General features: G+C 42.0%; 1 protein-coding gene across 1 annotated transcript; it reads left to right on the top strand.

The window, feature by feature from the left end:
* The first annotated feature begins 16,250 nt into the window (after positions 1-16,250).
* On the top strand, positions 16,251-59,426 carry plin1 (perilipin 1). The gene is made up of 8 exons (XM_039000373.1): positions 16,251-16,292; positions 16,511-16,709; positions 17,771-17,853; positions 17,947-18,211; positions 28,061-28,248; positions 31,564-31,725; positions 32,261-32,455; positions 59,103-59,426. Exons 1-8 carry the CDS (start codon positions 16,251-16,253, stop codon positions 59,424-59,426), a joined length of 1,458 nt encoding a protein of 485 aa, XP_038856301.1.
* Positions 59,427-72,089: the final 12,663 nt, after the last annotated feature.

The following is a 72,089-nucleotide window of genomic DNA, read 5'->3' as shown; positions in this document are numbered from 1 at the left end:
TACGCTGCTGCTACTCTCTGTTTATCATATATGCATAGTCACTTTAACTATACATTCATGTACATACTACCTCAATTGGCCCGACCAACCAGTGCTCCCACACATTGGCTAACCGGGCTATCTGCATTGTGTCCCACCACACGCCAACCCCTCTTTTTACGCTACTGCTACTCTCTGTTCATCATATATGCATAGTCACTTTAACCATACCTACATGTACATACTACCTCAATAAGCCTGACTAACCGGTGTCTGTATATAGCAGGGGTGTCAAACTCATTTCGCATCGTGGGCCACATACGGCCTAGGGAGATGTCAAGTGGGCCGGACCATTAAAATTATACCATACTCTGCTATAAATAACCAAAATATCATGTCTTTCCTTTGTTTTGGTGTAAAGAAGCACAAGAACATTAGGAAAATATTGAAATTTAATGAACTATCCTTTTACAAAACATTTCATGAAACACCTCATATTTCCTTAGACAAATGTGCAATTTACAATTTACTGGCAAAAGCTTGTCGCTTCTCGGGACATACAAGTTCAGCCGCCTTCATCATGCATCGTTTAACAAAGTCACCGTCGGAATACGGCTTCGATGCTAATGCTATTTCGCTAGCAATTAGGTAGCTGGCTTTTACCGCTGCTTCACTGACTTCTCGGCTCTGGATGAAAGTTGACTGCTGTTTCCTCAGACCCGCCAGCAATTCGTTAATCTTATCTCTTCTCAGTTGTCCTTGCAAGCCGTCATATTTTTCGCTGTGATGAGTCTCGTAGTGGCGTCGAATATTATATTCCTTCAATACCGAAACTTGTTGCAAACACACCAAGCACGAAGGTTTTCCGTGCATCTCTGTAAATAAATAGGACGTGGTCCTAACAACGTCGTAACAAGCAGCAGATGGCGCATTGATACCGTCTGCTGTTTTCAGTCTGTCTCAGTGATGCGGCTTGTCTTCTACTCTGATGGAAAGAGTGCGCCCCTTAGCGGATAATCCATGAATTGCAGCGAATTAAAAATATTAATTCCATGTCTTTTATGCATTTTTTCCACTTTCAAATTATCCTGCGGGCCTGATCGAACCTCCTTGGGGGCCGGTTCCGGCCCGCGGGCCGTATGTTTGACACCCCTGGTATATAGCCTTGCTACTGTTATTTTCAAATGTATTTTTACTGTTGTTTTATTTCTTTACATACACACACACACACACACACCTTTTTTTTCGCACTATTGGTTAGAGCCTGTAAGTAAGCATTTCACTGTAAGGTCTACACCTATTGTATTTCGGCGCACGTGACAAATAAACGTTGATTTGATTTGATTTGAAAAGTATCTATATCCACAGTAAAACGAGTCATATATTGACATAACCTGAAAGGCCCCTCAGCAAGGAAGAAGCCATTGCTCCAAAACCACCATAAAAAAAGCCAGACTACGGTTTGCAACTGTACATGGGGACAAAGTTGGAGAAATGTCCTCTGGTCTGATGAAACAAAAATATAACTGTTTGGCCATAATGACCATCATTGTGTTTGGAGTGTCATGACGTCGCCTGCTTGGGTATTGCAAACCCCATCCCCCTCTCCCTGCCTTTCCCTGCCCCTTCAACCCATGCTGTGGTCACAGAGAGACGTCGTAAATTCCTGAGAATCTCCTCATGGCCCAACAGTATTAGACAGAGGGTAAACTTTCAGGACAAAGGAATTTTCTCCCACCTCACAGAACTTGAGGTACGAACATATTTCATGTTCCTGCAAAAGTATAAAAGATCGGTGGAGAGTCCAGCTATTAACATGCCCATTGGCCACCACGTGGGAAACTCATGAGAGACTGTGGGACTACATTACCATACCGCTGTTTATATAATAACCTCAGATATGAGGTTTACATCTGTTTGTTGTATAAAATGAATGAGTGAGTATGATACTGTTTGTATAATTGTGTAATATGATTTTGGACTGTTTAATTAAGAAAAATACAAATCCCTTTTTGATTTGAACTAAACCCGAGGACCCGCCCCTGAGCCAGTTGGGTCAGACATCCAAGGACAGCCCCTTCCTGCTATCTGAATAAAAGCCAACTCTAAGAAATTACCATTAGACCATGTTTATCCTCCATGGGGAGAACGAAGGTTACCATTGCTGAATCTTTAACCATACCACGTGGTTAAACTCTTAGACTAATAAGAACAAGTTTTGATATTGACTACTAGTCTGCAGCTAGGAATTCGGTATCATTGAACGCGAAGAAAGACAACCGCCGAAACATCCATTCTATAACGAATGTCACTGAACTATCCACAATAACCGAGACAGAAGGAACTCCAACAGAAACTAACTTCACTCCAACATAAACTAACTTCTCTCCAACGATCAAGACGACACACACCGAGCGTAACTACATATATATTGATTGCAATTGTTCCCGAATGAGTGAGCGTTCATGTGTAAGGATTAGCATGTCAATTGTTATAATTGTGAACTCTGTAGTGAATTCTTAGTCGAATGCAACTTTCCCTTTGTCTAACAAGCCGCTATGCCGGTTCAGCCCACTAGGGCATATTTCTCCCATCATTTCATGTAACTATTTTAAGTTTGTTTGTTTGTTTATGCATTTCTGTGAATTAATTAGTTAGTAATAAATAAATGATTTAAGACAATTGATGTATGGATGACTCATAGTGAAGACTGGGTTCGTGCAGATAATCAACAATTTACGACGTTTGGAATGAGACTAACGTGAGGTAAAAATAAATAAATCATTAATCAGAAGACTATTGATCAGATATGAAAATATCTGAAAGGTTATATTGGGAAATTATAACTTTGTAATCGAATAACTTTCCCTGGTGCCCTCGAATTCATAGTTAATTAGTTACGTTATTACTCAAGTGATCGCGTAATCCCTAATTACAGGAATCTTTGATAAAAACTATAAGTCTTCAATTTAACGATAGCAAAGACACGACAGGAGGAAAAAGGGGTATGCTTGCAAGCCGAAGAACACCATCCCAACCGTGAAGCACGGGGGTGGCAGCATCATGTTGTGGGTGTGCTTTGCTGCAGGAAGGACTGGTGCACTTCACAAAATAGATGGCATCATGAGAAAGGAAAAGTATGTGGATATATTGAAGCAACATCTCAGGACATCAGTCAGGAAGTTAAAGCTTGGTCGCAAATGGGTCGTCCAAATGGACAACGACCCTATGCGTTCTTCCAAAGTTGTGGGAAAATGGCTTAAGGACAACAAAGTCAAGGTATTAGAGTGGCCATCACAAATCCCTGACCTCAATCCTATAGAAAATTTGTGGGCAGAACTGAAAAAGCGTGTTCGAGCAAGGAGAAACCCAAAATATGTCCATTATAAGAACTCAATACAATACAATATATTTTGATAGATAATGATGCACTGATATTAATGATATTCTGTAGACAAAATATTAACCACATATTAATCTATCTTTCAGCTACAGGAAACTCTACAACAAAAAGTCTAGAATGTGGAGTGTCTACGCTTTGAAATGTACATCCCGAAACTCCAGAGACCAGTGATGATGAGATGACTCGGGGTTCAATCAGGGCTACCAAGGAGCAGGATCCTGAGACCAGATTAATCAAGATGACTAGGTTTACTCCCTGAAGTGTCAGCACCATCAATGGCTGAGCTTATGCAGGCTCAAGTCCACAGAGGAGCTAACACAGAGGCCCCCCTGCAGTTAGCACTCCTTTGAACATGGGAGGACCTGAGCTCTCCATGTTATTTTCAGACTTGACTGGCTGCGGGGAAGTGTGAAAATACTCAGAAGATTTGTTAACAGGGGGGACAACAACCAAATGTGTGAATCATATGTAAATAAGATATGTTTGTGTGGGCAACAATAAACTTGTGGGAGAAACACATTTTTGCATTCCTTATCTAGCATATAAAAATAATTAGTGAACTTTCAAAAGGTTTTATAATTATTTACTGAACTACTCTCTTCATGGACTTCTGTGCTCCTGAAGGTTTAATTCCAAATAACCTAACATACTGGAGATGTCAGGAATAGGGATGACTACTCTGGTGTAAATACAGTATGAATAAGTCAAAATCAAATCCAATTTTATTAGACCTTACAGTGAATTGCTTACTTACAAGCTCTTAACCAACAAGGCAGTTTTAAGAAAAATAAGTGTTAAGAAAGTATTTACTAAAATAAACTGAAGTTAAAAAAAATGTAAAAGAAATGTCTGTACACTGATAAGGTCAAATAAATGTTTATTATGGACATTTTACAAGATAGTCTCTGTGTCCTTCTGAAAATGACAAAAAAAAAGCTAAAGCAGTTGTGCAAAAATGACAAGACAAATAAGACAAAATAACATTACTATGAACTCCTGATCTGGTAATAAACTGAACCTCTATTGCCCAAAACGAGTAAAACAATCACAAACAACTATTTACGATGATATCAAGGAATATTATTCCTAATTGGGATACCAATGAAGAATATTGCAGTGCAGTGGAAAGTGTTCAATTGTTATGCAAACATACTTGGTGATAAATATCAGGCACATGTGCTTTCAAAAAAATGTTTTCAAAGTTTGTTTGAAAAACATAACTAACTAGCTAGTCTAACTACAGTGCATTCGGAAAGTATTCAGACCCATTCACTTTTTCCACATTTTGTTACGTTTAATCCATCTAAAATGGATTAAATACTTTCTTCCCTCATCAACCTACACACAATACACCATAATGACGGAGCAAAAACAGGTATTTAGACATTTTTGAAAATGTATTAAAAATAAAAAACTTAAATATCACATTTACATAAGTATTCAGACCCTTTACTCAGTACTTTGTTGAAGCACCTTTGGCAGTGTTCTTCTTGGGTATGAAGCTACAAGCTTGGTACACCTGAGTTCTCCCATTTTTCTCTGCAGATCCTCTCTGTCAGGTTGGATGGGGAGCGTCGCTTCACAGCTATTTTCAGGTCTCTCCAGAGATGTTCGATCGGGTTCAAGACGGGCTCTGGCTGGGCCACTCAAGAACATTCAAAGACTTGTCCCAAAGCCACTCCTGCGTTGTCTTGGCTGTGTATTTAGGGTCGTTGTTCTGTTGGAAGGTTAACCTTCACCCCAGTCTGAAGTCCTGAACGCTCAAAAGTAGGTTTTCATCAAGGATCTCTCTGTACTTTTCTCCGTTCATCTTTCCCTGATCCTGACAAGTCTCCCAGTCGCTGCCACTGAAAACATCCCCACAGCATAATGCTGCCACCACCATGCTTCACCATAGAGATGGTATTGGCCAGGTGATGAGCGGTGCCTGGTTTCCTCCAGATGTGACTCTTGGCATTCAGGCCAAAGAGTTCAATCTTGGTTTCATCAGACCAGATCATCTTGTTTCTCATTGTCTGAGAGTCCTGTAGGTGCCTTTTGGCCAACTCCAAGCGGGCTGTCATATGCCTTTTACTGAGGAGTGGCTTCTGTCTGGCCACTCTACCATAAAGGCCTGATTTGTGGAGTGCTGCAGAGATGGTTGTCCTTCTGGAAGGTTCTCCCATCTACCACGGAGGAACTCTGGAGCTCTGTCAGAGTGACCATCGGATTCTTGGTCACCTCCCTGACCAAGGCCCTTCTCCCCCGATTTCTCAGTTTGGCCGGGCGGCCAGCTCTAGGAAGAGTCTTGGTGGTTCCAAACTTCTTTCATTTAAGAATGATGGAGGCCGCTGTGTTCTTGGGGACCTTCAATGCTGCAGACATTTTTTGGTACCCTTCCCCAGATCTGTGCATCGACACAATCCTGTCTCGGAGCTCTACGGGCATTTCCTTCAACCTCATGGCTTGGTTTTTGCTCTGACATGCACTGTCAACTGTGGGACCTTATATATACAGCTGGGTGCCTTTCCAAATCATGTCCAATCAATTGAATTTGCCACAAGTGGACTCCAATCAAGTTATATAAATATCTCAAGGATGATCAATGGAAACAGGATGCACCTGAGCTCAATTTTGAGTCTCATAGCAAAGGGTCTGAATACTTATCTAACTCGGGTATTTCTGTTTTTATTTTTTATACGTTTGCCCAAAAATTGTAAACCTGTTTTCACTTTGCCATTGTAGGGTATTGTCTGTACATTGATTAGGAAAACAATGTATTTAATCCATTCTAGAATAAGGCTGTAACGTAACAAACTGTGGAATAAGTGAAGGAGTCTGAATACTTTCCAAATGCACTGAATATAGTTAGCTAGCTAAGGAGGACTATTAGCTAGCTCTCAAGAATGCAAGGAGTCAGAAGAGCAAAGGACTAACATTACCAAGCAAGCCAAAGCCAAGCTATTGTTGTGGAAATTCACCACTAATGACTCAAACTCAATATAAATGAATAAATCTTTATTAGTACGGCCGGAGGGGTTCACAAACTCAATCCAAGCTTGATGAAAACTCTGAAAACTGTGTTCCCTCTTAGTCCTCATATGCTGCCATACAAACAAGTCATATAAGCATGATTTACATGATTCATTATTCATTATCAATGTTGGTTCCTGCATGTGACTGACGAGGCTTCTTCTCTCAAAGCAGAGACATTGATACTGAGATACTCCTTTTAGCTCCCAGAACAATGTTCTGAACATACTGCAATTGGTCGGAGGTCTGAGGTCACAGCCACCTGCACAAACCAAGATAGAGTGATAGGAGATGCTGTGTACAATTCAATGCTATAACTATTCAGACAACAACATTTTCCCTCACAATATTTTCTGTGAATGCAACTCTTTGAAAATCAACTTTTTTCCACAAGTGTGATAGCTAGCTAATGGAACTACCAACTTAGCTTGCCAGCTATCGTCAGATTGAAATCCAATCTTTTACCAGGCAGAAAAATTCACGGTAAGGCCGTTAGCTAACATCAGACAGCTATAATGTTATAACAATGTAGCCCACCTTACATTGTTAACGTTCTGGCTAACAACATAAACACTTTATTTCAATATAAAAACAAGATTTATAGCCAATATATCACATTACCTGTTCTAAAGACATTGTAAGATGGAATCGATTGATTTTCTATTCAATTTTGAACGTAGCTGTTCAGAGCGGATGTTGATATATCATGTCATTCCCAGCCGACGACCTATGAGAGTTGGGATTTCTGGGGAATTGAGTTCTAATCGAGAAAAAATACAGATTCTAGCAGGAGGGGTCTCCAAAAACACCTGTAAACACAAACTTAAATAGTGCCACTTTAACTTCTGAGAGATCAAAATGTGTCAGAGGGTGAGGTTGGACCCAGGTGCAGAGAAGAGACCAGACAAGGAATCAGCGATTAAGGATAAACATAATAATTTACTGAGACACGGTAATGGAAGTATCACAGTAACACTGGGAAAACAGCAAACACTGTCTCAAAAACTCACTCAGGAGACAAACGCACATGGCACATAACTAAAGCTCCAACAAAGGACAACAGAAAACACACCTCTTTTAACAGGGAAATCCTAATGAGTAAATATGACCCACCTGGGTGTTGCTAATGTCTCTAGGACGGTTTCTGCCTCCTTCTGGTGACAGGTGGAACCATGACAATACGCCCCATTCTAGGAGTGGCTCCAGCCGCAGAGCCAGGGCGACCACCACGTAGTTGGTTGAAGTCCCGAACGAGTCCCGGATCCTGGATGTCCCGGGCAGGCACCCACACCCGCTTCTCGGAGCTGTAGCCCTCCCAGTCCACCAGATACTGCAGGGTGCCTCGAACCCGACGAGCCTCCAACAGACGCCGGACAGTGTAGGCCGGGCAACCAACAACAAGTCGAGAGGCAGGAGGGGCAGGTGTGGGGGAAGAGAAGGGACTGGTCCTCACCAGATTGAGATGGTAGACATGGAAGGATGGATAGACCCTCATAGACCTGGGAAGCTGGAGACGATAGGTGACCGGGTTGATGCGACTCAGGATCTTGAATGGTCCTATGTAGCATGGAGCTAGCTTCCACAAGTCCACCTTTAAGGGAAGATCACGGGTGGACAGCAACACTCGTTGACCCTGCCGGAAGAGCTGAAGAGGCCTTCGGTGCCGGTTTGTCTGGTGTTGGAGTAGGGCAGATGAGCGGAGCAAGGAGGATTGCGCTCTGATCCAGGTGCGGCGATATCGTAGAATGAACACCTCAGCTGATGGCACCCCCGAACAGGCCGAACCCGAACTGACACTTGAACGGCGACAGTACAGTGGACGAGTTTGGCAGTGTGTTGTGAGCATACTCCACCCAGACGAGGAACTTGCTCCAGTTGCTGGCCTGTGTGGAGACGAACAGCAGAGGAACTTCTCCAGCTCCTGGTTGGCCCGCTCCATTTGCCCATTCGGCTGTGGGTGGAACCCAGAGGAGAGACTCACCAATGCCCCCAACAGGGAGCAGAAGGCTTTCCAATACCGTGCGTTGAACTGGGGCCCACGATCGAAGACAATGTCATGGGGAAGTCTGTGTAGTTGAAAGACATGGGTAATCATGAGATCAGCAGTCTCCTTCACTGAGGGAAACTTGGGTAAGGCAATGAAATGGACTGCCTTGGAGAACCAATCAACGACCATCAGGATAGTGGTAAGCCTTTGGGATGGAGGTAACCCTGTGATAAAGTCTACGGACAGGTGGGACCAGGGCCAGCTGGGGATGGGAAGAGGTTGGAGCAACCCAGCCGGTCGCTGTCATGAGGACTTGCTTTGGGCACAGGTGGAACAGCCCGTAACAAATTATTTCACATCCTCAATCATGTTGGGCCATCAGAATTTCAACCTCAGCATCCCCAGTGTCTAATTAACCCCTGGATGCCCAGTTAATTTAGAGCAGTGTCCCCATTGTAGCACTTGAGAACGGGCTGATTGTGGAATATAAAGTCTATTAGTAGTACCGCCGCCGCGGTCAGGTTCTCGGGTCTGGGCTTGTCATAGCGTGGTCTCTATACTCCATAACACGGGAGCCACAATGCGGGAGCTGGGGATGATGGGCTCGGAGTCCCTGTCCTCGTTAGAGATATCATGTTGGCGGGATAGGACATCTGCTTTCTGATTCTTGGATCCCGGGCGATAGGCTAGAGTGAAGTTGAACCTGTTAAAAAAACAGAGCCCACCTAGCCTGGCAAGCGTTCCACCTCCTGGCTTCTTGAATGGAGACCAAGTTCTTATGGTCCGTCCAGATCATGAAAGGATGAGGTGCCCCCTCTAACCAGTGTCTCCACCCCTCAAGAGCCCACTTGACTGCCAAGAGCCTGCCTACATCGTAGTTGTGTTCCACTGGCGAGAAGCACTTGGAAAGAAAGGCGAACAAAGAGGAAACCTGTACCAGCTGGGGATGTTGAGGAGCAAATGAAACCTGCCTCCAGCAACTCCCGGATGTAATTGTCCATGACTGCATCTTCAGGGATCCCCACCCGGGGAGGGGTGGAGCCGGGTTTGAGTTTCATGGCGCAGTCGTATGGGCGATACGGAGGGAGCGTGGTGGCTTGCCTCTTACTGAAGGACTTCCGGACGTCGAAGTATTGGGGAGGGAGAGCGGAGAAGTCTTGGTCTTCAATGGATGCAGGGGGATGCAGCAAGGATCTAGGTGGGGGTCATAGACATTTAGCCTGGCAGTTCTTACCCCAGTAGGTGTAGTAGGTGTCCCGTGGACCAGGAAAGTAGTGGGTTATGTAGCGCTGGCCACTGATACCCTAGGATAAGGGGGTTCTCGGGAGCCGTGATCAAAAGAAAACTAAGAGTCTGAGTGATTCACCCCAACCTGCAGTAAAAAGGGCTTGGTCTGACATTCCACCTGACCGGAGCCAATGGGGCGTCCATCGAGGGCTTGAATCTGCAGATGGATGGGAGATTTCACACAGGGGATTTGTAATTCTCTGGCGAAGTCTTGATCAATGAAATTATCTGTGGCTCCAGAGTCCACGAAGGCTTGAATCTGGTGCTGACGGTTGTCCCAGTGGAGGGTTGTGGGTAGTGACAGACAGTGACTGGGTAGCTGGTGGGTAACTGCATAGCATGTCAGGGTCTCCCCTTGTCCTGGCGAGCCCTGGCGTTTCCCGTCAGCTCTGTGCATGTAGCACGGAGATGGACAAGACCTCCACAGTAGAGGCAACAGCATTCGCGCATGAGCCTGTCAGACTCCTATGGGCTCAGACGTGTGCGACTCAGATGTTTACGTCCCAAATGCATTGGGCTCCTCAATGCTGGGTTCGGGGGGCTTGGGGTGCTAAGGAATCCGGGATACTGGGGTGGTGTCAAAAAAGCTCTGTCTCATACGTTCTCAGAGGCAGTTGTCGATCCTGATTGCCAGCGTTATCAGCGACTAATGGTCCTCTCCCAGTTCCTGAGAGGCCAGTTCATCCTTGACAGAGTTAGACAACCCCTGGTGGAAAGCGTTGACCAGTGGAAAAGCTTTGAACAGTGCCTGTGTATTCCACCCACTCTCTGCGGCGAGGGTGTGCGGAACTCAATGGCAAAGTCAGTCACTGGTCTGGCTCCTTGGCGGATGTTGAACAGTCGGCTGGCCGCTTCTCTTCCGCCGACTAGGTTGTCGTAGACTCGTCGCAGCTCGGCAGTGAAGGCTAATATGGAGCTGCAGGATGGTGGCTGTTGTTCCCACACTGCCGTTGCCCATGCCAGGGCCTTGCCTGAGAGTAGAGAGATTATGTAGGCGATCTTGGCCTAATCGGTGTGGAACGAGGAGGACTGTAGCTCGAACACCAGAGAGCACTGGGTGAGGAATCCCTTGCATCCTCCCGGGTGGCTGTCATACCGCTCAGGGGGCTGAGTAAGTGCCCAGAGTGTTTCTGATATCTGGAAGAGTTGTTCTTGCTGCCGCCCCAGCAGTGCTCCTTGGTGGGTTACAACATTCTTGATCTGGGTGATCTCTGCTGGGTCCATGTTGATGGGCTGAAGCTTGCTGTGACATGGTGAGGTTGGACCCAGGTGCAGAGAAGAAACCAGACGAGGAATCAGCGGTTAAGGATAAATATAATATTTTATTGAGACACAGTAAAGGAAGGATCACAGTAACACTGGGAAAACAACAAACACTAAGTCTCGAAAACTCCCCCAGAAGACAAACGCACACGGCACATAATTCAAGTTTCAGCAAAGGACAACATAAACACACCTCTTTGAACAGGCAAAACATAATGAGTACATAGGACACAACTGAGTGTCATTAATGTATCTGCCGCTCTCTGGAGACAGGTGGAACCATGGCAAAAGGAGGGTTTGTGGCAGGGTCAAAAACCTTCCCATCTGGGCTGGCACCAAGGTAAGGAGCATCTGGGTGTATCACAAAGGCACAAGGTGACACACTGACATTATGCATTTCAGAGTACTGCTCTAACACCTCTGGCTCTACATCCCCTTTTCATTTGACTGGTTTACCGTACCCCCTTAATCTTGTTTACCCAGAAGTGTGCAGGCCATTGAGTTGGTATCCAACATGGCATTGACTGTGATCTGACTGTTAATTTTGACTGGCGTGTAAAAGAGGCTATATGAGCTATCAACACGCTGTGTGTTCTGGAAGACTACTTTGGGAGACTCTTGGGAAATTTCATTAAGTGATGAATAAACTGACTCATAATCAGGTACTTCACTGAGGGATTTTTCACTGTTACCTTCACTTCTCCTCTCCGAATGCAGGCAACCTAGTTTCCCTGAGCTGGTGGATTCTGGCTGGCTCGTCACTCGGGCAGCCAGGGTTTTAGATGGGGCTATAGGGCAGTCTCTCTTAATATGACCTATGGAGTGAAATCTGAAACACAGTCGACTAGACTGACATTGGGAGAATGTGGTGTGTGCTGTATCTTTACACACATGGCATGCCTGTTCAGGGGCACTGATGTTGTTTACACAAAAATATTTTTGTCATTTAGCAGATGCTGTTATCCAGAGCAAGGGTTAAGTGCCTTAAGAGCAAGGGTTAAGTACCTTAAGAGCAAGGGTAAGGGTTAAGTGCCTTGCTCAAGGACACCAACAGATTTTTCACCTAGTCAACTCATGGATTTGAACCAGCAACCTTTCAGTTACTGGCCCAATGCTCTTAACAACTAGGCTACCTGCTGCTATAGTGCTGCTTCAGAATGCCATAGCCTACTCATCTTCTTCTCTGACTGGCTGGTTAATGGGACACTCCTTCTCTTCATGTCCATCCCCATCACATCAACCCATTCCAGAAAGTCACACTTGTCTGACCCATCCCCCTGAAGACTGGTGTATCCTTGGCGTCAGATTTCAGGATTACATTCAACTGAGATAGATCTAGGTTTGTACCCTGTGGGCTGAAGTTGGCTGAACCACTGTGACATCTGGAGGGCTGAGTTATTTTCCCAAATTCACCCTCAAATAGTAGTCTGGCTGTCACTGAGTTGCCTATGTGCTCTACTAACTTCTCCATCAACACACCTAACTCTCTAGCTGGGTCACTAGAGGTCCTGGTGTTGATATTCACAGTAGTTTCCAAGATCTGGTAAATCAAGGTCTGAGCTAGGGTCAGCAAAGTGCACTGAGACTTTGGGCCTAGTGCCACAATAACCTTTACCTGGTCTGGTTCTATCAATACCTTCTGCCATGGTATTAATATTAAAATATCCCAAAAGTCAAATAAAATGTGTAAAATTATTGTTTTATTCACTGCTGGGTGAGAGACTGTTTAAAAATACGACTCAAATGACTGAGAAATGTACTCTGAAAATAACAAATAGAGAAATTCAGAGAATTCAGAGAGAACTCCGTATAATACGAAAAGGTACCGAAATGAAATCCACTTGTGATGCACTGGATACACGGCACTGCTGCAGATGTCCCTAGGCAATCGGCTGATCCGATTGTAACCAATTGTAACCTTTTGTTTCTGACTCCTTTCCAAGGCAACTAATCAGCATGCACGGACACGATGGTACTGGAGCACATGAAATTATTTTATTCTGGGACAGACAACACGCAGTGTTCGTTGACTTATTGCTTCTTTCACACTCCATACACTCCATCAGCATTTAACAGTCTGTTATGGTATTCTTGTTTTGATCATATAGTATATTTCATTTTTCTTTCAAAATGCATGAGCTTCATATAAAATTATACAATAAAAATAGACAACAATAATTACATATAAAAAATACAAATTCTCCATAGACAACACATTCAATCACATACCTGGGACAGGCAATAACCAACACCGTAGTGTTAGTTGACTTATGGCTTCTCTCACTCTCCTACAGCATGAAATTATATTTTTTAGGTTTGGACAGCACACACAAGCTATTTAACAGTATACAGTACATGGCTAACAGGACGAGAGCTAGCATAGCTAACAAGTTAGCATGAAAACTCAGTTAAAACAACCAAAATACATTTTACATTACAACAAACTACTTGTCATTATGTTGTACATTAGTTCATACACATTCTGACAGTTTGGACGTAATTATATCAAGAGACCATGCCTTTAACTGGGAAAGTAGTAGAGAAGCATTTCCAACCTACCGTACACTCCATCAGCACAAAACAGTCGCAACAACAATAGAGCAGTCAGAGTGAAATATTGTCAACCAACTACACAATGTCAGTCAAGTAGCAATGAATGGAATACAGTATGTCAATAGGAATCAATACAACTATATGACATGTTTAAACAGAAACTCAATAACATGAATGCAATGCTTATTAAACTAATTTGGGCGAACTTTACAAATAAAACAGGATATATTTTCTTACTCTGTTACACCTGCCATGCTGAGATATGTTGTATGGAACAGAATACATGTATGTATATATCAGTCATGTTTTGAACACTCATGAGCCCAACATGAATCCTTCCGAACACGATAAATGAATCTACATGGCAATATCCAGCCCCTTTGTCAAGGAGAGGTGTCATTTCCTAAAGGTGCCCCCAGTGATATACTGGGCCGTATCACTACCCTCTGTAGTGCTTTGCGGTCGGAGGCTGAGCAGTTGCCATACCAGGCAGTGATGCAACCAGTCAGGATGCTCTCGATGGTGCAGCTGTAGAACTTTTTGAGGATCTGAGGACCCATGCTAAGTCTTTTCAGTCTCCTGAGGAGGAATAGGCTTTGTCGTGCCCTCTTCACGACTGTCTTGGTGTGTTTACCATGATAGTTTTTTGTTGATGTGGACACCTAAGAACTTGAAGCTCTCAACCTGCTCCACTGCAGCTCCGTCGATGAGAATGGGGGCATGCTCAGTCCTCCTTTTCCTGTAGTCCATAATCATCTCCTTTGTCTTGATCACGTTGAGGTCTCTGACTTTCTCCCTATAGGCTGTCTCATCGTTGTCGGTGATCAGGCCTACCACTGTTATGTCATCAGCCAACTTAAAGATGGTGTTGGAGTCATGCCTGGTCATACAGTCATGAGTGAACAGGGAGTACAGGAGGGGACTGAGCACGTACCCTGAGGTGCCCCCGTGTTGAGGATCAGTGTGGCGGAAATGTTGGTACCTACCCACCTGGCAGTCCGACGGATGAATCTGGATTTGTACGATGCCAGGTTAATGCTACCTGCCCGAATGCATAGTGCCAACTGTACAATTTGGTGGTCTGGGGCAGTTTTACATGGTTCGGGCTAGGCCTCTTAGTTCTAGTGATGGGAAATCTTATCACTACAGCATACAATGACGTTCCAGACGATTCTGTGCTTCCAACTTTGTGGCAACAGTTTGGGGAAGGCCCTTTCCTGTTTCAACATGAAAATGCCCCCATGAAGAAAGCAAGGTCCATACAGAAATGGTTTGTCGAGATCGGTGTGGAAGAACTTGACTGGCCTGCACAGAGCCCTGACCTCAACCCCATCGAACACCTTTGGGATGAATTGGAATGCCAACTGCGAGCCAGACCTAATCTCCCAACATCATTGCCCGACCTCACTAATGCTCTTGTGGATGACTGGAAACAAGTCCACGCAGCAATGTTCCAACATCTAGAGGAAAGCCTTCCCAGAAGTGTGGAGGCTGTTATTGCAGCAAAGGGGGGACCAACTCCATATTAATGCCCATGATTTTGGAATGAGATGTTAGACAAGCAGGTGTCCACATACTTTTAGTCATATAGTGTATCTTCGACCAACAGATACATGTCTGTACTCCCAGTCATGTGAAATCTATAGATTAGGGCCTAATGAATTTATTTCAAATTACTGATTTACTTATATAAACTGTAACTCAGTAAATTCTTTGAAATTGTTGCATGTTAAGTTTATATTTTTGTTCAGTGTTGTTTAATGGAGTTTGCCTCACTCTGCTCTGTTGTCAGCGAATGCACGATTCACAAATCTGCCCCCTGTAAGCAAATACATTGTTTTATTGAAATGAGCTGTTTTTGTCTAAAAATACTGTTGAGTCACAAAATGTTGACTTTTCCTCATTAAATATTTGCGATAATTACATTTTTTATTTTAGGTAGCTGACTGACACAGAAGTGGAGATGGGTAAAATCTGTGCATGAGGGCCCTCAGGGGGAACCCCTTCTATTTATGCCCGTATATGGAGCTTGATATCACAGATTCAACTTTTTGGGGGGGGTAGAAGTAGTGAGGATACTGAAGACAGCTCCATATATTGGCATATAATGAGTAGGGTTTTCCCTATGAGAGCTACATAAAATAATGATATAAAATAATCACAAATCTGGTGGAAAAGTACACATTTCCTGACTCAAAACCAATATACTTTTGACAAAAATAGCAAATTTGGCCTACGCATTCAATAAAACAATGAATTTGCCAACAGTTTGCAGATTTGTAAATCATGCATTCACTGACAACGGAGCGGAGCGAGGCCTGCATCCAGGAATGTCACGAGTCACGTGACCTGTTTTTGCAGCTGTCTCAGTTCTGCAATCCAGGGAGAGAGAGCGGAACTCCACTAAAATAGTTTCAAGGTTTGGAACCACTTGGGAGATTCTGGATTTTGGGTAGACTTCTCCTTTAAGTGGGCGTGATGAGCAGCCGCCTTTTTCAGGTTGTGTCTGTATAGTTCTTCTGTTCCTCACCAAATTAAATGTGCCACGGTCTTCAGCTGGACTCAACACTAGACGGTTAGTTTCTATTCTTTTTACATTTGATTTTAAAAAATTGCTGGTTTACTTCTGTAGTAGTAGCCTAATAATAGGGTACCGTATTCAATATAAAATGTTTCTACAAGTCAATATGCTGGTAGTAGTTCCAAACTTGCTTCAGGTGCAACAATGATTCATTGTAATGTCATTCACATAGTTGATCAGTCATAATGGCTCCAGAGAAAACAGCATCCACCAAAGCCCAGTTAAAGGTGAGGTTTCCAAACAGTTTACAACTACATGTTCTTGCACTGATGTCACTGTAACACATTTCCACTACAGTACAACAGCCTAACCCTCATCTGTAAATCTGACAGACTATAATAACAGTTATGTATATATGTAGCCTACTATAGTATATATGCACATTGACAGAGTCGAGCATGTCCGTCTCAGCTTGAGGAGTGAATTGTTGTTCCATGTCTCTCAGGACAATGTGTTTGTCAGACTCCTAAGCCTACCTGCAGTGAGCTCTACCTGTGAGGTTATTGAGAGGACCTACACTAGCACCAAGCAGACCCACCCGCTCCTCTGCTCTGTGTGTGGGGTGTATGAGAGGGGGGCCAGGACCGCGAGCAGTCTGGCAGTGTGGAGCATCCAGCCTGCCATCGACCGACTGGAGACCCAGCGTGAGCACACTGATTCCCTGCCTTAGTGCTAACTGTCATCAATTGCTGCACTGCAAAAATTGTTAGGCTGTGTAAGACAAATAGATAGGCTGTGTAATCAGTTCATTAACCATATGTTCAGCTACTACAGTACAATAGTCTATACTGCTTCACACTGCAGTACCATTACCTGATTGTGATGTTCATCTACTACAGTAACCTGAACATGCAGTACCTCAAAAGTAATCCTTCAATACATGTTGATGCTGTGAAGTGCAATGCATGAAAAGGAGTCAATTAGCTCATTCTCACTGAGAGGGTTTGCTGTTTGTTTGATTATCTGTAGTGACAACAAATCCGTTGTGCTGTTGAGTCTGGGACTGTGTCCTGCCGTACGCCTGGGCTAGGGCCAGCTCTTAGTAGAGCCAGGTTTAGTAGACTGAGCCAGGTCTACAAGACTTGGTTTGACTGTTTCTATGTTCTACTTGTTGATGGGGAGAACACACAGTTGTCATGAAACTCTCTCTGGGGATGTTACATTTCCTGGTTGTGAAATGTAATTTATATTGGATGAACTCTTTGTCCTGAACTCACATTCACAAATTGCAAAACTGTTCTCTGGTGACAAGTAAACTTTGACATTTCATAATAAATTGGGCAATTTAAATATTTAATTGTCTCACGTTCTAGCTTACTTCACAAACATTTTTTAAGAACAGGCATGAAGGAAAATATTGAATCTGGAAATGCAATACAGCTTTGCTCACAACCCATTGGCTCGTGAGGAAAAACGATCTGTTGTAATGAGTGCAATATAATGAAAGTACCAAGGCAGATTGAAGATTGCAGCTTGCATGTCACTAAGGCGTGCCATAGATATTCTGTCTCAGAGAGCAATACCATAATGACAATGATCTCATCTGCATTTTTGCTATCTTGCTCCTGGAGATGTTTAATAACGTATTATTTGTGATGAAATAATTTCAGAGTAGAGAACATCTTTCAATGTGTTCAATACTCAGAGGTTATCGGCAGTGTAAAACACATAATGACCTTCTCTAAACACAATGTATTGTCTCTAGTTGTTGCTGCCAACAATCTGGCCTGTAAAGGGCTGGATCATCTGGAGGAGAAGATCCCAGCCCTGCAGTATCCCCCTGAGAAGGCAAGGAAGCTATTTTCTGAGTCAATTTAAAATGCTTGTTACACAGCATGACTTCTGCCCCTAAAACCTGTCTTTTCCCTCTGTTTCACACAGCTGGCGTCTGGCATAGTGGATGCAGTCACCTCTACAGTGCAGACAGCTAAGGAGGGCATCGCCAGCCCCATCGCTGGCACCTCAGACAGGGTGCTCAGCATGGCATCCAGTTGGCTCCAGTTGACCAGGAGTGCCTTTGGTGATGGCTTTAGCTACATCCTGAACAGCAAGCCTGTCCACCTTGCAGGGGAGGGAGCAGACACTGCACTGACCCTGGCTGAGAGTCTGGTCAACTATGTTCTGCCTGGATCCTCTGAGGAGAATGGTATACTTCACAAACGTGATGTTTTTTTCTTCTTACTGTGTTGAGTTAGTTCAGATAAGAACATGGAATGGGAGTATGACAGCTAAACATTTACAATGGTCTGTGCTATCCGTTAAGGGACGTCCCAAAGATCCCGGATTGCACTGACCCATTTAAAAGGTGACAGTATACTGTAGCTATTTCAACTTTCACCACAAGGTGGCAACCTACAATTGAGAAACAAAACAGTGGAGTGCTATGGTTTCATGGTTACAGCAGGCAAGCTGTAGTAGATGACTGGTGATAGGAGATGTTTTGTTTCAGGACACAGAAAGAACATAACAGCATGATTTAGACAAGTGAGATAAAATGAACATCTCTAAGCAATGTCTGAAGATGAGATGTTCTCTAGCACTTGCACTAGACACAACAACCTCTTCACCCTCCACATGAGGACTCATACATGAGTCAGTCTGTTACAATCTAAGGGAAATATATTATATTCAACAAAATTAGCCAAAGACATACTTGGCTTGCCAAATGGAACCATATCTGGCTGTTAGAGAAGGTGCCAGACCATAAGGAAATCTATAAAGAATCCCCATACCATACCTGTAGAACAGGGGTGTCAAACTAATTTCCCCCTGCGGGTAGCATTTGGTCTTCACCGAGGTCTGGAGGGCAGCACTTAAAATGTATTATATTTCCTCGCAGTCAATGTGTAGAAAATTGTACCATATCCATCGCTTTTGGAATTTGATCAGTGTTAGCATTTTACATTATTTGTCAGACACTCTTATCCAGTGACACTTACAGTACATAAACATATTTGTTTTTTTATACTGGTCCCCCATAGGAATTGAACTCACAACACTGACATTGCAAGGGTCATGCTCTACCAACTGAGCCACACGGAACCTTTAGCAAGCTGGACAGAGTGAAGAGACTATAAATGTAGAACCATTATCATTTCTACAGTTTAAATTTGGTTTTAGTCATTTCAATGTTAATTGAGATTATTCTTATTTTTTTTACTCAAACCCCCTGCCTGCCAGATTGAATGGGCTCTTGAGTTTGACTCGGGCTGTTGAACAATCTATTATTTGCTTTTATACTGTGCGAGGGGGCACAATGTATAGGCACTTCTGTCCGTTCTGCAAATGTCATTATTAAGTCAATGACCCCCATTTTATATAATTTGTATTATTGGTTCCACCTGTGGCCCTGTCTGGCTAGACAAGTCACTCGGGTGTTCTCCAGACTAATCCTCCTGCTCTGGGAGTACAAGTGATCCAGTCCTCAGATAGGCAGGCAGGATAAGCACTTGGCCCTGTCTGACTGAGGTTAATCAACCCATCCCACGCCCACCACTCACACAGTGTGTGGTATATAGGCTCGCTGAGGTGAGCCATCTCTTAGACGCTCTGTACAGAGAACATGCTGTGCTGCTCTGATGATTAGAAGGCTGGTGTTAACCTGTTAGGCGGGCTGTCCCGACATCGGTACACTTATGACAACATCCAGCTCAAGTGCAGGGCGCGAAATTCAAAATCTATTTTTTAAAAATATTTAACTTTCACACATTAACAAGTCCAATACAGCATTTGAAAGATAAACATCTTGTCAATCCAGCCAACATGTCCGATTTTTTAAATGTTTTACAGAGAAAACACCACATATATTTATGTTAGCTCACCACCAAATAAAAAAGAGGACAGACATTTTTCACAGCACAAGTAGGATGCAAGTAGCATGCACAAGCCAACCTAACTAACCTAGAACCAACCTAAATAACCTAGAAAAAACTACCTCAGATGACAGTCCTATAACATGTTACACAATAAATCTATGTTTTGTTCAAAAAATGTGCATATTTTAGCTATAAATCAGTTTTACATTACTGCTACCATCATAGCTACAGTCAGAAATCGCACGGGAGTAGCCAGAGAAAATACAGACACCAACGTCAACTACTAATTACACATCATAAAACATTTCAGAAAAATATATGGTGGATAGCTAATGAAAGACAAAGATCTTGTGAATAAAGCCAATATTTCCGATTTTTGAAGTGTTTTACAGCGAAAACACAATATATCGTTATATTAGCTTACTACATTAGCTAGCACACAGCAGCATTGATTCTAGTCAAACGGTAGCATAGCACAGTTCGACAGATATATGAAAAAGCATCCCAAATTGGGTCCTTATCTTTGTTGATCTTCCATCAGAATGTTCTCCAAGGGGTCCTTTGTTCAGAAACGTCTTTATTTCGATCCAGAACGAACGATTTCCCTCTTGAATTAGCAAGCACACTGGCAGTGCGACGCTAACCTCTCCATCTTGACAAAATTCTTGCGTCGCATCACGTCTAAAGTCCAGAATAAATTTCAATAATATAATTAAACTATATTGAAAAAACATACTTTAGGATGATATTGTGACATGTATCAAGTAAAATCGAAGCCGGAGAATATATTCACCTATAACGACAGTTTTCCAGGAGGCAATACAAGGTCCAACTTCGCGCCTTGGAGAAAAAAAATTATGGCGGTCCTCTCACTCCAAGAGGCTGTATTCAATCCCTGAACGAGATATTCAAGTCCTTTCTGCTCTCACTTCCGCATGACACCCAGGGGAAGGCGTATGACGTGTTTCTATGGTCCCAAGTGACATGCCCTTTTATAGACAAGCTCTTGAAAAGAGACCTCGCATTTGGAAATCTCACTTCCGGATAGGAAATGGGCTGCAGAAAAAGTTCTGGTTCACTTAGAGAAATAATTCAAACGGTTTAAGAAACTAGAGAGTGTTTTCTATCCAATAGAAATGATAATATGCATATTGTACGAGCAAGAATTGAGTAGGAGGCCGTTTGAAATGGCCACCTATTTTCAGGTTACTCAGTGCTGCCCCTTGCAGCCATAAGAAGTTTTAAGAAACAATTCTTATTTGGGAATTTCAGTACTTCCACTGAACATTACACACAAGTTCCCACGTGGTTCTCTTAAAAACCTCTTCCATGTAAATTACCCTGTTTTTGCCCACTAACATTTTTGCTTATAAATTGATCTTTGGACACCGTAGATCAAAATGGCTTGCATTGAGCAGTAGCCCTGACTCTCATGGGCACAGGAGTATGTCTCATCTGCCTTTTTATAAAGGCACTAACAAAACATATGGCTGTAATCCTTACATCTTATCGCAGCAAGGGAGAGTGGTTTTGTCACTGTAGCACATTTTTTGATTTTAAACCTTTCTGTTTGTCATAGACAGACAAGATTAATATGAGATGAAAGGCGAGTTCCTATTGAGTTCTGGAAGCCAAGCTAGAGCTCTGAGCCGTTCACAGCGGATGGGGGGGGGGGGGGGGCAAACGTTTTGATCAGGAAAGACCTTTAGGAAATATGTAAATTTTCTTTAACACTAAATGTACAGATATGCATTTTAGAGTTTTATAAGGAAGGTGAAATCTTATTGTATAAATTGACTATACAATATATAGAAAAAAAAGTCATCTCAAGCCTAATTTACACAATTTAGTTGAATAGGAAATGCATTATGATAAAAATTGAACATTTTATACATTTGTATTGTATACTTAAGCTTGTCCTCAAAAGAAAGTGACTACACCTCAGCAATATAACTATTTTTACCAGAAAGGTTAGATGGTAACCTTTCTTGGAGTGTGCAGCATTACTAGTTATTGTTTATGTCCCTCTCATGACAAATAATTACTTTTGGGGATTACATAGATTACATTTAGTTACCTTTTGAGTTCTAAAGTTTCTTCAGGCTAGGGTCTTTTTTTCTCCACTTCCTGTCTGACTGATGTCCTCAAAGTAAAGTGCCTGTTACTCAGGCCCAGAAGCCATGATATGCATATAATTGGTACTATTGGATATAAACACTTTGAAGTTTGTAGAAATGTTAAAATAATGTAAGAGACTATAACACAATAGATATGGTAGGAGAAATCCCAAAGAAAAACCAACCGGAATAGTTTTTTTTGAGAGCCCATGCTCTTCCAATGGAACGTTTTGGGTCATATCCAAATCCAGCTCCCAGATTGCAATTCCTATGGCTTCCACTAGATGTCAACAGTCTTTATTCAAGGTTTCAGGATTGTTTCTTCCCAAACGAGGAAGGATTTTGAGTTTTAATACTGGGAGTCAGAGTTGGAAATCAGTCTGTGCGTGCGTGAGGAAGAGGACATGCACCTGCTAATTTTGCTTTCCTATTGAACATATTTATTTCTGTATGAAATATTATAGTTTAACTTCTTTGGGCTGCAAGCCCGAAGCCGGGCACAATATGACAACAGCCACTTCAAGTGCAGGGCGCGAAATTCAAAATATATTTTTTAGAAATATTTAACTTTCACACATTAACTTCTACTTCCTCCCAATCCCGGGTCCGGGAGCACCCCCATCAGTAAAAAAGCTGACTAGCATAGCCTAGCATAGCGTCACAAGTAAATAGTAGCATCTAAATATCATTAAATCACAAGTCCAAGACACCAGATGAAAGATACACATCTTGTGAATCCAGTCATCATTTCTGATTTTTAAAATGTTTTACAGGGAAGACACTATGTAAATCTATTAGCTAACCACGTTAGCAAAAGACACCACTTTTTTTACTCCACCATTTTCTTACTGCATCAGTAGCTATCACAAATTCGACCAAATAAAGATATAAATTGCCACTAACCAAGAAACAACTTCATCAGATGACAGTCTGATAACATATTTATTGTATAGCATATGTTTTGTTAGAAAAATGTGCATATTTCAGGTATAAATCATAGTTTACCATTGCAGCCACCATCACAACTCTCACCAAAGCAACTAGAATAACTACAGAGACCATCGTGTATTACCTAATTACTCATCATAAAACATTTCTTAAAAATACACAGCGTACAGCAAATGAAAGACACAGATCTTGTGAATCCAGCCAATATTTCAGATTTTCTAAGTGTTTTACAGCGAAAACACAATATAGCGTTATATTAGCTTACCACAATAGCAAACATCACAACAGCATTGATTCAAGCCAAAAATAGCGATAACGTATAAACCACCAAAATATATTAATTTTTTCACTAACCTTCTCAGAATTCTTCAGATGACAGTCCTATAACATCATATTACACAATGCATATAGAGTTTGTTCGAAAATGTGCATATTTAGCGGCACAAATCGTGGTTATACAATGAGAAAAGTAGCAAAGCTGCCCAGAAAATGTCGCGAGAAATCTTTGGAGAGGCACCTATTCTAATCACTAACTAATCCTAAACTTGACTAAAAAATACAGGTTGGACAGCAAATGAAAGACAAATTAGTTCTTAATGCAATCGCTGTGTTACATTTTTAAAATTAACGTTACTTCAACATACAGCGTGCGTTAAAGCGAGGCTGCACTGAAATTAATGGCGGCTTATGCATTTGACATTTTTCAACAGAACAACGAATTATCAGCATAAATAGTTCTTACTTTTTGATGAACTCCCATCAGAATCTTGGGAAAGGTGTCCTTTGTCCAAAAGAATCGTTGCTCGGTTGTAGAACGTCCTCTTCAACGTTGCAATTAGCAGTAAACATTAGCATTTGAGACAGAGATACCCAACTCCCTAGAACGCCACAAAAATAAATACCCGAAAATCGCAATATACTGACATAAACTGATATAATTCGGTTTAAAATAACAACATTATGATGTCTTTAAAGCCTATATCGAATAAAAACACAGCCGGGAATTTCTAAGAGCTATAACCGAAGGTTCTAGTACGATATGCCAAGGTCCTTCCTGCGTCAGAGCGAAGAGGGAAAAGACCAGTACTTTTCTTCCCAAGCCATTTATAACCTTTCAGATCTACGTAGAGACTCCATTTCAAGTCTCCCTATTCGCTAACATCCAGGGGAAGGCGTATGCAGTGCATCTCAACCAATAGAAGACAGGCAGATTTATAAACAGATCTCAGAGCAGCTTGCAAAATTTTGCATTCTCACATCCACATAGGAAAATTGCTCTAAGTCCAGTTCTGTTTCACTCACAGATATAATTCAAACGGTTTTAGAAACTAGAGAGTGTTTTCTATCCAATAGTAATAATAATATGCATATTGTACGAGCAAGAATTGAGTACGAGGCAGTTTAATTTGGGAACGTAATTATTACAAAGTGCCAACAGCACCCCCTATTGAGAAAAGGTTAACAAGTCCAATACAGCATATGAAAGATAAACATCTTGTGAATCCAGCCAACATGTCCAATTTTTAAAATGTTTTACAGCGAAAACACCACATATATTTATGTTAGCTCACCACCAAATACAAAAAAGGACAGACATTTTTCACAGCACAGGTAGCATGCACAAAGCCAACCTAACTAACCAAGAACCAACCAAACTAACCAAGAAACAACTTCATCAGATGACAGTCTTATAACATGTTATACAATAAATCTATGTTTTGTTCGAAAAATGTGCATATTTGAGGTATAAATCAGTTTTACATTGCAGCTACCATCACAGCTACCGTCACAAATAGGACCGAAGCAGCCAGAGTAATTACAGACACCAACGTCAAATACCTAAATACTCATCATAAAACATTTCTGAAAAGTCGATGGTGTACAGCAAATTAAAGACAAACATCTTGTGAATCCAGCCAATATTTCCGATTTTTTTTTTAAGGGTTTTACAGCGAAAACACAATATAGCATTATATTAGCTTACTACAATAGCCTACCACACTACCACATTCATTCATCAAGGCACGTTAGCGATAGCAATAGGCACGTTAGCGATAGCGAATAAACCAGCAAAAGATATATAATTTTTGACTAACCTTGATAAGCTTCATCAGATGACAGTCCTATAACATCAGGTTATACATACACTTATGTTTTGTTTGAAAATGTGCATATTTAGAGCTGAAATCAGTGGTTATACATTGTGCTAACGTAGCATCTTTTTCCCAGAATGTGCGGATATTTTTATGACACTCAACTATTCTGACCAAATAACTATACATAAACGTTACTAAAAAATACATGTTGTATAGGAAATGATAGATACACTAGTTCTTAATGCAATCGCCATGTTAGAATTCTAAAAATAACTTCATTACGACATCCAGCTTAGTTATAGCGAGAGAGTGCCCAAACTCTGGGCGCAAACGACTATTTCACATGTTCGACAGATATATGAAATAACATCATAAAATGGGTCCTACTTTTGATGATCTTTCATCAGAATGTTGTACAAGGGGTCCTTTGTCCAGAACAATCGTTGTTTGGATTTAGAATGTCCTCTTCTCCAGTCAATTAGCACGGAAAGCTAGCAAAGTGGCGCGAAGCTCTCCTTCCTGAACAAAGGCACACAACGCAACACGCCTAACGTCCCGAAAAAATTTCAATAATCTAATAAAACTATATTGAAAAAACATACTTTACGATGATATTGTCACATGTATCAAATAAAATCAAAGCCGGAGATATTAGTCGTCTATAACGACAGCTTATCAGAAGGCAAAACCAGGTCCCTTCACGCGCTCTCCAGAAAACAGGAAACTGGTGACACGTCATGCCGAGAGCTTTTATTCGACCCCAGATCAAGTTATACACTCCATTTCTTCTCTCACTGCCTGTCGACATCTAGTGGAAGACGGATGAAGTGCATGTATTCTAATAAATATCAAGGACATTTATAGGCAGGCCCTAGAACAGAGCATCGATTTCAGATTTTCCACTTCCTGTCAGGAAGTTTGCTGCAAAATGAGTTCTGTTTTACTCACAGATATAATTCAAACGGTTTTAGAAACTAGAGAGTGTTTTCTATCCAATAGTAATAATAATATGCATATTGTACGAGCAAGAATTGAATACGAGGCCGTTTGAAATGGGCACCTTTTATCCAGGCTACTCAATACTGCCCCTGCAGCCCAAAGAGGTTAATTACATTTTAGGGTACCTGAGGATTAAATAGAAACTTATTGTTGACTTTTTAACAAAGTTTAGAGGTAGCTTTTTGGTTTCCTTTCTCTGCATGTTGAACGAGTGGATTACTCAAATCGATGACGCCAACTAAATAGACTTTTTGGGATATAAAGAAGGATTTTATCTAACAAAATGACCATGCATGTTGAAGCTGGGATCCTTTGGATTGCAAATCAGAAGAAGATTTTCAAAAAGTAAGTGAATATTTAATTGACCATTTGTGATTTTTATGAAACCTGTGCTGGTTGAAAAATATTTTGATGGCATTTTTGATATTTTCAAACAATCGCATGGCATGCTTTCGCTGTAAAGCCTATTGTAAATCGGACAATGCAGTTAGATGAACAAGACTTTAAGCTTTTAACCGATATATACGACACTTGTATGTACCTAAAAGTTTAATATCGATAATTTGTATGATTATTTATTTGAAATGCGCGCCCTCCAATTTCACTGGAAGTTGGCGACAGGTGTCCCGCTGGCGGGATGCCTAGCCCTATTAAGCAATGTTCTCAGAACGTTTAGAGACTGTATAGTCCTCTTTTATGTCAGTTATTGGAAATATTCAGAATGTTTTATTTTGCATAGTAACATCAATAAGCTCTAAATTCTTAAACTTTCCATAAAAACCACAGGAACTTTGGGAAAGCTCAGAGAACAATCTAAGAATGTCATTTTCAAATAAGGTAGCACTATTATTAAAAGTCTTATTGAAACATTTAGTAAAAGTTTTTTTTAAAGTTATTCACAAACCTCCAAATGACCTATAATTTATGTTCTCAGTGTAAATAAAACCTCTAGGGAAAACCTTATCGGAACCAGAATAAAACATCCTCAGAACCTCCCTGCAACCTAAAAATTATTGTTTCCAAAACTGGCAAAATGTTCATGTACATTTCCACCACTTCCAAGGACCCAAATGTGCTAGCTAGTGACCAACTACAGAATGTTACATCCCCATTCCACACAGTAAGGCCAGAAGTGTTTACCTACAACAAGACCAGTCAAAGGTTTGGACACACCTACTCATTCCAGGGTTTTATCTTTTCTTTTTACTATTTTCTACATTGTAGAATAATAGTGAAGACACCAACACTAAGAAATAAAACATATGGAATCATGTTGTAACCAAAAAAGTGCTAAACAAATCAAAAATATATTTGAGGTTCTTCAAAGTAGCCACCCTTTGCCTTGATGACAGCTTTGCACACTCTTGGCATTTGCACACTCGATTTTTGTATGTGTGGGGTACAGAAATGAGGTAGTCATTAAAAAATCATGTTAAACACCATTGCACACTGAGTCCATGCAACTTATTATGTGACTTGTTAAGCACCTTTTTCATCCTGAACTTATTTAGGCTTGCTGTAAAAAATGGTTTGAATACATTTTGACTTAAGACCATTACAGATTTCCATTTTTAATTATTTTGTAAAAATGTCAAACAATTCCACAGGTCAGTGACAAATCTAAATTTTAATTAATTTTAAATTCAGGCTGTAACACAACAAAATGTGGAAAAAGTCAAGATGTGTGAATACTTTCTGAAAGCACGTACCTTCTTCGGAACTCATGGACATAAGACATAGTCACTCAAAGATTGACCTTCTGCTCACAAGTAATGAACTGTAACATTGTCTGTCAGTAAATAAGATACAGTATTTATGTAACAGCTATAGAAGTTTGGAATCTAGTAGTTCTTACAAGTTTGTTTGCTTTTTCTTAGTGAGGGTCCATCCTATTTGTCCTTCATCAGGAGTGGTCAGCTAATGATGATATGTGATGCTTTGAGTTAGAGGTTGTTGAGTGAAAAGGATACATTTTGTATCCATTTGTCCAGCCGTTGAGTGCTCTTTATCTGTCCCCCAGAGTCGGCTGCTTTGTGGGAGCAGGAGTCTGGTGTCAGTGCTCCTGGCCTTCCGCCCAGCTACAGGAGGCTTGGGGCTCTGGCCAGCACAGTGTGTCGACGTGCCTACAATCAGACAGCAGCAACGCTCCAACACGCCAAGAGTCAAGGTCAGGACCTGGTCACACACATCTCCGGTGTGTCTCCACTGGTAAGAGCCAGCTGTCTGTTTAGTCTCAGCCGCAGACACTGTAAATAATTGTGGGGGAATTAAATTAAAACATCACATTTTCGCTGATGGGATCTAGATACAGTGGAATTGGCCAATCAAAATAAAATGTGGCAGCCCAATTAGGTTCTACAGTCAGTCCAAATAAGGGAAAATGTGTGAATTTTGACCTCTGTTAGTCCAATGTAGAGTTGTTGTTGCGGTCATCAGGGAGAGGGAAGAGCATGCCTGTGGAAAGACTCATATGAAATGTATTCCTATTACTTACAGCCAGCGTATAATTTATTTATTTATGACTGAAAGATTGACACAATTCTATCCATCATTTTGACATGTGAATTACTTGATGTATGTTCAATTATGAAATTAGGTATAATTATTTGGGTTATTACTAGAGTAAATGCGTACTCTCTCGGAGGTTATGTCACACACAGTCTAAAGCCATAATTCATTCCAAATCCCTCTCTGGGAATCACATCAATTACAGTAGTTCTCAATAACAGCAGGGGTTACTGGAGTATGGCAGTTGAAATCCCAGCTGAAATAAGCATTGAAGAGAGACCCAAGGAGAGACAGACAAGACACCCAGAGTTACACTGAGTGTACAAAACATTAGGAACACCTTCCTAATATTGGGTTGCAATCTGTTTTTCCCTCAGAACAGTCTAAATTCGTCGGGGCATGGACTCTACAAGGTGTCGAAAGCGTTCCACAGGGATACTGTCCCATGTTGACTCTAATGCTTCCAAACGTTCTCAAGTTAGCTGGATGTCCTTTGGGTGGTGGACCATTCTTGATACACACAGGAAACCAAGCAGCGTTGCTGTTCTTGACATACTCAAACCGGTGTGCCTTACACCTCCTACCATACCCCCCCCCCTTAAATCTTTTGTCTTGCCCATTCACCCTCTGAATGGCACACATACAGGATCCATGTATCAATTGTCTCAAGGCTTAAAAGTATTAAAAGTATTATTTAACCTATCTCTTCCCCTTAACCTCTACCGACCCCCCCCCCCCCCCCCCTCCCGGATCTGGGATCCTCCTCATCAGAAACGCTGACTAGCATAGCCTAGCCTAGCGCCACAGGGAATATCATATAATATAATTTCATGAAATCACAAGTCCAATACAGCAAATGAAAGATAAACATCTTGTGAATCCAGCCAATATGTCCGATTTTTAAAATGTTTTACAGCGAAAACACAACATATATTTATGTTAGCTCACCACCGTATCCAAAAAAACACAGCCATTTTTTCACAGCAAAGATAGCTTTCACAAAACCCACAAATAGAGATAAAAATAATCACTAACCTTTGAACAACTTCATCAGATGACAGTCATATGACATCATGTTATACAATACATTAAATAAAGTGGCTTTAACAGTTGACATCAATAGGGGATCATAACATTCACCTGGTCAGTCTAGAGCAGGTGTCCCTAATGTTTGTACACTGTATATCCAGTGTGTACAGCATTAGCAATTAGGCCTACAGGGATTGGTATTTTTTGCTCTTTGCATCCCTTTGCTTTTAAAAGTAAAATGATTAGTCCAATTCAAAATGCCTGTAATTCACATGACACAATAGCTCAATATACAGCACCCAATTGAATTGAAGGTACTTGAATCCTTGAACTTATTGGTTACCCCGTTTTGGTATCTACTGACACTGTAGATATTTTTGGTTGTAGGGACTGTACTCCCCAAGGTGTAGAAGTTACCTTTTTACACACAGATTAATTCAATGAAGCAGATGGTCCTTTTATGTATTTATTGCAGTTGTCTTAGTTAGATCGCTTTTTCACAGCATTCCTTTTGATTTAAACAAAACTTTCCGTATGTTTGCCCGTGGAAGAAGTGGTAACATTCGAGAGAGAGAGGGGTCCTCAAAGTTGACCCATTTTGCATACCCCACCATATTATGAGACATCCATGTCATCACTGTAAAAGATAAACGGTTGAGTTTGATATCTTTCGAACAGGTTACAAACAGGGTTTGAATACAAATTCAACTTAAAAAATATGTTTGTCAATTTTCATATTCGCATATGTTGTAGCTTAGACTCTATTTGACATCATCTGAGGTTTTTGTGTTGTGCCCACCAATCGGTTGAGAAGCAACATGTTCTTGAATACAGGGTGGGTATAATTTCAATCATAGAAATATAATGAACTTATCCCTTCAGACCACTGCAATTTAGCTGTTACACCATTGAAATTTAATTTGAATTTACATTTTTACTTCTATTTACTACCACAAAGATGGCCGCCGGGCCACCCACAGTTGAATGTCAACTTCATTGTTTGTCTATTCTATATTTCTATGGTTTCAATAGGTTTCCTATAGAGGATTGACAGTATAATTTAAAACCGATATTCCTATTCAAGTCAACATTCTCTGATGTGTGGATCTCCAACCATTTTTGAAAGTTAAATAAAAGCATGAGCTAAAGCACACACAAAAGGTGCTAGAGGTGCTGACTAATGGCAAGTAAACTGTAGGTTATAAAAATAAATAGTCGCACACTCTATATACAAGATCCCAGTAATTTGAAAATTGACATTTTATTCCCATTTCAGTACATTTATCAGTCAAATCATGACACCCCCCCCCCCCCCCCCCCCCAAAAAATAAAAATAATCATTCATAATGTTTATATATAAAAAGCAATGTTCTGGAAATGATTTTTAAAAATGGACAACCCTGTTTGTATGCTTTTAATAAATATCAATCTCAACCGCTTATCTTTTCCAGTGACGAAGACAGGGATGTTTGATAGTATGGTGGGGTATGCAAAATTGGTCAACTTTGAGCACCTTTTATCTCTTGAATGTTTTGGCATTCTACAATGGGTAAATATGTATGGAAGGTTTTGTTCAAATCAGATGGGGTGCTGTCAAAGTGATTGAATTCAAATGGATTTACCCAGATGTGTTTGAGAATGGCTGTACATAAGATGGTGGTCTGAGTCGATACAACTTAGTGGCCTTGTGTCTGACGTCAGCCAATAAATGCAAAAGCTTAGCGCTTTTGAATGGATATTCTCACAGTTGTGGGTTTGATAAGGCTTACAGTAGTTCTAGATACTACTCAAACTATTATTAATTATCGACTGGAACAGTGTGCGAGGCAAGTCATTTTTTTAACCTTCTTTCATGATGATATAGAAGCTTCTAAAATATGACTTGTAACTGAGTAATTTTATTACTGTAACTAACATTTCGTTTTTTGCAAATATGTTGTTATGGATGATTAAAATTGACTTTGAAAATGTACTGTTCCCTGCCAGACTGAATATGCCATGAAGAACCTTGAGGCTGTGGAAACAGTGGGCCTGTTCTTTCAGAGCTCATTGATGGGATTCTTCAGTTGGGAGGAGCAGAGAGACAAAGCGACAGAAGCAGAGTTTCAGAAGGTTATGAACCCTTACATCGTACCAGCCTTAGAGCAGGTCTCAAACATAATGCACATCACCATATTTTTTAATAGTAAATTAGGTCATTTCATTATTGTCATTAGAGGATGTTTTACTGTAAAGTCTTTGCTCCCTCTGTGCTACAGTATTTCTCTAGATTGATGTGGTCATGTCTGCCCCACTCAAATATGCCTAAGTCTCCCAATGCGATCCTTGATGTACCTCATGGTATTCTCAGAAAATGTAATCAAATACTGTATATTCTTAACATTCAGCTCACATTCCCTGAGACTCCCCCTACTGAAGTATAATTGAGGGAGTGGATAAAGAAATCTGAAGTGCTGTTACACAACATACAGAATCTGGCCTCGAGGTTCACCCTAGAAGACAGCCAAGACAATACCCATATGTACAATACATGTTGTACTGTTTATGTTGATTTACTGCTCAGAAAAGGCTGCCTGGTTAGCAGAGTATAATGAGCCACACCATGTGAGTAGGTGGTGTTGTTGTATGGTAAAGAATTGTTCAGATACTCACCTTGTATTACATTCATGTCCCTGTGTTTCAGAGTGGTGGTGGGCTGCAGCGCCTGGTGAGTGGCCTTGGTTATCCTTTGCAGATTAACTACATGTCAGTTGTGTCCAGTGTGAAGAGTGCCCCTCAGACCACCTTTGGCTTGGCTAAGAACGGGCTGGGTGCCGTGTTGGAGACCTTGGGCAGCGCCCGGGAGCGTGTGGTGAACAGCATCTCCTATTATGTTATGGTGAGTCACTCCGTCATCCCTGCCATCCCCTGATTTGATTTGGCCCTCACATACAGGCATTGATTCTATCTGGCTTACCCTTCACTTGAACCCCTCATGTGGGGAAAGGAGGGAGCTGCTCCATCCCCCAACCCAATCATCCATTATCTGTGTGATCATAACACCAGCTCAGCTCTTCAGAGAGGGCCGTATCACATACTGTAGGAAATAATCAGATCAAGAAGTGGTTAGAATGCTCTATATGGCTAAGTGACTACATATTGGACATGATTGTAGTGTGTACAGATTACCTATTGCATATACTGTACCTCAAAGGATTTGTTCAGGAAGTGAAGTCACCCGTTTACGGGTACAGTTGACCACTGGCACAAGTGGTTGATGTATTCTTCTAATTCACAGTTTTTGTATGTAAACTAAAGGAACATTTTGTTCAGGGCGGCCCCACTACATGCGTCATTTCAACAATCTGCAGTGTCTTTATAGGCCCTTGACAAGGCTTAATTTCAGACATTCTTATTTAGTGATTTCAGTTTCAAATCAAATCAAACTTTATTTGTCACATGTGCCGAATACAACAAGTGCAGACCTTACCGTGAAATGCTTACTTACAAGCCCTTAACCAGCAGTGCAGTTCAAGAAAGAGTTAAGTAAATATTTACCAAATAAAGTAAAAAATTATATAAGTAACACAATAAAATGACAGAGGTTATATAGAGGGGATACCGGTACGGAGTCAATGTGCGGGGGTACAGGTTAGTCGAGGTAATTTGTAAAGTGACTATGCATAGACAATAAACAGAGAGTAGCAGCATTGTAAAAACAAATGGAGGGGGGTGTCAATGTAAATAATCCGGTGGCCATTTGATTTAATTGTTCAGCAGTCTTATGGCTTGGGGGGTAGAAGCTGTTTAAGGAGCCTTTTAGTCCTAGTCTTGGCGCTCCGGTACTGCTTGCCGTGCGGTACGGTAGCAGAGTAAACAGTCTATGACTTTATTGACTGGAGTCTCTGACAATTTTTGGGGCTTTCCTCTGACACCGCCTACTGTATATAGGTCCTGGATGGCAGGAAGCTTGGCCCCATTTATGTACTGGGCCGTACGAACTACCCTCTATAGCTCCTTAAGGTCAGATGCCAAGCAGATACCATATAAGGTGGTAATGCAACCGGTCAGGATGCTCTCGATGGTGCAGCTGAAGAACTTTTTGAGCATGTGAGGACCTATGACAAATCTTTTCAGTTTCCTAAAGGGGGAAAAGGGGTTGTCGTGCCCACTTCACGACTGTCCTGGTGTGTTTGGACTAATGATCATTCGTTGGTGAGGTGGACACCAAGGAACTTGGAACCCTCGACCCGCTCCACTGCAGCCCCGTAAACTGTTCGCCCTGCCTTTCCTGTAGTCCATGTTCAGCTCCTTTGTCTTGCTCACATTGAGGGAGAAGTTGTCCTGGCAGTCTCTGACCCCTCTATAGTCTGTCTCATCGTTGTTGGTGATCAGGCCTACCACTGTTGTTGTCAGTAAACTTAATGATGGTGTTGGAGCTGTGTTTGGCCACGCAGTCGTGGGTGAACAGGGGGTACAGGAGGGGCCAAAGCACACCCCTGAGGGGCCCCAGTGTTGAGGATCAGCGTAGCAGACGTGTTGTTGCCTACACTTACCACCTGGGGGCCAGCCCGTCAGGAAGTCCAGGATCCAGCTGCAGAGGGAGATGTTTAGTCCCACAGTCCTTAGCTTAGTGTTGACTATGGTGTTGAACGCTGAGCTGTAGTCAATGAATAGCATTCTCACATAGGTGTTCCTTTTGTCCAGGTATGAAAGGGCAGTGTGGAGTGTGATTGCGTCATCTGTGGATCTATTGGGGCATTATGCGAATTGGAGTGGGTCTAGGGTATCCGGGAGGATGCTGTTGCTGTGAGCCATGACCAGCCTTTCAAAGCACTTCATGGCTACGGGGAGGTAAACATTTAGGCAGGTTACCTTCGCTTCCTTGGGCACAGGGACTATGGTGGTCTTTTTGAAACATGTAGGTATTACAGACTCGGTCAGGGAGAGGTTGAAAATGTCAGTGAAGACACTTGCCAGTTGGTCCATGCATGCTTTGACAACACATCCTGGTAATCCATCTGGAGCCGCAGCTTTGTGAATGTTGACCTGTTTGAAGGTCTTGCTCACATCGGCTACCGAGAGCGTTATCACACAGACGTCCAGAACAGCTAGTGCTCTCATGCATGCTTTAGTGTTTGCCCTGAAATGTGCATAAAAGGTATTTAGCTCATCTGGTGGGCTTGCGACACTGGGCAGCTCGCGGCTGAGTTTCCGTTTGTAGTCCATAATAGTTTTCAAGCCCTGCCACATCCGACAAGCGTTAAATCCGGTGTAGTAGGATTCAATCTTAATCCTGTATTAATGCTTTGCTTGTTTGATTGTTCGTCTGAGGGCATGGTGGGATTTCTTATATTCATTTACCAGCGTTGGGCTAAATCGTCTGCTAAATCATTGCCGCCACTCCAAAAATTATGAAATGTTTTTTATTTTTTATAAGTGTATGTTTATGTAGATTTTTTTATTAGTGCCTTCAGAAAGTATTCACACCCCTTTAGTTTTGTCACTGGCCTACACTAACCCGTAATGTCAAAGTGGAATAATAAAAATGTTTAATTAATTAAACATCAAAATCTGAAATGTCTTGAGTCAAGAAGTATTCAACTCCTTTGTTATGGCAAGCCTAAATAAGTTCAGGAGTAAACATTTGCTTAACAAGTCACATGATAAGTTGTCTGGACTGGGCACCTATTGGTAGATGGGTAAATATTTAAAAAAACTGATATTGAACATTCCTTTTGAGCCTGGTGAAGTTAACTACACTTTGGAAAGTGCATCAATACACGTCCTTCCTAACTCAGTTGCCGGAGAGGAAGGAAACTGCTCAGGGATTTCAGGTTACTTTAAAACAGTTAATGGCTGTGATAAGAGAACTGAAGATGGATCGACAACATTGTAGTAACTCCACAATACTAACCTAATTGCAGAGTGAAAAGAAGGGATCCTGTACAGAATAAAATATATTCCAAAACATGCATCCTGTTTGCAACAAGGCACTAAAGTAGTACTGCAAAACATTTAACTTCTTGTCCAGAATACAAAGTGTTATGTTTGGGGCAAATTCAATACAATACATTACTGAGTACCACTCTCCAGGGAATTTTGAGGAAATTTTAATTATGAGATTGCTGTTGTTTGAATTTGGCGCCCTGCACTTTCACTGGCTGTTGTCATATCGATCCCGTTAACGTGATTCCAGCCATAAGAAGTTTCAAGACACTAACAGCTTACAGACGGTAGGCAATTAAGGTCACAGTTATGAAAACTTAGGACACTAAAAAGGCTTTTCTACTGGCTCTGAAAAACACCAAAAGAAAGATGCCCAGGGTCCCTGCTCATCTGCGTGAACGTGCCTTAGGCATGCTGCAAGGAGGCATGAGGACTGCGGATGTGGGCAGGGCAATAAAATTGCAATGTCTGTACTGTGAGATGCCTCAGACAGCGCTACAGGGAGACAGGACGGACAGCTGATCGTCCTCGCAGTGGCAGACCACGTATAACAACACCTGCACAGGATTGGTACATCCGAACAGCACACCTCCGGGACAGATACAGGATGGCAACAACTGCCCGAGTTACACCAGGAACGCACAATCCCTCCATCAGTGCTCAGACTGTCCGCAACAGGCTGAGAGAGGCTGGACTGAGGGCTTGTAGGCCTGTTGTAAGGCAGGTCCTCACCAGACATCACCGGCAACAACGTCGCCTATAGGCACAAACCCACCGTTGCTGGACCAGACAGGACTGGCAAAAAGTGTTCTTCACTGACGAGTTGCGGTTTTCTCTCACAATGGGTGAAGGTCGGATTCGCGTTTATCGTTGAAGGAATGAGCGTTACACAGAGGTCTGTACTATGGAGCGGGATCGATTTGGAAGTGGAGGGTCCGTCATGGTCTGGGGGCGGTGTGTCACAGCATCATCGGACTGAGCTTGTTGTCATTGCAGGCAATCTCAACGCTGTGCGTTACAGGGAAAACATCCTCCTCCCTCGTGGTACCCTTTCTGCAGGCTCATCCTGACATGACCCTCCAGCATGACAATGCCACCAGCCATACTGCTCGTTCTGTGCGTGATTTCCTGCAAGACAGGAATGTCAGTGTTCTGCCATGGCCGGCGAAGAGCCCGGATCTCAATCCCATTGAGCACGTTGGGGACCTGTTGGATCGGAGGGTGAGGGCTAGGGCCATTCCCCCCAGAAATGTCCGGGAACTTGAAGGTGCCTTGGTGGATGAGTTTGATAACATCTCACAGCAAGAACTGGCAAATCTGGTGCAGTCCATGAAGAGGAGACGAACTGCAGTACTTAATGCAGCTGGTGGCCACACCAGATACTGACTGTTACTTTGATTTTGACCCCCCCCCCCCCCCCCCCTTTGTTCAGGGACACATTATTAAATGTCTGTTAGTCACGTCTGTGGAAATTGTTCGGTTTGTCTCAGTTGTTGAATCTTATGTTCATACGAATATTTACACATGTTAAGTTTGCTGAAAATAAACGCAGTTGACAGTAAGAGGACATTTCTTTTTTTGCTGAGTTTATAAAGTACATTCGGAAAGTATTCAGACCCCTCGACTTTTTCCACATTTTGTTACATTACATCCTTTTTCTAAAATTGATTTTTTTTTAAATCCCTCATCAATCTAGATACACTATCCCATACTGGCAAAGCAAAAACAGGTTTAGATATTTTTTTAACTAATTTTTTAAATAAAATGCCCTGGAAATATCACATAAGTATTCAGACCCTTTACTCATTACTTTGTTGAAGCACCTTTGGCAGCGATTACTGCCTCGAGTCTTCTTGGGTATGACACTACAAGCTTTGCACACCTGTATTTGGAGTTTCTCCGATTCTTCTCTGCAGATATCTAGGTTTTGTGTGTGTAATCTCCTCAGATCTCTGTTCAGTACCACCAGGCAGAGGCCTGACCCTGCTGTTTGCTCTGTTGCCTCTGTTAAAGCCCTCATTATCACCCTGTGCAGAGAGAGATGGCTTACAGAGCTGTCACAATACAGCAGTGTAGCGCTCACTGACAGACAGCTCCAGACCAGAGGCACCCGTCTCCTGTCACCTGACTAAGAAAGAGCTTAGATTTATTTCACAAGAAACAGAATAACTGAAACCCAAACGAGTGGAATCTTTTCTGTTTATCTTGATTGATGCTAGACAAAAAGGACTGCCAGTGTAAAGTGTCATTGTGCTTTCTTAGCGAGTACCGCTTCCTCATCATTCGGCTCACACTCAGGCTCACGCTGAGGTGCAAACCCAGGAACTCTGCTTTCTAGCACATGACCTCCCTCCTGAAGCTTCTTACCAGTCACGCAACGTGAAAAGCTAGCTATTCAGCGGTGCAAGTTGGGACACTTAATGAAATCATCCAGTGTTACTGAAGTAAATTGACTAGCAGTGAATTTACTCTGCACAGTGAATTTTCACCCATTAGAAGCAGAAAGAGAGGGGAGAAGGATTATGGGTACCAGCTCCCTCAGTGTCAGTCTGACTGCCTGACCAGCATAGGAAGGTCTTAGTGGGTGTGCAGCCGCTGCACTTGAGGAGAACAACTCTGCAGGGGACCTTAATATTCTGCTGGGGAGTATTCAGGCAAAGGGATATTGGATAGCTGGCATTTTATTTATTATCAATTAACACATTTCTTCAGGTTTTTTCTGCAGCAAAAAGGTCCCCTTAGCCTTAACCACACATTCCAGACCCCCTGCTGACCATTGTAACAACTTTTATTGGGAGATTGAAAGTCAATGTTAGGACAGGTTGGCATACAATGCCTTAACGTTGGACTCAGCAGGGGATTTTGATTGCAGTCTGAGATGTGGCCTAATAAACTTCTGCCTAGTCTGTTATATTAAAGTAATATTATTTTGACTCTATCATTTTTTGAATGCACGAACCTCTTAGCTGAGAGGTTCATCTAGCTAGTGGTTAGATTGTTATTTTTTTACATTGTATGGTTATTTTTTTACATTGTATGGCTCCTGTATTGGAGGAAGGTGAGAACTCAATGTTGTCTCAATGGCACATGTATACACTCACTCATAAATTCCACCCTAATTTTTTTTTGCAATGGAAATTTATGTAAAGCACCTCAATCATTGGTCTTAACGTTAATGCCTTAGGGTTCCCTTTGCAACTTGTCAAACAGGACTTGGATGTTATTTGAGGCACCATGGTCTAGTAAGCAGTGGACATCCTTCCCACCCCACTAGTTTTCATTTCTCTAGGTACAGACTCATACAATAATATGATCTTGTTTATATACAAATCTTGATCATGCGTAAACAGAACTATATACACAAACAAACACACACACACACACACACACAGTTAAAGTCGGAAGTTAACATACACTTAGGTTGGAGTCATTAACTCATTTTTCAACCACTCCGCAAATTTCTTATTAAACTATAGTTTTGGCAAGTCGGTTAGGACATCTACTTTGTGCATGACACAAGTAATTTATACATTAATTGTTTACAGACACAGTGAATTCTAAGTGAAAAAACCTATCACAATTCCAGTGGGTCAGAAGTTTACATACACCAAGTTGACTGTGCCTTTAAACAGCTTGGAAAATTCCAGAAAATGGTGTAATGGCTTTAGAAGCTTCTGATAGGCTAATTGCCATCATTTGAGTCAATTGGAAGTGTACCTGTGGATGTATTTCAAGGCCTACCTTCAAACTCAGTGCCTCTTTGCTTGACATCATGGGAAAATCAAAAGAAATCAGCCAAGACCTCAGAAAAAAAATTGTAGACCTCCACAAGTCTGGTTCATCCTTGGGAGCAATTTCCAAACGCCCGAAGGTACAATGTTTATCTGTACAAACAATACGACCACGCAGCCGTCATACCGCTCAGGAAGGAGACACATTCTGTCTCCTAGAGATGAATGTACTTTGGTTCGAAAAGTGAAAATAAATCCCAGAACATAAGCAAAGGACCTTGTAAAGATGCTGGAGGAAACGGGTACAAAAGTATCTATATCCACAGTAAAACGAGTCCTATACCGACAACCTGAAAGGCTGCTTAGCAAGGAAGAAGCCACTGTTCCAAAACCGCCATAAAAAAGCTAGACTATGGTTTGCAACTGCACATGGTGACAAAAGATCATACTTTTTGGAGAAATGTCCTCTGGTCTGATGAAACCATAATAGAACCGTTTGGCCATAATGACCATCGTTATGTTTGGAGGAAAAAGGGGGAGGCTTGCAAGCCGAAGAACACCATCCCAACCGTGAAGCACGGGGGTGGCAGCATCATGCTGTGGGTGTGCTTTGCTGCAGGAGGGACTGTGGTACTTCAAAAAACAGATGGCATCATAAGGCAGGAACATTATGTGGATATATTGAAGCAACATCTCAAGACATCAGTCAGGACGTTAAAGCTTGGTCACAAATGGGTCTTCAAAATGTACAATGACCCCAAGCAGACTTCCAAAGTTGTGGCAAATTGGCTTAAGGGTAACAAAGTCAAGGTATTGGAGTGGCCATCACAAAGCCCTGAGCTCAATCCTATAGAAAATTTGTGGGCAGAACTGAAAAAGCGTGTGCGAGCAAGGAGGCCTACAAATCTGACTCAGCTACACCAGCTCTGTCAGGAGGAATGGGCCAAAATTCACCCAACTTATTGTGGGAAGCTTGTGGAAGGCTACCCGAAATGTTTGAACCAAGTTAAACAATTTAAAGGCAATGCTACCAAATACTAATTAAGTGTATGTAAACTTCTGACCCACTGGGAATGTGATGAAAGAAATAAAAGCTTTAAAAAATCATTCTCTCTACTATTATTCTGACATTTTAAAATAAATTGGTTTTCCTAACTGACCTAAGATAGGGAATTTTTACTAGGATTAAATGTCAGGAATTGTGAAACTGAGTTTAAATTTATTTGGCTAAGTTGTATGCAAACTTCTGACTTCACCTGTGTGTGTGTGTGTGTGAGATATATATATATATATATATATTTATTTATTTATTTATTTTTTCACCTTTATTTAACCAGGTAGGCTAGTTGAGAACAAGTTCTCATTTGCAACTGCGACCTGGCCAAGATAAAGCATAGCAGTGTGAACAGACAACAACACAGTTACACATGGAGTAAACAATAAACAAGTCAATAACATGGTAGAAAAAAAGAGAATCTATATACAATGTGTGCAAAAGGCATGAGGGGGTAGGCAATAAATCGAATAATTACAATTTAGCAGATTAACACTGGAGTGATAAATCATCAGATGATCATGTGCAAGTAGAGATACTGGTGTGCAAAAGAGCAGAAAAGTAAATAAATAAAAGCAGTATGGGGGGTGAGGTAGGTAAATTGGGTGGGCTATATACCGATGGACTATGTACAGCTGCAGCGATCGGTTAGCTGCTCGGATAGCAGATGTTTAAAGTTGTTGAGGGAGATAAAAGTCTCCAACTTCAGAGATTTTTGCAATTCGTTCCAGTCGCAGGCAGCAGAGAACTGGAAGGAAAGGCGTCCAAATGAGGTTTTGGCTTTAGGGATGATCAGTGAGATACACCTGCTGGAGCGCGTGCTACGGGTGGGTGTAGCCATCGTGACCAGTGAACTGAGATAAGGCGGCACTTTACCTAGCATAGCCTTGTAGATGACCTGGAGCCAGTGGGTCTGACGACGAACATGTAGCGAGGGCCAGCCGACTAGGGCATACAGGTCGCAGTGGTGGGTCGTATAAGGTGCTTTAGTAACAAAACGGATGGCACTGTGATAAACTGCATCCAGTTTGCTGAGTAGAGTATTGGAAGCTATTTTGTAGATGACATCGCCGAAGTCGAGGATCGGTAGGATAGTCAGTTTTACTAGGGTAAGTTTGGAGGCGTGAATGAAGGAGGCTTTGTTGCGAAATAGAAAGCCGACTCTAGATTTGATTTTGGATTGGAGATGTTTGATATGAGTCTGGAAGGAGAGTTTGCAGTCTAGCCAGACACCTAGGTACTTATAGATGTCCACATATTCTAGGTCGGAACCGTCCAGGGTGGTGATGCGGGTGCAGGCAGCGAACGGTTGAAAAGCATGCATTTGGTTTTACTAGCATTTAAGAGCAGTTGGAGGCCACGGAAGGAGTGTTGTATGGCATTGAAGCTCGTTTGGAGGTTAGATAGCACAGTGTCCATATATATATACTGTACGCTGGATTCATTCAAACTACCAGCATTATTTATATTATTTATATTAAAGTGGAACTTCACCTGCTGATTTGGCCTTGTTTTTGGCTTGCTCCTCAAGAAATGCTAGCAGCCATGGCAGAAGTGAAATGTGAGTTGGCTTGGGGGTTTGATTTGGGTGTGTCCTTGGCACCACCAAGACGCATCCATCTGTCAACCATGCTCAGTTGTTTTCCTCCCACTCAATCACAACAAACAAACCTCCTTCAGATTGAGTTCAAAAACTATTGGCAGATGTATGGTGAGATAACAGAGGAAGTGAGCTGCCCAGTGACGCGAGCCTACCAGATAAGTAAATTCCTTTTTAAGCTCGCTTCGAGGCAAGCAACACTGAAGCATGCATGAGAGCACCAGTTGTTCCAGATGACTGTGTTGTCTCAGTCTCCGTAGCCAATGTGAGAAAGACCTTTTTTTTTAAACAGGTCAACATTCACAAAGCCGCGGGGCCAGATGGATAACCAGGACTGTACTCAAAGCATGCGCGGACCAACTGGCAAGTGTCTTCAATGACATTTTTAACCTCTCCCTGACCTAGTCTGTAATACCTACATGTTTCAACAGACCACCGTAGTCCTTGTGCCCAAGAAAGCGAAAGTAACCTGCCTAAATGATTATCGCCCAGTAGCACTCACGTCAGTAGCCATGAAGTGCTTTCGAAGGCTGGTCATGGCTCACATCAACACCATCATGCCGGAAACCCTAGAGCCACTCCAATTCGCATAACGCCCCAACAGATCCACAGATGACATCCTCAATCGCACTCCAAACTGGCCGTTCCCACATGGACAAAAGGAACACCTGTGTGAAAATTCTGTTAATTGACTACAGCTCAGTGTTCAACACCATAGAGCCCACAGCTCAACACTAAGCTAAGGACACTGGGACTAAACACCTCCCTCTGCAACTGGATACTGGACTTTCTGATGGGCCACCCCCAGGTGGTAAGGGTAGGCAACAACACGTCTGCCACGCTGATCCGCAACACTGAGGCCCCTCAGGGGTGCGTGCATTGTCCCCTCCTGTACTCCCTGTTCACCCACGACTGCGTGGCCAGGCATGACTCCAATACCATCATTAAGTTTGTTGACGACACAACAGTGGTAGGCCTGATCACCAACAATGATGAGACAGTCTATAGGGAGGAGGTCCGAGATCTGTCAGTGTGGTGCCAGGACCACTACCTCTCCTTCAATGTGAGCAAGACAAAGGAGCTGATCGTGGACTATAGGAAAAGGATGGCTGAACAGTTAGGGGAGTTAATTAACATCGACAGGTGGAGAGTTTCAAGTTCCTTGGTGTCCACGTCACCAACAAACTATCATGGTCCAAACACACCAAGACAGTCATGAAGAGGGCACAACAACACCTTTTCCCCCTCAGGAGACTAAAAAGATTTGGCACAGGTCCCTAGATACTCAAAGTTTTACAGCTGCACCATCAAGAGCATCCTGACCGGTTGCATCACCGCCTGGTATGGCAACTGCTTGTTATCTGACCATAAAGGCTCTACAGAGGGTAGTACATACGGCCCAGTTCATCACTGGAGCCAAGCTTCCTGCCATACATGACCTATATATTAGGCGGTGTCAGAGGAAGGCCCCAAAAATTGTCAGACTCCAGTCACCCATGTCATAGACTGTTTTCTCTGCTATCGCTCGGCAAGCGGTACAGGAGCGCCAAGTCTAGTTCCAAAAGGATTCTTAACAGCTTCTAACCCCAAGCCTGCTTAACAATTAATCAAATGGCCACTCGGACTATTTACATTGACCCCCCCCCCCCCCTTCGTTTTTACACTACTGCTACTCCCTGTTTTATTATCTATGTGTAGTCACTTTACAAATTACCTCGACTAACCTGTACCCCCGCACATTGAGTTGGTACCGGTACCCCCTGAATATAGCCTTGTTATTGTTATGTAATTGTATTTTTTTCAATTTTGTTTATTTAGTAAACATTTTAACTATTTCTTGAGCTGCGTTATTGGTTAAGGGCTTGTTAGTGTTTCACAGTAAGTTCTACACCTGTTTTATTCGGCGCATGTGACAAATAATATTTGAATAGGTCAGTAGCCTATAAAGTAATAAGAAGAATGCAATTGCTGAATTTATCTAGATATTCGTAACTAAGTGTTTTGGTAACTTTCAAATGTTGTAACAGGTCCATGTAGAATAAACAACCCTTATCATAATACCATAGAAGTAGTGTTCTGCTAATATCATAGTGTGCACCTTTCACTTTTCATTGTCATTCCCAGCCAATACACATACTGTGTCTATCAGCATTTTGGTTGGTGGTAATGGGACTACCTTGACAAACATGTCAGAGTCGTCATCCTGTGTGGTGTCCCGTATATAACAGGAGTTCTCTGATTCTGCTGTAGAATATACAGGGTTATTCCCTCCCCATATGGACTGATGTCATTCAATAATAGAAAAAAGACGATACAAGTAAAAGTTTTGTCTAGTAAAATTGTAATGCTGAGTGCCAGGTCTCTCTCCAAGCCTGTCTGCCAGTCTGGACTTCATCACATCTTGCAAATCTCCATGTGCTGGCTCCATACATGTTTCTGTGAACACATACACACAAAGTCACTGTTCTATTATGCAAACAGGTATTATGTTGAAGTTTGAACAGATCAGATAACATCTGCCCAATTATGGTCACCCCATCAAACAACCGAGGCTGGTGTCTCGCAAAAGCATCAACAATCCTCTCCATCTGTAGAAATAGCTAGAGTTAAGGCCGAGTTCATCAGTGACACATGGAATGAAAAGGGTGTTACAAATACTGGACATTTTTTTTTCTGTGCTGTATTATTAGTAATCGACTTCAGTCCCACATTGTGGATGTGTTGAGTGCCAGGTCTCTCTCCATTCAGAGATGTCAGTATCAAGCCTGTCTGTTGGTCACGACTCCACATCATCTTGCAAGTGCTGGCTCCATAGACCCATCTGTGAACACATACAGTCACTCTTCTATTAATAGTGATGTCTGACAAACGAACATATACTATGTTGAAGTTTGAACAGGTCAGACTAAACCTACCTAATTCTAGTTTCCCCATCGACGACAGTTGATAAGCAGTCGGTGAGGCTAGAGGTAAGGTTTTTGCCAGCGCCCTATTGATGGGCATGGCTGCGTAGATCAGCTCCTGGCCCCTCCATTAAATATACTGTTCGGTCACACACAGACAGAGACCACTGATTACATGATCAATGGTGGTTATGATTAGCATGGTGAAACTAACCTGATCACTACATTCACCTTTCTATTTCACGTAAGATATCATGATATGTGACGTGAAATAGAATGGTAAATGAAGCGGTCAGGCCGGTTCCACCAGGCTAGGTTATGAAGGTGAATTGGGACAACTTGAAACTGTTTTGACTTTTGACCAGGTCAAATGTCACCAACCTGATTTCAAGTGTCCTCCCTGTTCCATTTATAGGATTGCTCAAAGCGAGGGCATGTCTGCGTGATGCTGACGGTCCCCTTGCTGGTCTACTCTATGTTTCATGATCGGCTGTAAACTGGACATCTCTTGAACAACTGCAGCAGGCAATCTTCATAATCAATGTACTTCCTCATCTTATGAGTTGGTGCTGACTGGGGGTGCCTGTGACAAGTGATACAATAGATAGCCAAGTGGTAAATTGCATTTTGTTATAAAGAAAGAACAAAGCTTTTTGATAATGCACTTCACAACCAAAATGACTCTACTACTTGTATCAGCTTGACTGGGTAATTAATTAAATTGCTAGTTTATCAAACTGGGTATTTTTTTATACACTTTCACATAACACACATTACCGTTGGTGATGAAGCTATCTGTGTCATCAGGGTAGTAACTCGGGACAAGCTAATTTGATGCTTTACAGATGTAGACTGACTGTAGCCTCAGATTAGATTCAGGCCGGTGACGCTGTTAAAATCAAATCAAGTTTATTTTATATAGCCCTTCGTACATCAGCTAATATCTCGAAGTGCTGTACAGAAACCCAGCCAAAAAAAAACTAACAGCAAGCAATGCAGGTGTAGAAGCACGGTGGCTAGGAAAAACTCCCTAGAAAGGCCAAAACCTAGGAAGAAACCTAGAGAGGAACCAGGCTATGAGGGGTGGCCAGTCCTCTTCTGGCTGTGCCGGGTGGAGATTATAACAGAACATGGCCAAGATGTTCAAATGTTCATAAATGACCAGCATGGTCAAATAATAATCAGGAGTAAATGTCAGTTGGCTTTTCATAGCCGATCATTAAGAGTATCTCTACCGCTCCTGCGGTCTCTAGAGAGTTGAAAACAGAAGGTCTGGGACAGGTAGCACGTCCACGGGACAGGTCAGGGTTCCATAGCCGCAGGCAGAACAGTTGAAACTGGACCAGCAGCAAGGCCAGGTGGACTGGGGAGAGCAAGGAGTCATCATGCCCGGTAGTCCTGACGCATGGTCCTAGGGCTCAGGTCCTCCGAGAGAGAGAAAGAAAGAGAGAAGGAGAGAATTAGAGAGAGCATATGTAACGTTAAGGGTTGTTGCTCCTATTTCACTGTATTATTCAGCCTCAGACATGAGTTATCTACCACCATAGGTGCATCCAATTATTTAGTTTTGCCCTTGACAATACAGAATACACTTGTACGAGCTACGAACTAACTTGTAAATCCGACATGTATGAAAACATTAGCTAGCTACAGACTAGCTATCTAGCTAGCCTGCCTCGCTAGCATTATCAAATGATAATGTTACATAACCAGCAATATATAGACAATACACAAACTTGTATGAGCTACAACCTAACTGTTGTAATGAGGTAGCTAGCTAGCCTGCCTTGCTTTATCAAAAATAGCTAGCCAAACACAACCAGCAATAGCATTATCAAACACATCCAACCTGATTTCAGTAGCTTCTTCATTAATGAGATAAAGGCATGTTGTGTTCAATAAGGAATGGGGAAATTCCATTGTCTGAGAAAATTGATCATCTGTGGCTTGGGAAATGTGCTATAAAGATAAGCATGGAGAAAATACCCATTTACCTACTGTGACATTGCCATTGGCCCTCTAAATCTGTGGAGCAAACAGGTGACTAAAAACTCAACGTGAACTTCATCACAGCGACAACACGGTTAGAACTAGATGCTTTGTGTCAGCTGTGGGACAAAAAAAGTACAACCAGATTATGAAAGACCGCATTTATCCAATCCAAATAGGTACCATGTGCCAGGCCAGTTTGTCAGTTACTATCATATTTTATCATGCCTTTACTGGATATCCTTAGGGTCATAATTCTTTCGAAATTTCAGATGAGGAAAGACTAGACCTTGATGTACAATGCCTTCAGAAAGTATTCAGACAAACAAAGCGGTGTAATGGGTTCACACTCAATAATATATTGCATAAAGCTTACTTCATTATCCAATGCATACACAGACGTTTTGGCTTTACAGCCACATTCAGTGTGTACAATTTTCATTAATTCAAAGCAGCATTTGTAAAGAACAACAGATGAGCAGCAGATGGTTCTAATCAGGGTTGCCACTCATCTGCCAATCAGGGACCCGGCCCCTCTGGTCTACCTGTATGCAAATTAGTCACAAAAAGATACAGAATTATAGGGTATGGGAGCGGGCATGAAAGGGCAACTCGCAAATCAATCGCCCAGGGGTGTCCACTCACCTAAATACGTCACGTCAATTCATGAGATAGCCGACCACAAAGGACATCAGACAAAGCAGTTCATAAATATGTGGGGCTAACTCATAAACGATATGCAAAATCTGATATGGAAAGTGTTCTTGTATAAATGTGGCTTAAAGGAAGAATGCGAAATCTAGTTCTTCGTTTAAAATTGTGGAGATACAGAATTTAAGTTATATATCCACATCGCTTCTCTTTGGAGTAATTTGTTGTCATAGTCTGTGACACAGTCATCTCTAGGTGGTGGATGAACCTTTTAGATCCCGACACAACACAATTCATTAATAGAATGATTTTCTTTTCTTCTATAAAGTGTCTCGCAACTGGCGAGGTGATATCTTGATGTCTAATAGTGGATTTATGTTCTCCACGACGTCCTTTCAAGGCGCGGGATATACATCTTATTACACTAACACACATATATATATATATATATATATATGAGTTATATATATATAACTCCTTTATTAGTGCAATTTATATATTACTTTATCTCATAGGTCCTAGAAGTCTGAAGGCATGCAAAGTTGGAACATTTCCTTATGGTGCCATGAGGTACAACATCTACAGGGGAAGCATCCTTTTATGAATGCCTGTCACGTTCTGACCTTAGTTCCTTTTTTATGTCTTTGTGAAGTTGCATGTATGCACTCTTTGTTTATAGCAGTCACGTTCGTTTTGTTATTTTGTTTAGTGTTCTTCGTGTTTAGTCGTCTTGGATTAAAAATATGTCTTCACGTGACGCTGCGCTTTGGTCTCCTCACTACGACGATCGTGACAGAATAACCCACCAACCAAGGACCAAGCAGCGTGGTAAACAGGAGCAGAGGATTATGGACTCATGGACATGGGAGGAGATACTAGACGGTAAGGGACCCTGGGCACAGGCTGGGGAATATCGCCGCCCCAAGGAAGAACTGGAGGCAGCGAAAGCTGAGCGGCGGCGATATGAGGAGGTAGCACGGCAGCGCGACAGGCACGAGAGGGGCACACGAGGAGTGTGGCAGAGTCAGGTTGGAGACCTGAGCCCACTCCTCGTGCTTATCGTAAGCAGCGCGTTACTGGTCAGGCACCATGTTATGCGGTTAAGCGCACAGTGTCGCCAGTACGCGCTCATAGCCCGGTGCGCTATAGGCCAGCCCCCCGCAAGTGTCATGCGCCGGCTCTGCGTGTTGTGTCTCCGGGGCGCTGGGAGGGTGCAGTGCGTCCTATGCCTGCGCTCCACTCGTGCCAGGCGAATGTACCAGATCTCCAGTGCTCACCCACAGCCCGGTTCAACCTGTGCATGCACTCTGGAGGGTCCGGGCTAAAGTGGTCATCCAGCCTGGAGAAGTGGTGCCAAGGCTGCGCACTAGAGGCGCCCCTGGGTCCAGTGGTGCCCTCTACTAGGGTCTCCAAACCGGGGTCGGTGGCGAGGGTCGCCACTCCTAAGGTGCCACATAAGTGGGCCGAGACTATGGTGGAGTGGGGTCCACGTCCCGCTCCAGAGCCGCCACCGCGGTAAATGCCCACCCAGGCTGTTACGAATCCCTTTGGCCCGACAATCTAGGGGGGATGGTAATGGGACCCGTAACACAACTCATGCAAATTATTATAGTGACAACGTAACAGTGAGAACAAAAATAACCACAGACAACTAAATTACTACCGTCAAACACTCAAGGTTTATTTAAAAACACACGGTAATGGGGGGAGCAGGAAAAGGGGCTGAGCTGGACCCAAGGAATGAAAGAATAATCCAAAAACACCCCTAAGCTAGACTAGCCTACTTCACAAACAGCTAACTAACTAACCAAAAATACAGGGGGTGGTCCGCCCAGTTCTAACTAGTGTTTATATAACAAAGTTTACCTACGGGTAGTGTATGCCCAAGGGCGACTTGTCTGGTTACCCCCTTTTCCCACCATCAAACAAACACTCAAACACCATAACCAAAACAATACTCACAGGTGGGGACAAAGTGACATGTAGATGCAAAACACACAAGCGATCTACAGACAGAAGGCATTTACAAAAGAGATTGAGCTGGGGAGAAAACAACTGACAGGGGTTTTAAACCAAGGGAAAGGGACCGTGATTGGGTAAGGGAAAAGGAGCAGGTGTCTTCTGATTAGCGACTGATTGATGACTGATTGGGGAATGATTATTGTCACCTGTGAGTAGGGGAGAAGGAGAGAAAAGAAATACACACAGGATACACACAGAACACTTGTATCCGTAACACTCCCACCCTTAAAAGAGCAACCCTAGGGGGATTGCGAACACAGTATTTACAAAACATACAAACATCATAATTCTCACACACGAGACAAAGCATCTGCCAACACATTCTCAGAACTTTTTTTATGCTTTATCTCCAAATTATAATTCTGTACAATAAGGGCCCAACGCATTAGGCGCTGGTTCTGATTGTACATGCGGTGGAGAAACACTAAGGGGTTGTGGTCCGTATATACAATCACTGGCAGGGCACTGGAACCAATGTACACCTCAAAGTGCTGCAGAGCCAACAACAAAGCAAGAGCTTCCTGTTCTATTGTGGCATAGTTTGTTTGACATTTATTAAACTTCCGAGAAAAATAACACACTGGATGATCCACTCCACTCTTGTCCTGCTGCAGTAGAACAGCACCAGCACCTCTGGCACTAGCATCTACCTCAAGTTGAAATGGTTTTTCAAAATCCGGAGCAGCAAGTACAGGGGTATTACACAAGAGGGCTTTCGCAGATTCAAAAGCTATTTTACAATCCGGAGACCACACAAATGATTTAGCCGGACTGAGCAAAATCGGTCAATGGAGCAACTACCGCAGAGAAATTTTGACAGAAACTACGATAGTAGCCCACCATCCCTAAAAAGCGGCGTAGCTGTCGTCTGGTGGTAGGTGCGGGAAATGCAGTTATAGCCAACACCTTGGCATCAACAGGGCGCACCTGTCCATGGCCGACCTCTTTGCCAAGATAAGTAACAGTAGCTTTTCCAAACTCGCACTTTGCCAAGTTCAGGGTTAGCGAAGCAGCTGCCAACCGTTCACATACTACCCTGAGAGAGTCAACATGATCTGACCACTCAGACGAATAAATCACCAGATCATCAAGATAAGCACTACAGTTGGGTACTCCAGCTAATACGGAGTTAACCAGTCGTTGGAAAGTGGCTGGTGCATTTCGCATCCCAAAAGCCATGACTGAGTACTGTAGGAAGTTGTCTGGGGTTACAAAGGCAGAAATCTCCGAAGCACGTGCAGTTAACGGAACCTGCCAGTAACCTTTTAAGAGGTCCAACTTAGTAACATACTTAGCAGCTCCAATAGTGTCGATACAGTCGTCCAGTCTGGGTAACGGGAACGAATCTGGCATTGTGACAGAATTAACCTTTCGATAATCCGTACATAACCTGGACGTACCATCAGGTTTAGGAACCAGAATGCAAGGAGAACTCCAAGGGCTTGAACTTGGCGTAGCCAGGTCATTCTCCAACAAATATGTCACTTCATCCCTCATTATCTTCCTTTTGGAAGCGTTGATACGATAGGGGTGTTGCTTGATAGGTGTAGCATTTCCAACATTAATGTCATGTTCCAACACGTTTGTGTGAGTAGGAACGTCATTAAAGAGACATGGAAAACTGTGTAGTAGCCTCACAACATCGTCGGCCTGTCCGTCTGTTAAATGAACCAGACCTGACTTGATAGACAGCAGCATTTCTGAGTTGGGCAATCTAACGCACTGCTGCTGAGTATTGCGCAACTCTAATCCATCTCCCTCATTATTATCAACATGACAGTCCATTATCATAGCAGTAGAAGCAGCGGAGACAGCCGCACCTTCCTCTGTTTTTGAACTATCCACTTGGGTGATGGGTCGGGTGTGGTATGCTTTTAACATGTTAATGTGGCACACACGAGATTGGCGTTTTCTATCAGGCGTTTGAAGCACATAATCAGTTTCACTTAATTTCTTCTCAATGAAGTAAGGACCAGAGAAACGAGCTGACAGTGAAGATCCTGGAACAGGCAATAAGACCAGTACTTGGTCACCTGGCTGTAGTGGACGAGAAACAGCCTCTTTATCATAGTGTCTTTTCATGCTCCTTTGGGAGGAAGACAGAGCTTCCTTTGCAAGAGCACAGGCTTGGTGTAGGCGCTCCCGAAAGCGACTAACGTAGTCCAACACATTTTCATCTCCTGTACACAACTCTTGGGACAAAAACTGTTCTTTAAGAACTTTCATTGGTCCTCTCACTGTGTGACCAAACACTAGTTCAGCCGGGCTGAAACCTAGGGACTCCTGTACAGTTTCACGAGCAGCAAACAAAACTAGAGGTACTCCCTCATCCCAATCTTTCTCAGATTCTAAACAATATTTACGTAGCATAGACTTCAGTGTCTGATGCCATCTTTCAAGCGCACCCTGAGATTCTGGGTGATAGGCGCTTGACACACGGTGCGTAATTGATAAGGATTTTAACACCTGCTTGAAAAGCTTGGACAGGAAATTGGTACCTTGATCACTTTGTACCACCTTAGGTAATCCGAACGTCGTGAAGAATTTAATTAAGGCTTTACTCACTACCGGGGCTGTAATCCTTCGCAGAGGAATGGCCTCGGGGTATCTTGTTGCCATACACATAATTGTCAACAGAAACTGGTTACCCGATTTTGTCTTCGGTAATGGTCCAACACAATCAACCACCACATGTTCGAATGGTTCACCTATGACAGGTATTGGACAAAGAGGAGCGGGAGGAATAACCTGATTTGGTTTTCCTGTTATCTGACATGTGTGGCAGGTACGACAGTACTGAGCCACATCTTGTTTTAAACCTGGCCAAAAGAAATGGCGAAGGATCCGATCATATGTTTTTGTGATTCCTAAATGACCAGACCATGGGTGATCATGAGCAAGGGATAACACATTTTGTCGAAAGGCTGTAGGAATCACTATTTGGTAAACAGCATTCCAATCTCCGCCTGCGTCATCATGGGATGTCCATTTACGCATGAGGAGATTACCATCAATGAAGTAAGCCACGTTTTTCTTCTTTACCTCTTCCAATGAGACAACACTAGAAAAACATTTAGCAAGCTTGGTGTCAACCTTTTGGTTAGCAACCAGCTGCTCACGAGTGACTGGTAACTGTATTGCATCAGCAATAAGTTCAACATTCTTCACTTCTTTCCTGGGCTGTTTGTCAGAGGTGATCAGCTTCCCAGAGGTAGCGCACAACCCATCCTCTTGATCATCCTCTTTGAACAGAACAGTGTTCGACAAATCTATCACGTCACTCTCTTGTCGTGCCTGAGCACGAGTGACAGCACAAGCGGGGAACACATGTGGATAACTCTGTGCCAGCTCATTGGAGAGAGAGTGGTCACTTTTATCCATTACCTCCAAAACGGGTACTACCTTTCCTCCGGCAATATCGTTACCCATTATAAAGGTCACACCTTTTACTGGCAACATAGGACGTACCCCCACTCTGAATATTCCACTGATTAACTCAGTGTACTTTCACAAAGTGCAATGGCACTGGAACAAAACCCATTTCAATACCCTGAACTAACACACTGGAACCACAGTATGTATCGTCGGATAAGGGCAACACATCAGACAATATAAACGACTGCGCCGCACCAGTATCTCTAAGGATTTTAACCGGAAGCCGAGACGCGTCGTCATTCGCTAGGGACACAAACCCCTCAAATGAACGGTTCATAACTACGGTCGGGAACTGGGTCTTCCAAAATACATTTACCCTTAGGCACCTGTTTCGTTTCAGACCTCACAACCGTACGAATTAGACCAACACCTGTTGGTGGCTTGGCACGAAGAGGCATCCCTTGTTTACGTTTTAGCAGGAAGCAATCATTAATCATATGTCCCACCTTATGACAATAGAAACAGGGACGCTCATTTTTCTGGCGTGCTTGATATACTGCTGGCCGACTAGGGCTATAAGTAGGCACTTCTGTAACTCTACTCTCAGTATGAGCCGAAAACACACTCTTGTGCGTCAACACAAACTCGTCTGCCAACACAGACGCTTCTGACAGGGAGGATACTTTCTGTTCGTTTAGGTACACTACAATGCGTTCAGGTAAGCAATTTTTAAACTCTTCCAACAAAATTAACTCCCGGAGAGAGTTGAAATCAGTTACCTTACTAGCAGCATGCCATTTATCAAACAGATTTCCCTTCTCTCTAGCAAATTCCACATAAGTCTTACTAGAAGACTTCTTATGAGACCTAAATCTCTGTCGGTATGCCTCAGGCACAAGCTCATATGCGCGAAGAACAGTAGCTTTGACCACTTCATAATTTAAACTGTCTTCAAGAGGTAGCGCTGACAAAACCTCTTGGGCTTTACCAGTTAATTTATACTGAAGTAATAGGCACCATACCTCTTTAGGCCATTTCAAGGCTACGGCTATACGTTCAAATACACAAAAATAGGAGTCAACCTCTGACTCTCTGAACAAAGGTACTAAGGCAATCTGCCTACTAATGTCAAAAGTGTTGGGATCTCTAGTTGGTGAGGACGGCTCACTAACAGTCACTGCAGGAACGAAGGCTAGCCTCGCTGTCTCTGCCTCCAGTTCCATCTGGCGCATTTTTAACTCCATCTGCCGCTGTTCTCGCCTTTCCTCTTTTTCTGCCTCAATTTTACACATCTCCAACTGGAGAGTCTCTCGCCTAATTTGGGCTCTCTCTTCCGCCTCCAGTTGGAACTGTATGGAACGGATATCCCTCCTGGCATCACCGGTTGAAAGTGGGGAGAGTGGATCAAAACGGGGCAATGTGGCAGGTGCTTTAGCCTCGCCCTCAGACACCACTGGGCTTAGAGGAGCAGCAACATCCCCTACAGGGGTAGTAGGCTCAGGCAGCGGTAATACAAGCACCTGCTCTTCCAACAAAACATTTAACACTAGTTGTTTAACCTCCGCTTTAACTAAACCCGGCGGAATCGATACCGAATAATGGTCAGCCAAGGTCATTAAATCTACCCTACGACATCTATCAAAAACCTCCCACGAAGGGTTATCCAAAAAGGACTTCAAATCAAAAATAGCCATCTTGAACTACCACACAAGAGCCAACAAAATAGCAAACACTAATGCTACTTCAGCTACAGCGCTCAACACTGAACTATACCACTACAACAATTTGCATAAGCGGTATGGGTGTCAATAAAGACAGATCCCGGATGAGCTCCCACTTATGTTACGAATCCCTTTGGCCCGACAATCTAGGGGGGATGGTAATGGGACCCGTAACACAACTCATGCAAATTATTATAGTGACAACGTAACAGTGAGAACAAAAATAACCACAGACAACTAAATTACTACCGTCAAACACTCAAGGTTTATTTAAAAACACACGGTAATGGGGGGAGCAGGAAAAGGGGCTGAGCTGGACCCAAGGAATGAAAGAATAATCCAAAAACACCCCTAAGCTAGACTAGCCTACTTCACAAACAGCTAACTAACTAACCAAAAATACAGGGGGTGGTCCGCCCAGTTCTAACTAGTGTTTATATAACAAAGTTTACCTACGGGTAGTGTATGCCCAAGGGCGACTTGTCTGGTTACCCCCTTTTCCCACCATCAAACAAACACTCAAACACCATAACCAAAACAATACTCACAGGTGGGGACAAAGTGACATGTAGATGCAAAACACACAAGCGATCTACAGACAGAAGGCATTTACAAAAGAGATTGAGCTGGGGAGAAAACAACTGACAGGGGTTTTAAACCAAGGGAAAGGGACCGTGATTGGGTAAGGGAAAAGGAGCAGGTGTCTTCTGATTAGCGACTGATTGATGACTGATTGGGGAATGATTATTGTCACCTGTGAGTAGGGGAGAAGGAGAGAAAAGAAATACACACAGGATACACACAGAACACTTGTATCCGTAACACAGGCCCTCCCCTATAGGTTCAGGTTTTGCGGCCGGTGTCCGCACCTTTGGGGGGGTACTGTCACATTCTGACCTTAGTTCCTTTTTTATGTCTTTGTGAAGTTGCATGTATGCACTCTTTGTTTATAGCAGTCACGTTCGTTTTGTTATTTTGTTTAGTGTTCTTCGTGTTTAGTCGTCTTGTATTAAAAATGTCTTCACGTCACGCTGCGCTCCTCACTACGACGATCGTGACAGCCTCTTCTCTCTCCACATCTGATTTAACTAATATGTTTGATAGATTTGTTGATTGTTTAAGGTGAATAAAGGAGGATTCTGGAAAAACAGAATTTAACCTCTAACGAGTCTCCCTCCCGGATCCGGGATCCTCCTCATCAAAAAAGCTGACTAGCATAGCCTAGCCTAACGCGACAGGGATATCATATAATATAATTTCATGAAATCACAAGTCCAATACAGCAAATGAAAGATAAACATCTTGTGAATCCAGCAATCATTTCCGATTTTTTTAATGTTTTACAGCGAAAACACAATATATATTTATATTAGCTCACCACAATAGCCAAACACACAACGCCATTTATTCACCGCCAACATAGCTTTCACAAAACTCAGAAATAGAGATAAAATGAATCACTAACCTTTGGACAACTTCATCAGATGACAGTCTTATAACATCATGTTATACAATACATTTATGTTTTGTTCGAAAATGTGCATATATAGAGCTACAAATCGTGGTTTTACATTGTGAATACGTAGCCACAATGCACCATATTGTCCGGAGATATTTTGGACAGTCACCTAATCTAACCAAAGAACTCATCATAAACTTTACTAAAAAATACATGTTGTACAGCAAATGAAAGATACACTGGTTCTTAATGCAACCGCTGTGTTAGATTTTTTTAAATAACTTTAGTACAACATACAGCATGCAATATTGTGAGACAGCGCCCAACAATTCTCCGCCTTGTTGGAGCCAACATAAAACACAAAAATACGAAATAACATCATAAATATTCTCTTACTTTTGATGATCTTCCATCGGAATGTTGTGCAAGGAGTCCTAGTTCCAGAATAAATCGTTGTTTGGTTTTAGAATGTCCATTTCTTCTGTCGAATTAGCAACTTTGGCTAGCCATGTGGAGGGCACATGTCCAAGAAATCGTTGCGCCTGGAATGAAAAATTCCAAAAGTCCCAATAAACGTTGAATAAACTGGTCAAACTCGGTTGAAAATCCTACTTTATGATTTTTTTCTCATATGTATCCAATAAAATCAGAGCCGGAGCATTTCGTCATGTATACGTAACGCATTTCAGAAGACAATGTGGAGTTCCCCTGTGCGCAGTTGAAAACTGACAAAAGAGCGGACCTGTCACTCCAAAAGCTCTCATTCGGCCTTACATCAAGCTAGACACCCCATTCAACCTTCTACTGCCTGTTGACATCTAGTGGAAGGCATATGAAGTGTATACAGATCCATAAATATAAGCCAGTTGAATAGGCAGGCCCTGACAGAGCCCCATTTTCAGAATTTTCACTTCCTATCTGGAAGTTTGCTGCCAAATTAGTTCTGTTTTACTCACAGATATAATTCAAACCGTTTTAGAAACTTCAGAGTGTTTTCTATCCAATAGTAATAATAATATGCATATTGTATGATCTAGAACAGAATACGAGGCCGTTTAATTTGGGCACGATTTTTTCCCAAAGTGAAAACAGCGCCCCCTATTAAGAAGAAGTTAAAGAGGAGTCTGATAATGTGTCAATGTTTGGCAATAGACTTGATGCCATTACGACTATCATTGAAAGTAAATATATAGTTTACAGAAAACCCTTTCTTCTGCTTATTAAGTAATTGGCTTCTGTTCAAGCTTTTAACTTGTTTTTTAGCTTTATCAAGCCAGGTATCGGGGTATCCCCTCAAGCGAAAATGCTCAAGGAGAGAATATGATTGTCTATCATATTCTTCCTCTGTCACAGATGCAATGCAGTCTTTGAAGTTGGCTTACTGGTAAACCTTTTTTTTAGGGGGAGAGGGTAATAACTATCACTATTGATTTGTGAACCTTAAACAGACTATTAAGGAACGGAACTTCAGAAAATATTCACACCCCTTGACTTTTTCCACATTGTTGTGTTACAATTTTAAATTGAATAAATAGATGTTTTTTTTGTCACTGGCCTACACACAATGCCCCATAATGTCAAAGTGGAATTATGTTTTTAATTTTTACAAATGAATAAAAAATTAAAAGCTGAATTGTCTTGAGTCAATAATTATTCAACCCCTTTGTTATGGCCAGTCTAAATGAGTTCAGGAGTACAAATTCTCTTAACTTGATGTCCTGAATACAAAGTTATGTTTGGGTTAAACCCAACACGTCACTGAGTACCACACGTCATATTTTCAAACATGGTGGTGGCTGCATCATGTTATGGGGTATGCTAGTCATCGGCAAGGACCAGAGTTTTATTCAGGGGGGAGTAAAAGAAACAGAATAGAGCTAAGCACAGGCAAAACCCTAGAGGAAAACCTGGTTCAATCTGCATTCCAACAGACCCTGGGAGACAAATTCAATTGTCTACATCTGCATTGCTTGCTGTTTGGGGTTTTAGGCTGGGTTTCTGTATAGCACTTTGACGTCGGCTGATGTGTAAAAAAAAAAAAAAAAAAAAGGGGCTTTATACAATTTTTTGATTGACAATAACATTAAACACAAGGCCGAATATACACTTGTGTTACTTAGCCTACAGTAGGTACAGTTTTGATTTAAATTGTCTTGAAAAACTATGGCAAGACTTGACAATGGCTGTCTAGCAATGATCAACAACCAACTTGACAGAGCTTGAAGAATTTTTTTAAAGAATTTGAAAATATTGTACAATCCTAGTCTACAAAGCTCTTAGACTTACTCAGACTCAGTTGTAATTGCTGCCAAATGTGATTTTAACACATATTGACTCAGGAGTGTGAATACTTATGTAAATGAGATCTTACTGTATTTCATTTTCAATACATTTATACAAATTTCTAAAAACATGTTCACTTTGTCATTATGAGGTATTGTGTGTAGATGGGTGAGAACAAATATTTAACCCATTTTGGATTCAGGCTGTAGCACAACAAAATGTAGAATAAGTCAAGGGGTATGAATACTTTCTGAAGGCACTTTAAATTCAGATTTGCCTGAAGGTGGTGTGATGCATTCTTGGTAATGTCGGCACATGAAAAGGCCTGCATGCATTGTTCCCTTCATAGATCATACCAGAGTCTTTTTGGCCTCATTGGCCTGTTTGTTCAAATAGCCTCCTAATGAAATATATTTAATCCATCAGAATGTCATTCCATTTCTCCTTGCCATCATACAGCTCCTGATTCCCTGAACAAACAGCAAGCAGCTCTAACTGGAATTGTCCCACACAGAGGAAAAATCCTGCTGGCTTTTCTGGGAAAACACTGTCTGATATTCTAATTAGCTGCAGGCCCAGATGACACATGTCTCAAATAAGCAATAGCAGTTTTTTTTTAAGAAGCCATTGTAGGAGGGGGGGAGGACAACACAGACCTTCCCATGAATTCAACTAAGCCTGTGACACTCATTAAATCACCCCTGTAGAAGACAATAACCAAACAAGTAATGATTAAGATGAAAAGGATTAGAGCTAGTTCTAATTACTTGGATGAATTGCTATCATGGTATTGTTTTCTTTGGACACAGATTCCAGGGTTATACTCCTACAAGGAGTCTGAGGCTGGCTGCAGTGCTGGAGATGAGGAGGACGGGGAGCCCAAGATCTCTGATGAGGCCCGGCTCCTCAAGCAAAGGGTCCTGCTGCAGATCCCCCAACAGCAGAGGATGATACTGGGCCAGTCCTACACATCTATCGTCACCCAGCGCATCCCACAGAGAGGAGAGATCGCTATGAGGTCCCGAAACTCCTCGTATACACACAATGTGCATTCCCGCCGCTACAGCCCCACCGCTAAATACGTTGTCACTGTGGAGCCCATTCAGAAGGATACAACTCAAATGGATGACTAACAGTGTCAACTAGAAGCATTTTAATATAAGCTTGCAACAATGCTGTGATTCAACCAATGCAACAGTATTTGTAGAGCTTTATGCCGTAACAGCAAGTGCAATCATGTATGTTAAAGGTCTACAAATGTAATACTTGTGTGTTTCTTTGTGATATGGCCAAAGCTTTGCTTGAAAGAAGGCCTCCTATTCTGTTGACAAATACAGAGCTAATAGACAAAGCCATGACTGAAACAATGATTTATATATGCAGTAGATGACTATTAGGAGGGGGCGTGTTGAAGCCACCGCACCTCCATCTTGGCAAAGATATTCTGGAAGTTATAGAAATGCATTTGTTAATGTCGACAATTTAGTCTATTTCAGACAGATTAAAGCATACTTTAAAATTATGTCAGCTAAACATTAAAATGGCAAAACATTTTCCATAAAGTATAATTTTGAGATTACGAATTTTATTGTCCCCACTACAACAGAAAATACTTAAATACATGTAATTCTGTCCTTTAAACATTTCATTTAAGTAATGTAGAATTCCATTAATTCCTATGGAGGACTGACGGCTTCAAAGCCTCACAATGGCAAATACATAGCATCAGCAATCCAGGGTTTAAATAAATCATTGGCCTGAAACAATGTGACTCTGCTCAATAGCTTTGCCTATAACATAGCTGAATCATTAAGAACAGACAGATCAATGAAGTGACGCCTTGATCCTGTCCACATTGAGCTCTGTGTCTCTCTGTCATTAGAGGGATTCATAAATTGGATTTGAGAAGAAACTCTGGGTTCCATCTTTCCTTCTTACTGCCTGCCATGGGAAAATGTTGAACAGAAGACTGTCTTGAAGAAATAACCCACATTTTATCACGATGAGGGACATGCATGACATTAAACCATTAAAAATATTCTTAAATGACACTTTCATGACTGTTTCTTAATAGCATGTGTCTGTTTGTACATCCTCACTTTGCATTAAGTCCTTACTTTAAAAACATATATATACAGTGTTTTCAGAAAGTATTCAGACCCATGCTTTTTTCCACATTGCCTTTCGTTACAGCCTTCTAAAATGTATTATATACTTTTCCCCCTTCAATCTACACAAAATATTTGATAATGTCAAAGAGAAAAACAGGTTTTTAGTAATTCTTGCACATTTATGAAAAATAAAAAACTGAAATATGTTATTTACATAAGTATTCAGGCCCTTTGCTGTGATACTCGAAATTGAGCTCAAAAGCATCCTGTTTCCATTGATCATCCTTGAGATGTTTCTACAACTTGATTGGAGTCCACATGTGGTAAATTCAATTGATTGAACATGACTTAGAAAGGCACACACCTGTCTATACAGTGGGGAGAACAAGTATTTGATACACTGCCGTTTTTGCAGGTTTTCCTACTTACAAAGCATGTAGAGGTCTGTCATTTTTATCATAGGTACACTTCAACTGTGAGAGACGGAATCTAAAACAAAAATCCAGAAAATCACATTGTATGATTTTTAAGTAATTATTTTGCATTGCATCTGGAAGGTTCTCCCATCTCTGCAGCACTCGTCAGTAAAAGGCAAAAGACAGAAGCCACTTGTCAGTAAAAGGCACATGACAGCCCGCTTGGAGTTTGCCAAAAGGCACCTAAAGGACTCACAGATCATGAGAAACAAGAATCTCTGGTTTGATGAAACCAAGATTGAACTCTTTGGCCTGAATGCCAATGTCACATCTGGAGGAAACCTGGCACCATTCCTAGAGTTAAGCATGGTGGTATCAGCATAATGCTGTGCTATGTTTTTCAGTGCCAGGGACTGGGAGACTAGTCAGGATTGAGGGAGAGATGAATGGAGCAAAGTAAAGAGAGATCCTTGATGAAAACCTGCTCCAGAGCGCTCAGGACCTCAGACTGGGGAGAATGAGTGTTTAAAACAGTCATCAATGCAAAGGGTGGCTACTTTGAAGAATATAAAATAGTAAAAATAAAGAAAAACCCATAAATGAGAAGGTGTGTCCAAACTTTTTACTGGTACTGTTTATATAGAAATATATACAGTTGAAGTCAGAAGTTTACATACACTTAGGGTGGAGTCATTAAAACTTATGTTTCAACCACTCCACAAATTTCTTGTTAACAAACTATAGTTTTGTCAAGTCGGTTAGGACATCTACTTTGTGCATAACACGTCATTTTTTCAACAATTGTTTACAGACAGATTATTTCCCTGTATCACAATTCCAGTGGGTCAGAAGTTTACATACACTAAGTTGACTGTGTCTTTAAACAGCTTGGAAAAATCCAAAAAATGTCATGGCTTTTGAAGCTTCTGATAGGCTAATTGACATCCTTTGAGTCAATTGGAGGTGTATCTGTGGATGTGTTTCAAGGCCTACCTTCAAAATCAGTGCCACTTTGGCTGACATCATGGGAAAATCTAAATAAATTAGCCAAGACCTCAGACCTAATTGTAGACCTCCACAAGTCTGGTTCATCCTTGGGAGCAATTTCCAAACGCCTGAAGGTACCACGTTCATCTGTACAAACAATAGTACGCAAGTATAAACACCATGGGACCACGCAGCCATCATACCACTCAGGAAGGAGACGTGTTCTGTCTCCTAGAGATGAACGTACTTTGGTGCGAAAAGTGCAAATCAATCCCAGAACAGCAGCAAAGGACCTTGTGAAGATGCTGGAGGAAACAGGTACAAAAGTATCATATCCACAATAAAACGAGTCCTATATCGACATAACCTGAAGGCCGCTCAGCAAGGAAGAAGCCACTGCTCCAAAGCCGCAATAAAAAAGCCAGACTACGGTTTGCAACTGCACTTGGGGACAAAGATCGTACTTTTTGGAGAAATGTCCTCTGGTCTGATAAAACAAAAATATAACTTTTTGGCAATAATGACCATCATTATGTTAGGAGGAAAAAGGGGGAGGGTTTGCACACCATCCCAGCCGTGAAGGACGGGGGTGGCAGCATCATGTTGTGGGGGTGCTTTGTTGCAGGAGGGACTGGTGCACTTCACAAAATAGATGGCATCATGAGGAAGGACATTTATGTGGATATATTGAAGCCACATCTCAAGACATCAGTCAGGAAGTTAAAGCTTGGTAGCAAATGGGTTTTCCAAATGGACAATGACCCCAAGCATACTTCCAAAGTTGTGGCAAAATGGCTTCTACTTCATCACAATCCCGGATCCGGGAGCACCCCCATCAGTAAAAAAGCTGACTAGCATAGCCTAGCATAGCGTCACAAGTAAATACTAGCATCTAAATATCATTAAATCACAAGTCCAAGACACCAGATGAAAGATACACATCTTGTGAATCCAGCCATCATTTCTTATTTTTAAAATGTTTTACAGGGAAGACACAATATGTATTTCTATTAGCTAACCACGATAGCAAAAGACACAACTTTTTTTTCCCACCATTTTCTTACTGCATAGGTAGCTATCACAATTTCGACCAAATAAAGATATAAATAATCACTAACCAAGAAACAACTTCATCCGATGACAGTCTGATAACATATTTATTGTATAGCATATGTTTTGTTAGAAAAATGTGCATATTTCAGGTATAAATCATAGTTTACCATTGCAGCCACCATCACAACTCTCACCAAAGCAACTAGAATAACTACAGAGACCAACGTGAATTACCTAAATACTCATCATAAAACATTTATGAAAAATACACAGCGTACAGCAAATGAAAGACAAAGATCTTGTGAATCCAGCCAATATTTCAGATTTTTTAAGTGTTTTACAGCGAAAACACAATATAGCATTATATTAGCTTACTACAATAGCCAACCACACAACAGCATTGATTCAAGCCAACAATAGCGATAACGAATAAACCAGCAAAAGATATTAATTTTTTCACTAACCTTCTCAGACTTCTTCAGATGACAGTCCTATAACATCATATTACACAATACATATAGAGTTTGTTCGAAAATGTGCATATTTAGCGGCACAAATCGTGGTTATACAATGAGAATAGTAGCCAAGCTGCCAACAAAATGTCAGGAGAAATCTTGGGAGAGGCACCTAATCTAATCATTAACTAATCATAAACTTGACTAAAAAATACAGGTTGGACAGCAAATGAAAGATACATTAGTTCTTAATGCAACCGCTGTGTTAGATTTTTAAAATTAACGTTACTACGACATGCAGCGTGCGTTAAAGCGAGACCGCACCGAAATTAATGGCGGAATAGGAGTTTTACATTTTTCAACAGAACAACGAATTAACATCATAAATAGTTCTTACTTTTTGATGAGCTTTCATCAGAATCTTGGGCAAGTTGTCTTTTGTCCAAAAGAATCGTTGCTCGGTTGTAGATTGTCGCCTTCAACTTTGGAATTAGCAGTAAACATTAGCCATGTGGCCCAGACGTGCCCAACTCACTATAACGCAGCACAAAGAAATATCCGAAAATCGCAATATACTGATATAAACTGATATAACTCGGTTTAAAATAACAACATTATGATGTCTTTAACACCTATATCGAATGAAATCAGAGCCTGATATATCTAAGGCCTATAACGGGAGCTTTCCAGAACGCCATCCTGAGGTCTGTCTTGCGTCATGGCGAATGTTGAAAAGACTGCACCCCACGTTCCAAGACCCTTTATATGGCCTCAGATCTGCCTAGCAACTCCATTCCAATTCTCACTATTTGCTGACATCTAGGGGAAGGCGTATGCGGTGCATGTCGACCAATAGAAGACATGCAAATTAATAAACTGACCCCAGAACAGCCTGCCTGATTTCAGATTTCTCACTTCCTCACAGGAAGTTTGCTCCAACTTGAGTTCTGTTTTACTCACAGATATAATTCAAACGGTTTTAGAAACTAGAGAGTGTTTTCTATCCAATAGTAATAATAATATGCATATTGTACGAGCAAGAATTGAGTACGAGGCAGTTTAATTTGGGAACGAAATTTTTACAAAGTGAAAACAGCACCCCCTATTGAGAAAAGGCTAAAGTTTGGTGGCAAATTGGTCTTCCAAATGGACAATGACCCCAAGCAGACTTCCAAAGTTGTGGCTTAAGGACAACAAAGTCAAGGTTTTGGAGTGGTCATCGCAATGCCCTGACCTGAATCCCATAGAACATTTGTGGGCAGAACTGAAAAAGCGTGTGCGAGCAGGGAGGCCTACAACCTTGACTCAGTTACACCAGCTCTGTCAGAAGGAATGGGCCAAAATTCGCCCAAACTTATTGTGGGAAAATTGTGGAAGCCTACCCAAAACGTTTGACCCAAGTTAAAGAATTTAAATGGAATGCTACCAAATACTAATTGAGTGTATGTAAACTTCGAACCCAAGGGAATGTGATGGAAGAAATTAAAGCTGAAACAAATCATTATCTTTACTATTATTTTGACATTTCACATTCTTAAGATAGTGGTGATTCAACGGGCCTACTAGTTTGGTACCCTCTGAGCCGGTTTGGGGCATGATTGAATGTCCCCATACCACGTTATAATCATTGACCGACTGAAAGAGAACGTACAGTTATGAATATAACTACTGTTCCCTGAAGAATGAAAACAAGTGTTTAGTGAGTCTGCGAGATCAAAATGTATTTCTGTCTAAAAAAAGGCCTTACTTTCCTTGAATTGCTGAGATGATTCAACGGAACAGCTACATTTGTTCCATCTGTCATGGTCTGCTCATTATTCTGTCTGGGTATGGCTGATATTTTCTAATTAACCTCAACCGTCCTCGGGACGCCTGGAACAATAGATCCAGATGACACAGAACCCTCACAGGTCCCCGTCCTAAAGGTGGATGATCTCCGGGAACTAGGGTTTTCTGGACCAACAGGGAGCCACAAAAATCAACAACAGACCCTCCTACCAGACCCTCTCCATGGTGGTCTAAATCAGGTCCACCAGAGGAATGCATAGAGTAGGGTCCGTTCCCAATGGAGCGCCCACATCCCTTATTGAGAAGAACAGACGACAACACGCGTTTTCTCTTGATGAATAAGATCTATGTCGGCCATGCTGAACCGGTGGCATATCTGGGCCAGCACCAAGAGGTGCAGTCACCACTCAGTAGAGACAGAACCCCCCCCTGGAAAGTCGATCCGCACCCATGTTGAGAGATCTGCATAGATACGTCGCCTTGAGCGACAGGAAATGTGCACCGCTCCATTTGAACAGATAATGGGCCAGGTCTAGGAGAGAGAGAAACCGCGTTCCTCCCTGCCTGTTGATGTACGCCACCACCGTCCTGTTGTCAGACCTTACCAACACATGCTGGCCATTCAACATAGGAAGGAAATGCCTCAGAGCTAGCAAAACAGTCAGTAGCTCTAGGTAATTGATATGCAGCACCCTTTGCGCTATTGACCAAATCCCTCTTTCTGAGTAGCCCACACACAGCGCTCCCCATCCCAGTAAAGATGTGTTTGTCGTAATCACCCTGCAGGACACTTCCCGGCCCATGAGAACCCTTTGCAAAAGCAGTCACGGGTCTCTCCAAGGAGCCAACACCCTTAGCAACGAAGGGGATACCTTGAGCAACCGATGACAGAAGCGAGATTCATCCAGACGAGTAGCAATCACCCAGCACTGAAACAGATGCATCAACTGAAGTCCCAGAGGCACCACAGGTATCATAGAGGCCATCGGACCCAAAAACCACAGGCAAAAATGAGTGCCCCAGCTGAAACCGTGCCAGACAGCAACCCCCCTCTGTTGGGACAAAAATGCATGATTCAGAACCGAGTCCAGAACGAGACCCAGAAACTGAATGTGCTGAGCCAGAGTCAAACAACTCTGATCCCCTGGCACTGCAACGGTGCCAAAGCCGCCTCCACCACCAGAGAAAAGATGGGGTCGATGGGTAGAATGTATACAGTGGCACATGAAAATATGCACCCTTCAGATCTATGGACGTGAATCAATTGATGGTACGCACTGACTACAATCGTGTGAGCATTTGGAACTTGCAATCGTGACGTACTTGTTTATAACACGCAAGTCCAGGATGGGACGCAATGTTCCATCGCTCTTGGGAACTTACAAAGTACTGGCTGTACCAACGGCTCTGTACTTCTGACGCGGGGAACCACCCAAATAGCCTGCTTTTGAAGTAGAGAAGAAATATCTTGTCAGGACAGGCGCTAGGACCTCGGGGACCATTGACATAATGACGGCACGAAAAGGAGGAGGACGCATAGTGAACTGCATACCGTTCCCCTAGTCACCATCCTCATCACCCATGGTGAAACTGTGCATTCCCACTGGATGGAACACCAGGTTCCTCAGCATCCAGTAACCTGCCCTCATGAACCGCGCTACTTGGGAGAACTGTTGCCAGAATAAATGCTTGGGGAAGAGGGCCTCTTGTTGTAGAAACTGGCTCATCCAGATATCTGCTTGTCCCTCTCAGGAATCTCAAGAACTGGCGCTTTTATTCGGAAGAACGGTGATATTATTAACCCCCTTCTTAGCTTCAGGAGCGAAGCAACTTGCCACTCATTGGAGAAATCTTTAAACAGGGGTAAGTGATGCTTCACCGCTGCAGGGACAGGAGGTAAATACCTTTCCCCAAACCTGGAGGAACTCCGCTGCGGGGGAGAACATGCCATCAAAGGCGCATTTACCACCAATGGTTCATTCTCCCCCCCGCTGAATCCAAACTCGGGGTTTCAGGCTAACCCAGACTGATGTCATTTGATTCACACTCTAAAAGCCTTCCAGAGGCAATTAGGGATAGTATATCATCCCCGGAATCTAGACTCTGAACTCTGCCAGAGAAACTGTAATGAGCCTCAGTCAGCTGGGATGACACGACTATCAACTCCGACCACCAATCTTCCTCACAAAGTCAGCCCTACTCCCAATAGAAGTTGAACCAAGCCGGAGACATTGGTCACACGAACTGGTCTGAGCCAAGGCAACTTGAGCGTGTTTCCACAGGCAACAGGACAGCACTCGTGGGTATCTTTAATTTTAGTTGTGAAACAACATGCCATAGGGCATGGTCGGAGATTCAAACTTGTCTGGTTAGCCGTTTTGAACTTGTTCTTACCACTGGCAATCCTTCTCAAGCAAGAAAGCACTGACTATACAAGCAGAGCAGAAAGTAGTTATCTTGTAGCAAACACAAAAAAAGATACCAAGACACAGAACTTGCAACATCTAGGGGGATGAGTACTTTCTCCTCAGTAACAGACACCTAAGTCTAGCCGAACCTCGTAGCCTTCGTGCGCTTGAAAAGTTTGTAAATTGTGTGACATGTACTTCATGTAGGCGAGCTGAAAAGCGAAGAATTGAGGAAATGGATGCAACCCCCGGTATTATAGAAAGGAAGGTGGGGCTTCCGAAGGCGGGCTCGGCATCCATTGACCCGTAGTTGTGATTTCAGTTCATTTCAGGTGAATAGGATTGGTTGTTGACTACCCATAATTTGTTATACCAATTGACCAACTGAAAGGGAACCGGAAATGAGTTAGTATTTTTTTTTACCTCTGCTTTGTTCAGCCATTCCTATGGGAGAAATTAGTGGGAAAATAATGGGGTTTTGGGATAAATGCCCGAAAATAAAGTCTGAGGTTAGCAGAGGCTTACAGTATATCTTATATAATCTTATATGTTTTGTTCTATGAGATAATATAGTCAGGTAACATGACCTTTATGAAATATGAAGCCTTTATGTACTTTACGTACTTTATGTGCTTGTTTTGATTACATAAAGGATAAAAGAATCACAAAAAGTGACATTAGCTGATGAATGTATAAGATCTCCTAAGCCTGTGTTTACCACAGACCTTATTTTTCAAAAACCCTACTGTTATGTGATTTTTATGAATAATGACTAAAGTATGTATACATTTAGCTTAAAACTATAACTACACAGAATACTACTATGTTACTGTATGGATGTATGAACATTATTCTAATCGTAGTGCTGAATATAATGTGTGTAATTTTAATCAAGAATTAGAACAAGGACTGTCTGTTCCTTGTTGGAAATTAATGGAGTTATCGTCATTTTTATTATATAACCTGATGTAAATTGTACTATGATCAGTACTCTCGAGAATAAACGCTATTGATTGATTGATTTTGAGACTGGTTTCTGTCCATTTTATGCAAATAAATACCTTACAAATTCTTATGAATGGGCAGAGTGTTTTAATAGAATTGGTTGATGAACATATAGGAATGAAAATTCCTTTAACACCTACATAACAAAAACTCCATTAATTTCCCTTTAGGCTTCGGTTAGGCATATTGCTCTCTATGAAGATTGTGTCTAAAATTGCTACTGTACTGGTTGCTGTTGTTACAAGAAGAGTAATTCACATACTATACTGCACAATATTGATTCCAGTATTCCTGTCATACATAAATTCAATAATATGAAGGTAAAATGTTTTTATTCAGCTCATAACAATAAAAAATGAATTGTCATGAGTATCTAATTTCAGTATAAATACATGTATACATATACTTATCTTAAGTGTTTTGTACTGAATGATGACTGAGCTTCATTACAATTGTATTAATTTCTATCTTGGTCACAAACAATATGGACATGAAATGTGCTCACGTTGGTTTAAAAAAAGGTGATGTTTGTGTATGAAGCTGTTAAGTGCTTGCCCTGTAGAAATTGATTGAGGGTTGAGGATAATAGTAATTTGATTTTTTTAAATAACAGCGGAGAGGAAAAACATAAGCTTTAAAGTACATTTTCAGCAATTCTACAAGTTTTGCCATGAGACAGAGAGAAGATTTTACAATTCATGCAATTCCTCTCATTTTGCTATATGGCGGAGAGAAAAATAAGCAGTTTTACAGCTAATTTCCTGAAATTCTACACATATTTCCAAAGGAGAGAAATATTTGATATCTGAGTGAAAATGACTAACAAAATCAATGGGGGCCCCTTGTTGGTAATTCAACCATGATTACTACAAGTTTAGATAGCTGGCTGACTTACTTACCAATAAATCAAATGTTTGCTGACATGGGGTAATTGAGTGACTGTCAGTGACTGACATTACAAGAGAAAAACTGCTGATGTCACATTTAGAAGTGGCTACTATTATAACTCTCAACAGTAAGTTAAAACCCCAACTGAATTCCCCCCCCAAAAAACATTAATATATTTGTTTTTGTTTTTGGAAATTGATCCGCTGTTGCCCATCCCTGGTATACAATGCTTTCCTCCCTGTGACATAGTCTCACAGCGAATCTGTCTGTCACCTGGAAAAATCTGCAGACATGCTTTTCACTATTTGCTCAAATATGCAGTTTTGTACAGCTCCATGAAAAGATGTCTCTGTATCCACAGTACCTGGAACAATAGCTGACTACATTGAAACACTTTGTTGTCTTCCAAAGGTAGTTTTGATAGGTAATGTGATCAGAGAGAAAGGATTTCATGACCAAAGCCAGGCCTCTTGTTATTTACTACTTACGCAATAGTTGTTTGTGTGCTTGTACGTGTGTGTGAGTGTGTGTGCGTGTGTGTGGGTGTGCTCGACGGCACGTGCGTACATACTGAAAGTGCATGAGTGTGTTTGAGTTTGAGTTTTTGAGTTGAGTTTATTTTTACAGGGACAGTGCACATTAATCAACGTTTCAGTAAAAGTGCCGGTTTTAGCCAGCCGGCTAATTTTCAACCGCAGTCCCTGGGCAGGTTATTAAAAACAATTACAATATAGACAATAGCAACATAGAACAAGACATAGCAACATAGGACAAGCAAGACGTAGCATACAGACAGAGCAACATAGAACAAAAAGCAGCAAGACAAAATTCATAAAAGCGACAAAGTGTTTCCACACCTCACCATACAGACAACAGACATGGAAAGCGGCAACACACAGCTAGGGACCATGTTCACAAATCTGATTGACCTTTAGCCATGTCTTCAAGCATTTTGTGAAAGTGTGATATGTGGTGCAGTTATGTGTGTCTGATGGCAGTGTATTCCAGACATGGGAAGCTCTCACAGAAAAAGCGGATTTACTAAAGGTGCTTTTCCTTAGGGGAACTACACAGTCACCTCTCATGGCAGACCTTGTGGATCTGCTGCCATATGTTTGGGTTTTCTGTTTAACAAAAATACTGAGTGGAGGGGGAGCCAAGCCATTTAGGATCTTGAATACAAGACATGCATCGGTGTATTGCACAAGATTTTCCCAACTCAGGAGCTCATGCTTTCTGAGGATGTGACAGTGATGATGGCTATTGGGCTTCCTATCAAGCACTTTGAGAGCCTGTTTGTAGACAGACTGAATAGGTCTTACTGTTGTACAGCAAGCTTGGGCCCAACTAGTCAAGCAGTATGTTAAGTGGGGGAGTATCATAGATTTGAAGTACAGTTTTGCTACCTCTGTAGTCAAACAATTTCGTATAAATCGGAAATTAGCTAGGTTGAATTTGGTTATTTGAATTACCTTTTTCACATGCTTTTTAAAAGAGAGGTTGGAATCAAGTATGATGCCAAGGTACTTAAAATCAGATACCACCTGGAGCTTCTCCCCTGACACATAGACATCTGGCTCAGTAGCATCTGTTGCCCTCTTTGTGAAGAACATGCAAACAGTTTTTTTCACATTGAGATGCAAACACGAGTCACTGAGCCACTTTGTAACCTGGACCATTACAGTAGTGAGTTCTTGTGCAGCTTGTTGTTTGCTCTTTGCATGCACATATATCACTGTATCATCTGCATACATTTGAACTTCAGACCCAGTACAGACAGAAGGCAGATCATTAATGTACAGGCTGAACAGGAGGGGCCCCAGTATTGACCCTTGGGGCACGCCCACATCATAGCTAAGAGTGGGCGACAGCTCATTGCTCACTCTGACACACTGAGTTCTGCCTTCAAGGTATGATTTCATCCATCTCAAGGCATCGGGGGAAAAGTTGAACTTGGACAATTTTGTGATGAGAATCTCATGGTTAACAGTATCAAAAGCCTTCCTTAGGTCCAGAAACACAGCCCCAACAACGCCCCCTTTGTCCATCTTGGACTTCACATTTTCCAGAAGAAAGCAGTTGGCCGTTTCTGTGGAGTGTTTCGCTCTGAAGCCAAACTGCATGGAATGTAATGTGAAGGGGCTGTTGTTGAGGTGGGCAATCAGTTGTTCTGCTACACACTTTTCAACAACCTTTGACACCACAGGTAGTATACTAATGGGCCTGTAGTTACTCACGTCAGCAGGGTCGCCTGATTTAAAGATGGCCGTTATTATGGCCGACTTCCATACCCTTGGAAACACCCCGAGACCAATAGATGTGTTGGTGACCTTAGTAATGGGGCCAATGAGTGACTCTTTGTAGTTTTTAAGAAAGGTAGAGTCCATCCCAAACACATCTTTGGCTTTAGAGTTCTTTAGTGAGCTAATCACCTTTTCCACCTTTGACTCAGAAACCTCCCTTATGATGAAGACAGGTTGAGCATCATTTACTAGCACTGAGCCCAAGAAACCAGTGGAGGGGTTCTGTGTCAGTACCCTGACAGAGTCAATAAAGTAGGAATTGAAGGCTATTGCTATTTCGACTGCATCCTGTGTTAGATTGTTATTCACCATGATTTCTAGTCTTTTTGCAGTGTTACTATGGTCTTTCCCTGTTAACTTTTTTAGATTCTCCCAGATCAGT

Source organism: Salvelinus namaycush, chromosome 9, assembly GCF_016432855.1.
Source record: "Salvelinus namaycush isolate Seneca chromosome 9, SaNama_1.0, whole genome shotgun sequence".
NCBI lineage: Eukaryota > Metazoa > Chordata > Actinopteri > Salmoniformes > Salmonidae > Salvelinus > Salvelinus namaycush.
This window is presented reverse-complemented; position numbering and strand designations above follow the sequence as displayed.

Bases quoted from the DNA above. Each gene is read 5' to 3' on its own strand.
- plin1 (XM_039000373.1), top strand. From the start codon at position 16,251: ATGGCTCCAGAGAAAACAGCATCCACCAAAGCCCAGTTAAAG. The intron at 16,293-16,510 runs GTGAGGTTTCCA...CATGTCTCTCAG, and splicing joins CCACCAAAGCCCAGTTAAAG to GACAATGTGTTTGTCAGACT. The intron at 32,456-59,102 runs GTGAGTCACTCC...CTTTGGACACAG, and splicing joins GCATCTCCTATTATGTTATG to ATTCCAGGGTTATACTCCTA.